At 41.2% G+C, this 72089-nt stretch overlaps 2 protein-coding genes across 6 annotated transcripts; one reads left to right on the top strand and one right to left on the bottom strand.

The window, feature by feature from the left end:
- Positions 1–22372: 22372 nt before the first annotated feature.
- Positions 22373–50670, bottom strand: lpcat1 (lysophosphatidylcholine acyltransferase 1). Of its 3 annotated transcripts, none has more exons than XM_047383001.1 (14): positions 50446–50670; positions 34931–35070; positions 34648–34862; positions 33810–33922; positions 33619–33679; positions 28446–28504; positions 27800–27834; positions 26975–27029; positions 26780–26862; positions 26518–26643; positions 25353–25506; positions 24585–24683; positions 24359–24500; positions 22373–23463 (listed from the first exon to the last, which is right to left on the bottom strand). In XM_047383001.1, exons 1-14 carry the CDS (start codon positions 50530–50532, stop codon positions 23330–23332), a joined length of 1503 nt encoding a protein of 500 aa, XP_047238957.1. In that variant the 5' UTR covers positions 50533–50670; the 3' UTR covers positions 22373–23329. The 3 variants fall into 3 exon arrangements, with proteins under 3 accessions (XP_047238957.1, XP_047238958.1, XP_047238959.1); XM_047383002.1 differs by having other exon boundaries at positions 50432–50570; XM_047383003.1 differs by lacking the exon at positions 50446–50670 and adding an exon at positions 43631–43695.
- An 8656-nt stretch (positions 50671–59326) lies between these two features.
- On the top strand, positions 59327–66744 carry ndufs6 (NADH:ubiquinone oxidoreductase subunit S6). Of its 3 annotated transcripts, none has more exons than XM_047384770.1 (5): positions 59327–59733; positions 60839–61048; positions 61365–61418; positions 64544–64666; positions 66621–66744. In XM_047384770.1, the coding sequence occupies exons 1-5, from the start codon at positions 59470–59472 to the stop codon at positions 66687–66689; spliced, it is 720 nt and encodes a 239-aa protein (XP_047240726.1). In that variant the 5' UTR covers positions 59327–59469; the 3' UTR covers positions 66690–66744. The 3 variants fall into 3 exon arrangements, with proteins under 3 accessions (XP_047240726.1, XP_047240727.1, XP_047240728.1); XM_047384771.1 differs by lacking the exon at positions 66621–66744 and adding an exon at positions 65934–66593; XM_047384772.1 differs by lacking the exon at positions 59327–59733 and adding an exon at positions 60588–60650.
- Positions 66745–72089: the final 5345 nt, after the last annotated feature.

Genomic DNA, 72089 nt, shown 5'->3' on the forward strand with positions numbered 1-72089 from the left:
TCCATCACATCACTCCTCCTCTCCAGCAGCTCCGCTTCAAGTATCACATTGACTTTAAAATATTATTTTTCACACCACCACCTCACTCCCTCATAGCTCACCGTTCAGATTCAGAACAAGCCACACTTTCAGATCCTCATAATCCATCAGCCTCACTGTTCCTTCAGCTCGCATGTCCACCATGGGGTAAAGAGCCTTTGGACACTCTGCCCCTCCCCCAACTCTGGAACTCCCTACCACCTGACATCCACAACAATGAGTTGCTGGGCATGTTTAAATCTGGCCTTAAGACATATCGTTTTAAACCAGCCTTCTCTTTGTGACAAATGTCTTGACACAATGTTAACTTTCAAGAAGACGTTTATTCCTTTGAAATCTCCATGACCTCAACAATTTATGTAATTGTTTTTGTCTGGTGACTTTGAGAGTCTTGAAATTTGCTTGCAAATAAAAGTTTTATTAATACCCGGTTCAAGAATGACAGCGTGCAGCTTTGTGGCAACCACTTGAGATGATCCTGGAAACAGATATTAATATGAAGTAATAGCACCTGCCTCGGAAGGAGGGCAAGAACCAAAACAAAACAACCCAACCATGGTGGGCGGAGGGGGCCTCGGAAGGAAGGCAAGAGTTCAGAAGGACGGCCCGGAGGCCGTCCCCAACAGATCCAGAGTTCAGGCGGCCGGCCCGGTGGCCGTACCCGGCAGAACCGGCGATCAGCAGGCCGTCGACGTAGGGGCAGGCAATCAGCAGGCCGGCAATGTAGGGGCAGAAGGGCCAGAAACCAATGACAAATGTGACATGACAATCAGGGGAAAACACAGAACAGGTGTGGGCTTGGGGTGCAGGGAGACAGAAAACAAAGGACTAGACCAGGTAATATAACAAAAACACAAGCAGGTATGACAGTGAGAGCCTGGTTACATCCTGGACTGGTCCCCACAGAGAGGGCACCACAAAGACGAAGGGACAAACAACCATGCACACTCACACCATGCCAAAGGGCAATCTTTAGAGTAATCAATTAACCCAACAGTCATGTTTGTGGACCACCCACAGACCCCACGCATGCATGGGGGAGAACATGCAAACTCCATTTTTACTCCACCACCATGATGGCAGTGGAGATGATCACAGTATATTACAATCATATTAGTGCAACATAATATGGCTGAATAAATGTAACTGCTGTGACCTTGCTGTCGATTTTGCCTTCTCAGTCCATTTTTTCTCTAATATATCAGAAGACTAGTTTTCAACAGTTGAGTAAAGTTGAGTCAAAATTGTTCTCGAAAGTCAGACGTACAGAGGTGATCAAGTAAACCAGTTGTCCATATCGAATGCGCTTCTTTCAGGAAAGATGTTTATTTTGGCTCCATCCACTACAATATTTCTTTTAAATCAATTTTTTAATGGATGGCTTTGCATTGAAGATGACAGATGGCTTTTAGTGAAGGAGGGGCTGCCTGACAGACTACTAAGGATCCAGCCATGCTGGCCAAGTGAGGACGTTCAGAATGTGGTGTGCTTGGAGATGGAGGCTGGGCAGGGATCTTGATTCGTTGGTAAAAATCAGATATAAAAAAGCAATGTAAAATGACAGTAGTTATGCTATCGCCTCCTACCAGTCAGCATAACAGCTAGTTATTGGGGAGAATGAACACAGAATGGTGGACAGCAATTGCCTACAGAGGGGTTGCACTGGTTTCTAAGGTAACTCTTCCTGCTGCTCAGAGGACACGATAAGTGTCTTATCTGTCAGATTTAGATCTAGACTCTGGCTGGGCCATCCCAAAACTTCTATTATTTTGATATATGCTTGGAGTTACTGATTTTGTAACATAAAATCCTTCTTCATCTTTAGTTTTCTAGCAGACACCTAAAGGTTCTGGGTCAAACCCGACTCGTGTTTAAAGCTGGATAAAATTCCCCCAGGGAAGGATGCTGCCATCTCCACATTTTCCTGTGGATGTGGTGGTGTTTAGGTTAGGTGGTGTTTAGCATCACATGGAATGTCACCTCGCTGGGGGGGAAGGAGCCTGAGCTTGTGCGGGAGGTCGAGAGATATCGACTAGAAATAGTCAGGCTCGCCTCCACGCACAGTGTTGGCTATGGAACCCATCTCCTCAACAGGGGCTGGACTCTCTTCTACTCTGGAGTGGCCCACGGGGAGAAGCTGCAGGCTGGGGTGGGTTTGCTTGTCACTCCCCAGCTCAGCCGTCTAATGTTGGGGTTTACCCCAGTGAATGAGAGGGTCGCATCCCTGCGCCTTCGGGTTGGGGAGAGGTCTCTGACTATCATTTCAGCCTACAGGCCGAGCAGTAGTGCGGAGTACCCGGCCTTCTTGGCGTCCCTGTCGGGGGTGCTGGATAGTGCCCCTCCCGGGGACTCCATTATTCTGCTGGGGGACTTCAACGCCCACGTGGGGAACGACAGTGACACCTGGAGAGGCGTGATCGGGAGGAATGGCCTCCCCGATCTGAATCCAAGTGGTGTTTTGTTATTGGACTTCTGTGCTAGTCACGGTTTGTCCATAACGAACACCATGTTCAAACATAAGGGTGTCCATCAGTGGACTTGGCACCAGGACACCCTAGGCAGGAGGTCGATGATCGACTTTGTTGTCGTATCATCAGATCTTCGGCCGCATGTTTTGGACACTTGGGTGAAGAGAGGGGCTGAGCTGTCCACTGATCACCACCTGGTGGTGAGTTGGATCCGCTGGAGGAGGAGAAAGCAAGACTTGGCAGGCCCAAGCGCATAGTGAGGGTCTGCTGGGAACGTCTGGTGGACCCCTTGGCCAGGGATGTATTCAACTATCACCTCTGGGAGAGCTTTGACCAGATTCTGAGGGATGTTGGAGACATAGAGTCTGAGTGGACCATGTCCTCAGCATCTATTGTCGATGCTGCCGCCCATAGGCGGCTGACGGGTACCGTGGGGCCAAGCGTGCCGCGCCCGGGCGGTGGCAGAGGCAAAAACCCGGACCTGGGAGGAGTTCGGTGAGGCCATGGAGAAGGACTACCGGTTGGCCCCGAAGCGATTCTGGCAAACCGTCCGGCGCCTCAGGAGGGGGAAGCAGTGATTCGCCAACACTGTTTACAGTGGGGGCAGGGAGCTGTTGACCTCGATTGGGGACATTATCGGGCGGTGGAAGGAGTACTTCGAGGATCTCCTCACGCATTCCCTGGTGGAAACAGAGGCTGGGGACTCGGGGTTGGACTCTTTCATCACCCAGGCTGAAGTCACCGAGGTGGTTAAAAAGCTCCGCGGTGGCAGGGCTTCGGGGTTAGATGAGATCTGCCCTGAGTACCTCAAATCTCTGGATGTTGTGGGGTTGTCATGGTTGACACGCTTCTTCAACATTGCATGGCGGTCTGGGACAGTGCCTCTAGACTGGCAGACTGGGGTGGTGTTCCCCCTTCATAAGAAGGGTGACCGGAGGGTGTGTTCCAACTACAAGGGAATCACACTCCTCAGCCTCCCTGGTAAGGCCTACGCCAGGGTATTGGAGATGAGAGTCCGGCCGATAGTCGAACCCCGGCTTCAGGAGGAGCAGTATGGTTTTCGTCCCGGCCGCGGAACACTGGACCAGCTCTATACCCTCTACAGGGTACTCGAGGATTCATGGGAATTCATGCCCAACCGGTCCACATGTGTTTTGTGGACCTGGAGAAAGCATTCGACTGTGTCCCTCTTGATGCCCTGTGGGGGGTGCTCCAGGAGTATGGAATTGGGGGCACTTTGCTAGGGGCCATCCGGTCTCTGTACAAGCAGAGCAGGAGTTTGGTTTGCATTGCTGGCACTAAGTCAGACCTGTTCCCGGTGCATGTTGGACTCCGTCAGGGCTGCCCTTTGTCACCTGATTTCTAGGCGCTGCCAAGGACCAGAGGGGGTCTAGTTTGGGGACCAGAGGATTTCGTCTCTTCTTATTGCAGATGACGTGGTCCTGCTGGCCCGCTCTAGCCAAGACCTACAGCACGCACTGGGGTGGTTCGCAGCCGAGTGTGAAGCGGCAGGGATAAAAATCAGCTCCTCCAAGACAGACGGATCAGTGCAGCTGCCACAGTAATGCGGGCGCTGTGCCGGTCCGTTGTGGTGAAGAGAGAGCTGAGCTGAAAAGCGAAGCTCTCGATTTACCGGTCGGTCTACGTTCCTACCCTCACCTATGGCCATGAACTTTGGGTCATGACCGAAAGAACGAGATCTCGGATACAAGCGGCTGAAATGAGCATCCGCCGTAGGGTGGCCGGGCACTCTCTTAGAGATAGGGTGAGAAGCTCGGCCATCCGGGAGGGGCTCGGAGTAGAGCCGCTGCTCCTCCACATCGAGAGGAGCCAGTTGAGGTGGCTCGGGCATCTATACCGGATGCCTCCTGGACGCCTTCCTCCGGAGGTGTTCCAGGCATGTCCCACCGGGAGGAGGCCCAGGGGACGACCCAGGACACGCTGGAGGGACTATGTCTCTCAGCTGGCCTAGGAATGCCTTGGGCTCCCCCCGGAGGAGCTGGAGGAGGTGTCTGGGGAGAGGGACGTCTGGGCGTCTCTGCTGAGTCTGCTGCCCCCGCGACCCGGTCCCGGATAAGCGGAATACGACAAGTACGAGTACTCCTAGTAAAAACTTGCCAAATCCTTTGGCCAATGCCGAACAGCTTTTGGATGAGACAGTGTGACAAAACCTTCTCCTCTAAGATGTCAGGTCTCACCCCCACACAGATTAGTTTATAAGAGACTACCTCTAGATCTGGCATCTCAACCCCACTAAACACTTGTGGGATTAGCATAAGTGTCCTGTTTATCCCAGAGTGAGCAACACAACCACACTGGCTGACTTGCAACAAATGCTACTTGAAAAATTGGATGCCATTCCACAGCAGTGTGTGATCAAGCTGGTAACCAGAAAAAGCAGGAAGTGCCAGGCTGCTTTGATGAATTATTAAATTACCAGTATGTCTTGCTCCTTCACACTTTAATGATCCATTAAACATCAAAAAAGTGTCAGTTGTGGAACAAGCAGTTTAACATTTTGAAGAGATTATTTTGCAAGTTTTTCATTCCACCAAGCCTCATCTTCAACTCTGTTGGCTAACCGGAATATTCCTTACAAATTTGGCCTTATTTAAAAGGAAATAAAAGACTTGACAATGGTATAAAATGTATTGCAAAGAGGCATTGCTACAAGAAATAAAAAAATCAACCAAATAAATTTCCTTACTTTTTGAGCTAAGTTTATATAAAGCTTTGAATATTTTGTACCCTTTGTAGCCTCTCTGCAGTCTATAGCATTAGTTAGAAGTCGCAAATAACCAAGTGTCTAGGACAGCCAGACCTAATTTACAGTTTTTCAGAATCTCTATTATTGATGTGTTGACAGGTTGACAAGCTGGAATTGAGTCAAAAGTTGCTTCAAGAAAGTTGTTCAAGTTGCTTATTCGTTTAAGGGTGTACACACTTATCAATCAGGTTATTGCAGCTTTTTATTTTTTCCTTTTACAGATTTGTTTTTTTTTCATCAAAATATAAATTTTTAATATTAAATATCAGTATTAATTGATCAGTTAATATTGATCAATCCATTAACTTCCGCTTATCCGAGATCATGTCACAACATCCTCCAGCTTATTTTGGAGGAATTCAAGGCGTTCCCAGACCAGACCGGTGTCCCCCCCAGTGGGACGAGCCCAGACAACCATCCAGATCGGATGCTCAAATCATCTTCTCTGCATCGACTCCTTTCGATAAAAAGCAGTAACTCTATTTTGAGCTCACACACAAAGATGGCAAGTAATATAATTCACAGAAAGGTTTGTCAAATTTATGAAATGTTATGCATTTATTTATTTGTTTAGCATCATTTTATCAGTCACCGGTTCAGTGACATTTCCCTCTGGTTTTATTTAAGATGTGCAGTATGCAAGTAGTGGACCATATCTGGTATATTCTCAGTAGCCGGTCAGCACAGTATGAGTCGAAGAGATTGAATTTTTTTTATGTGATAATTATCCTTCAGACTTTCCACTGCTTGGTTGATTTTTCACTTAATTCCCTAATAAAAACAGCCTTGCCAAGTATTATTGCGAGGTGTTATTACCTGTGTATTAAAAAGAGATACACAGGTACACACCACAGAGTGTATCACTTACTTTTTTGTTTATTGCCATTACATGCATTTAGGTAGAAATTAAAATTTTCTTCTAAAAAAACTGAGATTCATCCACATCTCCAGTGCAAATGAAGTAACAGCAGGCAATCACACTGCCAATGAGCTCATCAGAATTCTGCTTAAGAGATGTTACGGTCGACCACGCTGATGTCTCAAACATCATGACATGAAGAGATGTTATTTCCATCTGCAACCATAGCTCACTCGATCCACATACAGTGCCCAAATTCTTATCTGAGGAGCGTAATGTTCAATTCCTTACCATGAAATACTCTGCAGAAGGTCACAGTATGCTGCATGCATGCACAGAGCTGATGGTATGCACAGTAGCTATGGAGGCAGCCAGGTCAGTTGAAGAATGCTTCTCCCAAGCATGTTTTTACAGCTTCAAACTTGTGCAATCTGTTCTTTCTGCACTGATTTAATGGACGTTATTCACATTTGAAACCCCATCAGTCTGAGATTTGCTGATGTTCTGGCTTCTGAAGATTAAAAAGTTCTGCTGGAAAGAGCAAACAACCAGATCCGCCACAGTTAATCTTCTCTCATTTGTTAGTTTTCACGCCTCTTTGATTTTAACATCAAACTGAAAAATGAAAATGGAAAAAAATAGAACAAAGATTTTCATCACTTTGTTTTATATGAATTTTTCTGAAACCTTCACCTCTTAAACAAAATTAGCACTTTCCTTAAAATGAACAGCAAAATTCTTCTTTTTGCTTTTAATATTTGCACAACAGCAAAAGCATAATACCAGTATGATACCAAAAAAAGTCAGCCAGGTGATGTTTTCTTTTAAAGTGTACAGTAATAAATCTCATTTTCTTAAATCTGAATGTTTCTGAAAACACTTTCTTGCAACAGGCTTTCAACAATTAAAACCCCTTTCTTAGTGGACATATTAACTGAATCAAATAAATAATTGAAAAATTGTGGCTGTACAGCCCTCATTAGTTACAACTGCAGCTGATTCACAGAATGACAGTAAGGTAGCTGCAGATTGAGGAGAATAACTCATAAACAATTATCAGTGTACAATCTGGTAAACTATCTTTAAAATAGCACACTCATGTTCACTCTTACTTTTTACTCTTGATGTACTGACTGCTGATAATTACTCCACAGAACCCCACTTGGAAAAATATTAAGAAAAAAAAAGATTCCTGCCATCTTAAAACAACTCTAATCTCTTTTGTAGTGGTTCTTTTATATGCTTATTTATGAACATCCACTATTTTCCTTTGAACATCTTTTTACATAGAAGTATCTGGTTAATTTTACTGAACACTGCTTTGACAACATATTTTATAATAACATAATACATTCTATTGTTGGTTACAGGTAACACAATTTATGTTGCAACACAATTTTCCCCATTCTGAACTTCATTCTGTTCCTCTGAACAGTGAAAATTGATTGTTTTATGCAGCAGGTACAATAGTGACTGATAAAAAATCATTCTAAAGACCCTTACTTCCAAAATTCTCAAACTATCCCTTTAAATATGATGCTGATGTTCATACAACCAAGACTAATTAAACAGCATCCAAATGTGTATAAATAAGAATAACTCTACATACGTGTAGAAATGTATTCTTAGTGGGTCAGTAAAGACCAACGAACACATGATTGTTAAACAGTGTAAATTAATTATTTAGTGATGGTTGGCTTACGATGTTATAAACAAGAAGAGGGTCTGTTTAGAAGAATAAAATAAAAAGCATTTCTCTAGTCAAATAATTGTTCCTGCCAGGTGTGAAAACATAAGTTCAACAACAAACCTGTGAACAGGCAATCTGTGCATAAATTAACAGTACAGGTACACACCATCTGCTTGCTGCTTTCATTTTCAGATGCCTCATAAAAACCAGCAACAGAAACCATAGCAACAAATATATAGAAAGGACAAAGTTCAAAGCGCTGAAATGTTTTAAATTCGGTGGCAATCGAGAAACGAGTTGAAACCTTATAATTTTACGCCTATGATATTACTGCACCCGTACGCCTGTTCTGATTGAAGCAACAACTCACAGCTTCCCTGCTGGCTGTCACGAGTCATTCATGCAATAAGCAGGAAATAAGTGACTGAAAGGAAGAAAGTGTGACCAGCTGAGGGAAGGCGCAAGAAAAGAACAAGGGGGCAGGGGGGATAGAGTGAAAGTGAAAATTAAAACACTTCATCACAAAATAACCCCAGGAACACATTCTGCATTACAGTATTGGTGGTATAAAACAACGTTACACGATGCAAGATTGATTTTAATACTACTTTTAATAACTTGCAAAAAAAAGTCTGTATTTTCAACTACTCTGTTGTTCTACTCTAGTTAAGTATTTATGAAAAGAAGGTGATAAAATGGTAGCTAAGTTCAAGGCTGCGGGTGTACACAGAGAGGACTCTGAATAATCATTGCTTTTTAAAGAAAACTGTTAAAATCTGCTACTGGTGTAAAATGTCATATTTCGTTAGCCTCATAGCATAATTGGCAATTAGACTTGGGCAAATGAACGCAAATTCATGCAAGAAAAAAGAAATAAATTAACCTAACAATCATGTTTTTGGAATGTGGGAGGAAGTCGGAGTATGCGGAGAGAATCTATGCATACATATGGAGAACATGCAAACTCCTTGCAGAAAGACTCCCAGCCGGGAGTCGAACCCAGGACCTTCTTGCTGCAAGGAAACTATACAGATGCATCGTCTTCCAAAAGTATTAATACCGCTTGAACTTTTTTACATTTTATTATGCAGCCGTTTCATAGAACTTTACGGGATTTTATATGATAGACCTTAATAAAGCAGTGTATTATGGTGAAGGTGAAGTAGAATGATACATGGTTTTCCAAATTTCTTATAAGTAGAAATATGAAAAGTGTGGCAAACAATTGCTTTCAGCCCCATTTGGTGTGAAACCCCTAAATAGAATCCAGTGAAACCATGCCTACAGAAGTCACATAATTAGCAACAAGAGTCCACCAGGTTGTGATTTAATTTCATAGCAAATCCAGCTGTGCTCTGAAGGTCTTGGAGGTTTGTTAGAATCTTAGTAAACATATGGCATCATGAAGACCAGGGAACACAACAGACAGGTCACAGAGCCATTTGTGGAGAAGTTTAAAGCAAGGTTATAAAACAGAGCACAGTTCAATGCATCATCCAAAAATGGAAAGAACCCTACCAAGACATGGCAAGAAAAGCATTAATCAGAAAAGCAGCCAAGAGGCTCACGGTATCTCTGGAGAAGCTGTAGAGATCCATAGCTCAGGTGGGAGCATTCACTGATAGTACAACTTCCTTTATGGAAGAGTCACAAGAAGAAATCCATTTGTGGAAAAAAACGCCATAAGAAATCAAATGAGCAATTTGACAAAAGTCATAAAGGGCCCAACAGCAAACATGCAGATGAAGGTGCTCTGTATGGATGACTGCACAACATTTTACTTTTTGGCTGACAAGTAAAACCCTACGTCTCCATCCAAATTGATGGAGTCTGAGTTATTTTGCAAAGATAATAGGCAAAATATTTTGCCTTTCTATGTGCAAAGCTGGTAGTTATACACCCCAAAGACTCACAACTGTAACTGCAGCAATTATGGACTCCTTTCTGTTGGTCAAAAAGAACTACAAGCAATATCTAGTTGTTTGTGGTTGCAATGTGAAAAAGTTCAAGGGGTAGTTTTGTAATATATTTGCAGTGCAGTGTGTATTTGCCAGCTTCAATGAACAACATCAGGCAATAAAAAACTTCTCTGTTTGCAGGGTCTCAGTGTTTGACACCGTTTCCTCTCCTGCACAGTATTTAAAGATTAGCTCTTTTTTTCTCTAATCTTAAAGTCAACTGGCAGGAGCGTCCAAATACGTCATTAAGCTAATCAAAAGTTAGCAATGTGCATACGTTATTTCTCTCACTCCTTTTTCTTGCTTTCTCTGAATCCCATCAGGAGATTTAGCGCAGTCAAACACTCTGCATATTTGCCGTCACCATCGGTTTGTTGAGCATTAAAAATGTTAATTGGAATCTTTTAAAAGGAAAGAAAATATTGCATTACCATCCCACCTCCTGCAGTCACAGCCTGTCAAAATGCAATATTCCAAATTAGATTGTATTTGGATAATCTTTTGAACTTTAATAGGTTTCCAGCCAGCAGGCATATTACTATTGGCACATCATTATTAAACAAAAGTGACACCGAACCATCACTTTCCAGATAAACGTTCGACACCGTGCAAATAATATTAGTTCTGCTTCCAGAGTCACCGGCTTATCTCCGGGATGCTATATTGGGTTCATATCCCTGTCGGCTGGTGAAGGCCTTCTGACGGAAGTGTCTAAATTTATGAGTAGCCTATATGTGTGTGGCGAATGCATGAATAGGTGGCTAGGTGTGTGTGTGTGTGTGTGTGTGTATGCGTCGCACATTGACACTTTTATATGTAAATACTAGCTTTGTATGTGTGTGTGGGTGGCTAGATGACTGCGTGCAAAACTGGATACATTCATATGTAAATAGGCGGTGTATGTGTGCCTGTATGTGCAGACGCGACCCATATCATGCTGTAATGAGATCCGCCACTGTTGGTTACCCTCAGACAGTGGTAATTATGGCTGTGGTGAAAAGGACCGATGCTGAAGGAAGGATGGATGCCTTGGCGTGAGCACATTCAGCCACACACGGGTCTCAGTCTCCCTGACAGAAGGCTGTGGGCTAAATGACAACCCGTGCGCTTTTTTTTTTTTTTTTTTCCCAGCAGAACAGCAATTCTACTCCTTTAACTGGAAATTATGAATTAGACCCGCATGCGCTTTCTGAGGAGCCTAAGGACGTCTACCTGTTCATGCATTCAGTAACATATTTAGAGGGCATTCTAAGGGATGTTTTCCAGCATGATGTAAAGAGATACCAATAAAAACAAGGAAAACGATAAGAGAAATGCGTTTTGTTTCTTCATTCAGCCGTAGAAAGATCCTCACTCAATTTGGCTGGTGACGCTTTCAGGAATGGTGAATTGAACATTACAGATTGTACCAGCGAGTCAAGTGGTCCGCAGGATGTGTTAAATGGACCAAGACGTTGGACTTTATTGAAATGAGTGGGATTTCAAGCAAACTCTAAAATGAATAAAACGAAACTGTTTGTAATACATCTACAGAATTATGTGACATACTCTCAATTCTACAGTAAACTAATATTTTAGCTGTGTGTTTCCTTGAAAGCAGAGTACGAGCACACACATTGTTTGTATAATACGTCTCTCTTTCACTTACTTATTAAAGACTACAATGATCACACGCCTTGATAATTAAAACTAGACAAGCACCAAGAAATCAGGTTGTGATCAAAGTCTGCTGATTTTCAACTTGATCAGCATTGGTTCACCCTGCCAAGCACTACCGAGTCACACCAACAGCAACATACTTCAGTGTGGATGGTGTTACAGAGTAAAGAAGACACGAGGTTAGCAAATTTTAGTATCATTCTGTTGTTGGTTTTCTCTTAGAAAAGACTTAAGAGGAAGCTTTTAAAAGTAAAACTAATTTCTGCCATAATGAGGTGTGTTAAGATGCTGTACACCTGGAGTTCAGCAAAACTGATCCTTAATCCTTTTGAGCTTTCAACGCCTGTCTTTCACTGGAGATTCTGGATTAGAAAATGTTGGCTGCCTTTGAGATAGATATTACAGTTAGAATCTACATGCGGTAGGGAAAACACACAGCATCACTGCAGTTTATGTAGGCAAAGTTTGCTATTAAAACATGTTAATTGAGAAAATGTGTAATCACTGCTTAGGTGTGAACCCTAATGAATTGCACTTCTATATTAAATACACCCCTTTTTCCAATGCATTGATTTGTACAAGCCAGGTTTATATAAAAAAATACAGACTCAACACTGTCATATTGGATCCATGACAGATGAGAACGAGAAGAGAAGCACGCTCTGAAACAACCTCCTTCAGTGAGCGTGTATCCTGTCCCATGTTGATTCTAACATCTTTCATCTCCGTAATTGTCCTTGTGTTCTGTTTTTCCCCCGCAGAGAGGCTTGGTCTGCGATTCTGCTGACAGCCTGCTCTACCTCATGGGCTCTTCATCTCTTTTTCTCACCGACAATCTCATCAAACCGAGTTCTAATTCATTTCCTTGGTACTTGCCTTGAACCTTTCAACCACAATTTTGCTCCTTTTACACCTCTCCATCTCTGAGAAAAGCATTTCCTCCTTGCTTGTCTCAATGGCTAATGGACTCCAGGTGCATCTTTTGTACTGAGGGTCCCTTAATCAAATGTATTTTTCACTGCCTCATATAGGCAACACGGGGGAGAAGCATAAAGGATAAGACAATATTCTATGAGTGGAAGCCATCGACCATTAATATGGTGCACTCAGAGTGCACGTGCACATACCTATTTTCAACAGCTTTTTATGTGGATACCTCTTCAAATGGCTTGGTTGAATGGCTTTTATAGCTGCCTGTCGACAAGGCCATTTTTTGCAGACTCCAAACCATCTTAATCATGTTTTTGAATGCTCCTGGCATAGCATCCATCTAATCATTGTAGCTGTAGTGGTATCTATCCGTCTTGGGAATGACATATACAAGTCCTGCACAGTGGTCAGAGGGATTTTAAGCCATTCTTCTTGCAGGATAGTGGCCAGGTCACTACGTGATACTGGTGGAGGAAAACATTTCCTGAGTCGCTCCTCCAAAACACCCCAAAGTGGCTCAATAATATTTAGATCTGGTGACTGTGCAGGCCATGGGAGATGTTCAACTTCACTTTCATGTTCATCAAACCAATCTTTCACCAGTCTTGCTGTGTGTATTCGTGCATTGTCATCCTGATACACGGCACCGCCTTCAGGATACAATGTTTGAACCATTGGATGCACATGGTCCTCAAGAATGGTTCGGTAGTCCTTGGCAATGACGCGCCCATCTAGCACAAGTATTGGGCCAAGGGAATGCCATGATATGGCAGCCCAAACCATCACTGATCCACCCCCATGCTTCACTCTGGGCATGCAACAGTCTGGGTGGTACGCTTCTTTGGGGCTTCTCCACACCGTAACTCTCCCGGATGTGGGGAAAACAGTGAAGATGGACTCATCAGAGAACAATATATATTTCACATTGTCCACAGCCCAAGATTTGAGCTCCTTGCACCATTGAAACTGACGTTTGGCATTGGCATGAGTGACCAAAGGTTTGGCTATAGCAGCCCGGCCGTGTATATTGACCCTGTGGAGTTCCCGACGGACAGTTCTGGTGGAAACAGGAGAGTTGAGGTGCACATTTAATTCTGCCGTGATTTGGGCAGCCGTGGTTTTGTTTTTTGGATACAATCCAGGTTAGCACCTGAACATCCCTTTCAGACAGCTTCCTCTTGCGTCCACAGTTAGTCCTGTTGGATGTGGTTCGTCCTTCTTGGTGGTATGCTGACATTACCCTGGATACCGTGGCTCTTGATACATCACAGAGACTTGCTGTCTTGGTCACAGATGCGCCAGCAAGACGGGCACCAACAATTTGTCCTCTTTTGAACTCTGGTATGTCACCCATAATGTTGTGTGCATTTCAATATTTTGAGCAAAACTGTGCTCTTACCCTGTTAATTGAACCTTCACACTCTGCTCTTACTGGTGCAATGTGCAATCAATGAAGACTGGCTACCAGGCTGGTCCAATTTAGCCATGAAACCTCCCACACTAAAATGACAGGTGTTTCAGTTTCATTGTCCAACCCCTGTATATACACACAGTACAGACCAAAGGTTTGGACACATCTTCTCATTCAAAGAGTTGTCTTTATTTTCATGACTATGAATATTGTAGCTTCACACTGAAGGCATCAAAACTATGAATTAACACATGTGGAATTATATACTGAACAAATAAGTGTGAAACAACTGAAAATATGTCTTATATTCTAGGTTCTTCAAACTAGCCACCTTTTGCTTTGATTACTGCTCCGCACACTCTTGGCATTCTGCTGATGAGCTTCAAGAGGTAGTCACCTAAAATGGTTTTCAGGAGGAGTTCCCAGAGATGCTTAGCACTTATCGGCCCTTTTGCCTTCACTCTGCGGTCCAGCTCACCCCAAACCATCTCGATTGGGTTCAGGTCCGGTGACTGTGGAGGCCAGTTCATCTGGCGCAGCACTCCATCACTCTCCTTCTTGGTCAAATTGCCCTTACACAGCCTGGAGGTGTGTTTGGGGTCATTGTCCTGTTGAAAAAGAAATGATGGTCCAACTAAACGCAAACCGGATGGAATAGCATGCCTCTGCAAGATGCTGTGGTAGCCATGCTGGTACAGTATGCCTTCAATTTTGAATAAATCCCCAACAGTGTCACCAGCAAAGCACCCCACACCATCACACCTCCTCCTCCATGCTTCATGGTTGGAACCAGGCATGTAGAGTCCATCCTTTCACCTCTTCTGCGCCGCACAAAGACACGGTGGTTGGAACCAAAGATCTCAAACTTGGACTCATCAAACCAAAGCACAGATTTCCACTGGTCTAATGTCCATTCCTTGTGTTCTTTAGCCCAAACAAGTCTCTTCTGCTTGTTGCCTGTCGTCAGCAGTGGTTTCCTAGCAGCTATTTTACCATGAAGGCCTGATTCACACAGTCTCCTCTTAACAGTTGTTCTAGAGATGTGTCTGCTGCTGGAACTCTGTGTGGCATTGACCTGTTCTCTAATCTGAGCTGCTGTTAACCTGCGATTTCTCAGGCTGGTGACTCGGATTAACTTATCGTCTGCAGCAGAGGTGACTCTTGGTCTTCCTTTCCTGGGGCGGTCCTCAAGTGAGCTAGTTTCTTTGTAGCATTTGATGGTTTTTGAGACTGTACTTGGGGACACTTTCAAAGTTTTCCCAATTGTTCGCACTGACTGACCTTCATTTCTTAAAGTAATGATGGCGACTCATTTGTCTTTACTTAGCTGCTTTTTTCTTGCCATAATACAAATTCTAACAGTCTATTCAGTAGGACTATCAGCTGTGTACTGTATCCACCTCCTGCACAACACAACTGATGGTCCCAACCCCATTTATAAGGCTTGAAATCCCACTTATTAAACCTGACAGGGCACACCTGTGAAGTGAAAACCATTTCAGGTGACTACCTCTTGAAGCTCATCAACAGAATGCCAAGAGTGCGGAGAAGCAATCAAAGCAAAAGTGGCTACTTTGTAGAACCTAGAATATAAGACATATTTTCAGTTGTTTCACAGTTTTTTGTTCAATATATAATTCCACATGTGTTAATTCATAGTTTTAATGTCTTCTGTGTGAAGCTACAATATTCATAGTCATGAAAATAAAGACAACGCCTTGAATGAGAAGGTGTGTCAAAACTTTTGGTCTGTACTGTATATCAGTGGCAATTGCTCTAAGACTGCAAGGGAAGCGCAGCTTCCAATACATTGTCAAAAAATAAGTGATCAAATATATACTGTTGTGTGTACATGTCATTGACTAAATATGCAATACAACGCGCTCAACTTTTGTTCAGAATCAGCTTCTTATCACAGAGAGAGAGAGAGAGAGAGAGAGAGAGAGAGAGAGAGAAAACCTCTGCTTGCTTTACACCTAACACCATCGAAGTGGTGTTAGGTGTAAAGAAATCAAACTATGCAGGTGAGTATATCTAATAAATTATCTTAATAAAACAACAAAATTTCACAAACAGCTCTTATCTACCTATTCTAGCACCCTTTGTGAAAACCTGACTTACAATAAATGAAATCTCTGAGGCTTCGTGCTAAATTATAAAACTCGTCAGGCTGGAAATGTATTTAACACTGATTCAAGAACCCAGCAGTGATCAGCAAAATGCCGTTTTCTTTTTCATGAATAACAAAGCATAAAGTTCGTTTTTAGAAAGTTTTCTTTTAGAACTTCTTGCTTTATAATCCATTAAACATTCAATGCTGCTGGAAATTAGCAGTATTACTTACTAAAGTTAACAGTAGTGACAGTCAGGCAGCTCAGCTGTGCTGAGAATTTTGTTCCTGGGCTCATGTAAGACATTCAGGAGGTAATAAAAATAAATAAAAACCTGCTTAGAAAGCAATGGTCCCAGTAACAATGTAAGGCTGGATATCTTCAAAGAAGGCCAAGGAATATGAAACAGTCTTTAAATGAGCAGAGCTGTTATAAAGAAGTGCAGGAAAACCCACTTGAAGGCATGTTGCTGCCTTCAGTGTGTAATAAGGTAAGTTGAGCTCCTTCAAAGTTAGCTGGTGTGTGTATTTTTATCTAGGCCAATAACAATTTTCACTATTAATATTGCTCTCATGGCTGATAACCAATATTTACTGATACTAAATATATTTCTCTTTGCTTTTAACAACATGAAAAATAACAACCACACAGATGACATTGCTTCTCTGCTCTAATTACCAACAATCCTGCGCTACATCACAATCACACGGTCAAACAAATATCAACAAATGCCAACAAGATGGAAATAAATATTTGTTGTTAATATCAGTCTAGTTTTAGTAATGGGAATGATACACACATTAACAAATGACTAACATCAGCCGATACCGATGTTAAAGCCGGTATATTGTTCATCCCTATTTTTATGACCATCTTTACTTTGTTGTTGTTGTGTGTGAAACACGCTTGTTAGGCAGCACTTTTTGTCGTCTGCATTTCTAACCGTCTATGTCAACAGGGGAATAACACCCAAAATCAGATAAATAAAAGGGGTTGGAGTTTTATTGATGCAAATCTAAATTGAATCCCTTAATTTTCATCTTTTACCAGCTGCTCTACTGGTGAACTCACATCTTGCAAGGGCACATCCGTGTATCGATAGGAATTGGTTCATCTTAACATTCCTTTTGACCACATATTTAAGTTTGGAGAATCCCATTGGCTAAACAGGATATAAAGACATGGAGTGGCCAGTTCTATGTTAGAGTAAAGGTTTTCTGAAAGAAAACATAATAGACCTTGAGAAATATTTACTTGTCTGATCATTTTTGAAAATAAGCTGCCCTGAAGTGGCAGCATATGAACAGTTTAGGTTTTAAATAAGTTAGTAAGTAATTAGGTAACAGCTCAAAAAAGGACATGTATTTTTTTGTGTGTGAATAAAAGGTCTTCGTTAACATGTCTTACCTTGTGGTCCCCATTTAAAATAATTTGACATTAAAATTTTAAGCATGAATTATAAATAATTAATATTTGGCCTTTCCTTTACTTTTTAAAGTCAATACATAATTTTTCAAAAAAGTTTTTGAAAAAATAACTAGAAGTGAGTACCATATATGGATGATGATATGTCATCTGGAATCTGATTTACCGCAGCTGTACAGAGGAAGTAGCCTTTTTCTTAATACCAATGACATTTTTAACTGGAATTTGTCAAATAGATGTATGGCTGAGTACCGGCAGCAGGAAACAGATGGAGTGAGCTCTTTTGCCAAAAAAATCATCTATACAGGAAATATGGGTGAACTCCATGAAAGAAAACATGAAGAATATAGATGCCTCTTCACCCATCAACAGTCTCTGTTAGAAACACTTTTTGCTAAAGAATTATGAAACAACTGGAATCTTAAAATTTAAGAGAAGGAACCAGACAGTAGTCTGTTGTGGTTATGCCAGATAGCTCCAGCAAGGCAGAGCAAGAAGTAACAGCAGCTGTTCGTCAGAATAATGTTTATCAGTAAAAAAAAAAAAAATGGTTTTTTACCTTCTGATCTCCTCTGTCTGTGCCAGACATCTACTGATATGTGCAGATCAAGTTTAAGTATCGCTCTCTCTAATCAATCCTCCTGTATGTTTAGCTGTGGCTCGTTCTTCATGTAGCATTAGGTTGAAGTGACTTTTTAGGATCAGTCCACATGTTGTTGTGGGAAAGCTAAGTGGAGACAGACTAATAGTGTCGCATGACAAACATTATGCTCGCAATGAAGTTTTTACAGCTACACTGCAGTAGTGTACTTAAACTCTCACACATAAAACATGGACTGAACAAGCAACACTTCCACAACCGCTGCCTGGCTCACTATTATAATGTGGGCTCCAGTAATACATTTCGTTAAGAGGAATATGCTGACACATGTCTGTGCACATCAGAGGAATACTGCTGGCCAGAACCGTTACAGAAGTTACGTCTTTGAACCTAAATGGCGGCAAAGCTGTAATTTTGAAATTACAGTTTTCATCATAAATGGTCATTCCCTACTTTGGTGAATTACAGGCTGATTGGAACATAGGCATGACACTTTTAAATCCTTTAGAAGGGTGCTGGTTTGCCAGGTCTCCTAACTAATGCAATAAATAACATTACTCCTGACTTCTTATTTGTGGTAATATTTCTCTTTACTTGCTCCTTGCTATATTCCTTTTATTTTTTGAACTCAAATTAGAGCTGGAGATTCTGTTATCAATACTGTTGTTTTGGGTGTCTGTCTTGGTATGCAACAATATTTATATATTTTTACATTTATACATTTTCATGCTTCTTTTCATATTTTGCAATGTCACAGATGCAAATTCATAGAACTATCATAAGGCATCTGGCTATTGTGTGTTTTTGACTGTCCAGTAACAGTTTAAGGGGTAACGCAAAGGATTCATGCCACATCCCATCTGTGCTGGGGTTCAAAATGACCGCAATTCCAAACATAGTCTAAATTAACTGCTTTTTAGACGGAATTTAGGACTCTTGTTATTTTCTGATGACAAAAGCATAAAATGGTGCAAATGAGAGCAGCTATCTTGGAATTAAGCCATTATAAAATACGGTTAATGTCAATACAACAGGAGGGCCTAAAACGGCTGTAAGTTATTTTACAAAGGAGAGGCGATGACATAATTGATATGCTAATCAGTGAACTCACATGTATATTTGTGAATCTCATTTAAGACAAAATATGATAAATGAATGAGGACTAGTTCTTATTGGAGCTGGAAACTCACTTCAGAATGTTTAGTTGGTGAACTATGAACATGAATTAATTTATTTTGACCTGGCTGATGAAAAGGAGCAACGCTGGTTACAGATCCAAAAACAACTGAAAGATAAAAGTTTCAAAAATGATGATATATGCATTTTAAGGAGAGACGTTGAAAGTCTTCAATAAGAATTATCAAAAACATCACAATGCTGATTAAAAATGTCCATAAACGTTTTTGTTGAACTGTGGAATTACCTGCCAAGAGGTATAAAAACTGAAAAGGCCAGAAAGTCTGAACAAGGATATATTTTGTATGATAAAAGGGAAAGTAAGTAAAACCAACAGATGTTCACAGTTTGGAGTTCATACATCTATTTCAAGCCTAAAGCCTAAAGAAAAAAATCCCTCTGATTGGATAAAGGAAACCAAGATATTCAGCCTTTGTACCAGAATTATTTTTAAAGCTTTTTGAAGCTTATGTCAAACCAATCAGTTCTATAAAAGGGCAGCTGGTATTTAGGTATTAAGCAGTTATTAAGAAAGAAGCCCGGATAAAGGACCCTGCGGAGCTTGAACATCCCTATGGAAAAATAAGAATGGCTGTTCTTCATCGGACTGAACAGATGGATGTCTGACATAAAGGAGGAGAAGGAGGAGGAAAAGGCAGAGTTACAGTCAGGGTTGGAATTTTGAGAGGCAATCTGGAGGTGTTGCGTTTCTGAACTGGGAGTCCTTTTCCATAGTTAGAATAGTGCATATATATCTCTATATGCAAAAAGCTTGAGCCTGGCACCGCATTTACTGCTGTGAAAACAATGGATTGTTCATTTAAGCGTGCCTAATGAGATCTTTGCACCCGGGTCCCTGTTATTCTGCCACCAACATGTTGAACCTTTACAAACTCACCATGGCTGTATGCATGCTCAAAATAGTACCGGAAATATCTTGCTTCCTTTGATAGCAGGTTCTTGATGCACCCCAGGTGACCTCCTACAAACCTTGGACCAAACATCTGCGCTCTGGCTTCTTTTTAACATTTGGTGCACTCTTCGTTTGGTGTGAAGGGGGCCTTCGGGAAAACCAGACGTGAATGAAGACGTGATTGAAGAAAAAGGAAAAAAAAGGAATAAATAAACGGTGGATGGCACAATATGTAAACATAAATCAAATTAAATCAGTGACAAAAGGGTTTGCGGGTGATAAGTTACACAACAATACTGACATTCAGCAGCAACAAAGAACGCAGGACTAAAACTGAAGCAGACATTTTTAGTCTGACATGTCATCAATCACTACACCCCACACACACTAATATATTTTTTCTTTAGCAGTGAATAGTTAAACAGAATCAGGTCACAGCTTAAATCTGCTGAGAAGCAGAAATATTTAAATAACGCCAACTGAACAGGAATGCGACAGTGAAATCAAAGCCAAGACGTAGCTGCAGTTGCTGGTTGAATAGAGTTGAAAAGACAAGATTTGACAGCAGAAGAGATCATCCAGCTTCTGAGCTAGACTTTAACACAAGGGTAACTCTACAAAGGATGTAGCAAATCTGTTTGATTCATGAATCAAATGTAATTTAGAGCTACACCAGTTTATAAACTACAGGTATACAAGATTCACAGTTTCTATGAAAAAGTATGATCACCAGTTAACTTTTTTTTAATCACAATACCACCATAAATTTTGGTATGTTGTATCTGGCTTTATGTGGCAAAAAGTAGTAGCGCATATTCATGAGGTGGAAGAAAAACGATCCATTATTTAACATTTTATTAAAAGAAAAATCTAAAAATGTGGAGTAAATTTGTATTCAACCCATAAATTAATCCTGTACAACCCACTAGTTAGTAAATCCAACATCCACTGTCGCTTAATGGAAAAGATTATTTAAAGGCAAACTTTGCCTGTGCAACTAAAACAAGATAATCCCAAGACTTCCTGCAAGTTTGAATAAAAGATTCCTGAATCCAGACCCAAGTTAATCTTTATAGCCAATGATTTTCAATTAGTTCTCATTAGAGTTCTAGTAGAATTTCAATCAAGTGTCCTCTTTACTGAACTCCCCCCTCTCTAAAAGAACCCATAGAAAAACTGATAACGGAGTCAAATCTTTCACCCTGCAAAGTGCAGATGCCACCAGTTATCTCCAGTATAATTGCTTTGCTGTTTTTTAAAGTTCAGGGAGTGGGATTAGATACACGTTAGACTGAACCGTGAGGAGAAAGATTTTTCTTTGACAAGATGACAAGTGGAGATGGTTCTCTAAATACTGTGACCAGATTCCAGTCCTTCTCATAATGGTCTGGACCCACCTTTTTAAAGCAGGAGAATCTAAGGATGACTGCAGAGAAGTGCTGCTCAATGTGCAAGTTATATGTTCTCCACAAAGCTTCTTCTTCACCCCCTGAAGGCAGGTCTTAATTGTTAGACGTGAAATCTCCAGTCTGCCTCTCTTTCTTTGACTGTTTTCTTCTTCCTCCTCCAACCCCTCTCCCCTCCCCTCCCCTCCCTCGAGCTATTAGGAATTGGATTTGGAGCAGAACGATCCATTTAGTCTCTCTCCTCCACTACGATGCCTCTCTCCCTGCTTCCACACCTCCCCTGCACGTTTGGCTCATCAAAGCCCAGGCTTAATCTATCTATTTTTACCTGAAGGAATGAAAGGAAGGGATGAGGTAATGCTTTTCCTGTCCATCAGGTGGGCACCAGTGCATGGGGTGCTCTCTGCTGCATGTAAGCACAGGAGTTTAGCGCCACCATCTGGACTGTGAGTACAAGAGCAGAAAGATGAAAAAACACTGCCTGTAACCGCACAATGTGATTGGCTGAATTAACCCTAGGAAAATTTCAAAATATCTCAGTGAAACCAAGATATGCAGATTACAGCATTCCTTCACATTTTCACCCCATTATCCGATACTTTTCCTGACTGTAATTTCCCTTTGATGTTCATTTTAAAATTGTAAATACAAAACTTGACCATAAGGAAGGAAGGAAGGTACATAGTATGGAAAGAAGGTAGGAAGGGAGGTATATAGAAAGGAAGGAAGGTATGTAGGTAGGTAGGGAGGAAGGTATATAAGATGGAAGGTTTTTAGAAGGAGAGGAAGGATAAGTAGATAAATGGATGAACAGATGGATGGTTGGAAAAAATTGTGAATAAAGTCTGAAAACACAAATCTTAGTTTAAGTACTGCTTCTCAGTTTCTGAGAAGTCAAATGTTGTGAATGAGTGAAAGCAAAGCTCCACCTGCTGGACATAAACAGAAAGTGACAATGCTACAAGTGAAAGAGTTTTAATTGTGTAACAACAGCACAGAGATCTGATATCTGTGCTAATGATTCCTGTTCAGAAACAACAGTGAATCATGACAGTGATACTGCAGTCAAAGGGTGGAAAATGACTTTTCAACTTTTCCAGAAAAAAAAAAAAAACAGAATGCAGAGAAACACCAAAAAAACAAAAACAGGAAATGTTTCAAAGGTATTAAATAAAAAAAATAAGAATATTAGCCTAGCATGGTCCTGCCCTTCTTTTAACTGAAATAACTACTTTGAGATAAAGGTAAAACAGCAACAACATTATGCTGTTGCAGCTGAAAATGTATTTTTTCACCACAGAGTTGAGCTCTGCATTCAGGCAGTCAGACTAATATGTCCTTGGTCTTAGCTTTTCTTTACATCATTTGCTATTTTACATGCATTACCACTAAGAAGCAGTTTCAACAGTGAATATTTAAAAAAAAAACTACAGTATTTTTAAAAATCCTCACCTGTTTTCTCATTCTTAAGCAAGTAATAAAATAATCAGAAACCAGTTTTGCTCCTTGCATATAACAGTTGATTTTACAGTAAAGCCACAATTGTAGTATTCTTTTTTGTTTTCTTTTACCTGAATTATTGCTTCTTTGTTTTCAATCAGTAGCAAAGACCGATGAGGTGGTGTCTGCTGTACCTGAGAGCTTTCTACTGAGAAAAAAGCTACTTTAAAAATTGACTGGCTTCCTGTTTATTTGAAGAAATAAATAGGTCATTTATGATATAAAACAAAACGCTTCTTTACATATGTTCTCAAAAAATGTAAGAAAAAGAAAACTGAATGAAGACATGGAACACAGACAACTCCATCAAAGATGTGCTTTTTCTTTACCAGCACTTTAAGGCACAGAGGTGGCAGTGAATCTACAACATCTAGATATAACCATCAAACCAGGCACAAGAAAACAGACTCTGTCATTTAGTTGTCTTTGTTGTGGCTCTGTCCGTTGCAGCTCTGGAGTCGACCGGTGCAGTCGCTACGTGGATGATCCTTAAAATTGAGGCAATCCACAGAGAAGTGTGGGCGCTGCTTTATGAGACACTGAAGCTCATCTAGACATAGGAAGAGACAAAAAAAATGGTTCAAAAGATTTTCTGCTCTTTTTAATTATTTAGAAATTAAGGTACAATAGTGATCCTTTCAGATTATAACAGAGTATAATCAAAGTGTTCGTCTCTGTTTCGCTGATTCAAACATGCGGATCTGAAATCTTCTGGATTGTTTGTGATCAAAGAAGAACACAATTTATAGGACGACTGCAGATGGCATTTATCTCCTCTAGATGAAGGAGTCATATCTCACATGGTTTAATTTATGCAATGTACCTGCAAATGCTACATATGCTTATTTAGTGGCCTGCAAAAGTATTCACTTCTCTAACCATTTGATATTGCAGCCTAAACCTTCTTTTTCATTGGGGTTTTGTGATAGACCAGCAAAAAACAACTCTTAGCTATTAAAAAGAAAAATGACAGATGATTTCCCCATAAATAAAGTAGCCCAATCTGAGTCATCTGAACATCAATGTCTAATTTATGCCACAACTTTATGCTGGATTGATGTCTAACTGGATCATTCTGACACATGGATTAGGGCTGCATGTTTAGGGCTGTGATCCTTCTGGAAGGTGAACCTCAATCCCAGTCTCAAGTCTCCTGCAGCCTCTAACAGGTTTTGTGACAGGATTCCCTGCCGAAGAGCATGATGCTGCCACCACCATGTTTTACAATGGGAATGAAGTGCTTACGGTAACATGCGGTCTCATCTGACCATAGCACCTCCTCGCTGTGTTCAATAAATGCTTATGGATCTCTGCAGCTCCTCCAGAGTTATAATGAGGCTTTTATTACATATAAAAACAGTGAAGACATTGAAGTAAGTGGTTGTCAAATAGAACACTTTTGCAAGGCACTGCAAATAGCATTACGCAGAGAAACAGGATCTTACCATAAGTGATCTTCCGCATGTCGGATGCTTGAAGTTGAAGAAACAGAGGAGAAAGCTCCACTTCTTTTACTCCCAACATTATTTCCAAGATGACAGCCAGATCATCCTCCGCGATTTCTCCGCTGTCCTCATTCTCATACATCTACACACCAACGGGTCGTTTTAGCACAGTGGTTCAAAAAAAAAACTGCAACATCACACTAAGGCTGTTGTTGGAAGTTCTCACCTTGAAAGCCAGTTTTAATGTGTCCATGGATTTATGAGGCCACTGTACAGTAGACAGAGCGATGATATAGTGTCTGACATCTATCTTTCCATCACCAGCCTGACATAAAAGGCATATTTAGTAAACAAACGTAGATCAGGAAGCAAGTTAATGTCATTTGCACCAGTCTGACTGCACCGAGCAGTTAGGAACCCTAAAATCTGATCAGGTCAAGAAACTCATCAGGTTTTTCCATGTATGTTCCAGGGCTGCACGGTAGGTTCAAATACCAGCCTGGGCTCTTTGTGCATGGAGTTTGCACGGTCTCCCCTTCCATGCAAGGGTTCTCTCCGGGTACTCTACCGTCCTTTGACAGTTCAAAAACATGACTGGTAGGTTAATTTGTTACTCTAAATCTCCCTTAGGTATGAGTGTTTGCATGATTATCTGTCCTATGTGTCTCTGTGTTGCCCTGTGATGGACAGGTGACCTGTCCAGGGTGGACCCCGCCTCTAACCCAATGACGGCTCTAGATGGGCAGCAGCTGCCCCACCCCCGTTTGTGTGAAATCCTTTAAAAAAGTATCAAATAAAAACAGCTTATTAACTTCTTAGTATGAGGAGGATAATTTCAAATCTTTTGTCCTTCAGCTTATTTGTGATTTTTATGAATTGCAATAAGCCTTAAATATTCTCACCACTCACATTTTACAAAAATGACAGAAAATAGCATATGAATATTTGAAGTGGTTTAAGGTTGGAGGTGCCGTCTCTATCTTTCCTTTTTTACCTGATCAAAGAGGCTGTGGACTTGTCGAAGCGTGTCTGTGACTGGGAGGTTGAGAAACTGGGCAAAGTCCTCCAGTCCCAATCTATCCCCTTGTAGCTTTGTGGCTCTTCTGGCCTCCTCTTCAAGCATGTTGTCTGTGGTCCCTGTTTTTAACCTGTCATGATAAGAGCAAGAGTGAAAAACTCTGTGTGTTGTGTACAGAAAGCTGGTAAAATCTTGTTTTGTTGGACTGCAAAAAAACAAAAATCTAAAATCAAAGCTGCCATAGGAAATATTTAAAGGTCAATGATTAAAAACTTTTTGGACCTGTTCTTTACTAATATTACTTTTCTACATTTATGCTGTTATTGTCTAAAAAAACATAAATAATCCTAATATATTTTCCTGATTATTACCTAAACTGTCACCCAGTTTTAATCCTTCTGCTAAATGTTTGTGGTAGAACGTATCTGTGGACGTTGGTGGCACCACTCCTCTGCAGCCATGCAATGGAGGCAGCAACCCTACATATCACCATGGTCACACCATCCCCAGTATGAAACAGGGGAATGGCAGCATCATGCTGTGGGCATACTTTCCTTTATTATACTGTTTTGGGTATGCTGCATTATAGGAACTCATTTTACAAAGCAAAAGACACTGAGAACCATTATTCCGACATTTCAATTTGAGATCTATTTTTTTATTATTAAAGGAAAAACAGCAAGATCGGGTTTTAACTACATAGGTGGTTGTATTGCTTTTAAAAATCAAAGTTATGAATACTTCTCTTGTGATATATAATAAAACACGTTTAGGACTTTGTTTTTAACCACGAATACATTCCAGTATCATAGTCATACAGCTCAGATCATCTTAGAAAAAAAAAAAAAACAATCTTCACTGAGAGCAAAGTGTACCGGAGTCAAATTCCTTGTTTATGTGCACAAACCTGGCAATAAAGCTTATTCTGACTCTGATCTGAATATGTTAATATAAGCAACAAACAGCTGCAGATTTAACTGGCAAAAATGACACTCTCTTTGAGATAATGTTTTGGGGTGGGTCTATGAGAGTGTGTTTGTGTGCTTCCACCAGCAGGGGTCAGTGATTATACACCTCGATCTTGTCTGAACCTACATCCTCTCACCACCCTTGTGCAATAAGTCCACCTCTCTTCACTCACCCCAGGCGACATACAAGCTGGTTGAAGTGCAGCAGGCTGCTGCAGTCGTGTATTCGCAGCGGGCCACGTGACAGGATGATCTCCCGATCATCGAAGGACAGGTCTGTGAGGGGCACATCCAATGCCCTTTCAGGACAGAGGAGGCATTTTAACAGAAATGACAAAAGAACTGTAAGTTTTAAACAATTAATTCAAACATAAGCAGATAATCTGCTCATAGGTACTTGTGCAAACACACTCACACACAAACGCAAACACTCACTTGGCCATGAGCTTCCTGACGTTACTGGCAAACAGAGCAGGGTTTTCCCTCTCCTTCATTGATGGATAGTAGACGGGTAAAAACTGCAGAGAGTGAGAGGATTTCAACTTACAAACATGCCTACTGATCCACAGTAACGTTACAGAATACTGATAATATGGAGAAAACCTTCAGACTTTTCAAAGAGCTGCTCACCTCAATCTCTACGGAGTTATGAGGCTGACACAGAGTGAGCCATAAAATCTTTAACCTAAAGAACAAGAAAACATGACAAAACAACTGAAGTTCTGCTATATTTGTGTTCATTTTGATAGGAAGCATGTTACTGTTGTTTCAAATTACAAACACTGCCTTGCAAAAGTATTTCTACCCCTTAACCTTTTTATGTTTTGTCACATTACAAGCACAAACTTAAGTGTATTGTTATTAGGAATGCATATGACTGATACAAAGTAAGGCATTAATGATGAAGTGGGATAAAACTACGTGTTTTACATTTTATTACAAATAAAAATATGAAAACTGTGGCATGTGTTTGTATAAGTCCCTTTTATTTTGATACCCCTAAATGAAATCTATTGCAACCAGTAGCGTTTAGAAGTCACCTAATCAGCAAATAGTCCAGCTGTGTGTCATTCAATGTCAATATAAATGCATCGGTTCAAGTCAAAGTCCAGACCTAAATCCAATTGAGAATCTTTCAGAACACTTTAAAATGAAAGTACCCAGATACTCTACAATCCAATCTCAATAGATTAAGCTCTTCAGCTAATTGTTTTTATATTATTAAACTGATAGACCTACCCCCATTTAAATGGGCTGAACAGAAACACAAGCCACACTTTTCAGATTTCCACCTCAACATTGTGTGGGTCTATTACATAAAATCCCAATTAAATGAACTCAAGGTTGTGTTTCTAAGGTGAAAAAGTTCAAGCGGTGTGAATACATTTGCAATGTATCCAATGACTGGAAGTGTGTGTGCATGATGCATGGTACCATGCACAGCAAGAAACTCACGCTCCAGGGCCGTGCCATGTCCACGAAAAAGTGTCCTGCAGACATTGAGAAGAAATCTGTTACGACACAAAAACGCCTCATGCTGCTGATTAAGCCTGAAATAACTGAATATTTTGGATCACTTTTTACTTGGTCTACAAGAAATATGATGGCTAAATGTAAAAAAAGTATTCATTTTATTCCCATGATTTGCCCTATGTTTAGTATTTTACTTGGAGCAGTAAATGGCAGCTGAAACTAACTATGCAAAATACAGGGAAGTGGTCTGTCCTGCCTCACTGAAGTGTGTTCTGATGGCAGCTGTCACTAAACTCAGGATAGTGACTAAATAAAAAAGTTGAAACAAAGGCTTTCTAGGTAAACAGACATGAAAAACTAGGTAATAAGAACTGCATCATTAAAGAGAGCGTGAGGAGAGGTGCTGGAGGGAAATATGACACCAGTCTGTGAGCATGCGTGTGTGTGCGACGAGAACCAAACGGGTGAAATATCACCCCGCTGGAATATGAAGTCAGTCGACACAAGAGGGAAACACACTCAGACAGGAAAAATGGCCACCATTACATCAGTACTGGCTCAGTGTGCACGCCCGTTAACCCAAGGTGTGGCGTCCCGGGATACAGGTCTGAAAACAGCCATGTCTTACCAGTTTGTTTAGGTATCGTAGCACCACTGGCTGCACTGGGAATCCTGGGATGAAAGCACCTTTTATACACAAATGAGGAAGAAAATTAGAGTAAGACCACAAAACAATCCTCACTATGTATCAACTGGTGCCAATCACACAGCGTCAGATTAACCAGCTATACTGGCAGACAGCTTCCCTAATGGGACTCAAATGTATCATCATGATGAGCTTAAGTGTGCCTTTTGAAGGCTTTAGAATATGATTTTGCATTATTTGCTGTTATTTCAGCTTTTAACTTTGTTCTCTCTTTTCTCTTCCTAGAAGCTACACCTGGCCTGACTCTGTGTCTACCTGTGACACCTTTCTGGAGAGGGGCATCGTCCAAACCTCTGCTGGCAACAACTTAATGCTGACCCTCTACCGATGATCCACATGGCCGTCTTTCAGTGTTTAACCCTTTCTCTCTCCTAGACATGGCTACTGACTGAGCTTTTACTGTAACAAACTCTATGTGCTCTCTTTCAGACTCTAACCTTGAAAACTGGCTCAGAGTTTATATGTTCTTTCTTCCTAGATGAAACGACTAAAGGAGCTACATCCATTAACATTTACTTTTCCTTCCCATAGAAAGTACTCCTGGATCAGTGCTTCTTTGTTCTCTTTGTGTCTCTGCTCTGTTCTCTCTAACCCCCAGTCGGTCGTGGCAGATGGCTGCTCACACTGAGCCTGGTTCTGCTGGAGGTTTCTTCCTGTTAAAAGGGAGTTTTTCCTCTCCACTGTCGCTACATGCATGCTCAGTATGAGGGATTGCTGCAAAGTCAATGCCAGTGACTGTCCACTGTCTCTACATGCTCATCCAGGAGGAGTGAATGCTGCAAATCTCTGACTTGATGCAATCTGCTGGGTTTCCTTAGATAGAAAAACTTTTTATCCAATTTGAATAAATAACTGAATCTGACTGCAATGTTCAATGGTTAGGATTAATTGGAATGTATGTACCTGACTGCTGTGAAGTGCCTTGAGACGACATGTTGTGAATTGGCGTTATATAAATAAACTGAACTGAAAATAAGCTGTTAAAAAGACTAAGTGTATAATTTAACTGCAGGTCTTTAATGCAAGATATATAAGATAGAACCAAACATGGAGAAGCAGCTTTTAGTTCTTATGCTCCACCAATCTGGAAAACTGGAAAAACGCTGAAACCCTAAATTTCTCTAAATCAAGATTAAAAACGTATTTGGTTAGAGTGGCCTTTGACTGTGCTATCTAAACATTATTAGTTACGTTTTCAGTCCAACTTATCAATCATTTTATCATTAATTTCTCATTTTTTATTAATGTTATTATCATCTTATCATTTGAATTAATTCATGTTATTCTCTTTAATTATTTGTGTTTGTTAATTATTTAATTACCTGTGGATTTTTCTTGCTACTGATATGTGCTGTATGAATAAACTTGCCTTGCCTTGCCTGAGGTGTCTGTATTTTTCAACCAACTCTAATTCCCATGGAACAAGACGGCTATGATTGTCTACTGTCTCCATGTGTCATATTGGTCTACTGAGATCAACGCACAAGCCCTAACGATCGGTTCAATTTGAACATGACAATGGCATCTTTTTCAGCTTTTCATCAAAGGTACATGTAACAAAATATGACATCAGCTAATAGCCATGAATTGCATTAAGTTGAGAGACAAAACAAAAAAGACAAACATTTTTACACAACTTTAAACAAAAAAATCAGAGATTCAATAAACCACTCACATCAAAAAACAACTCCCAACAATACTATGCTGCTGCAAAATGTTGAACTATTAAAATATGTAGCGGTTTCATCTGATAATCAGTAGGTGGCCAATTATTGCATGGTGATCCTCTCTCCCTGAAGACAAAGTCTATACTTCTACCTCTATTTTGATCTCTTCCAGTTCCTGAAGAAATCACCTAAAAGTAGGGATGTCTCTGCGCTGGTTAACCGTCTCTGACTTTATTTCATCTGCTTCATCCCCCAGAGAGTCATATGGTTGAAATTAACATGGCAAAAAATTGCTTATTTTTGTGTCTATGGCTTGTAAAACTGTACAATGGTCGTGTCTATTTTGTTGATCAAACAAATGTGTTTTTCTAACCAATCTTATTTTATCCTTTACAATGGCGTTTACAATGAGAGAATGACTATAATTGGTGCAGTTCCAAGCTACATAATTGTGTATTAGCAGGGTTCTGATCATTTCGCCCCTTCGGCATTTTCTACCTTTGCAGTATTTGTTGTGTATCTACCTCTGGAACTTTTGTACCAAATACACTTTAACTGATACCCGCGAGGGGTATGAAGCCTATGCAGCATGCTGCTTGTGGGCATACATTTTTAAGGATTTTCTAGCATCCACATAAGAGAACAGTCTTACATGACTCCAATAAAACTCCAAAATACTGAATCTGTATTCACGTCATTTGAAATTAAATGCATTGGTTTGAACATTAACTTCACTAAATTGAAACTGAATTCGTTTGCTTTGAAAATGTATTTAATTGTACTGAAAATTCAGTTTGACTACTTTCAGTTTCAGTTCTATAATTTAATTTCAGTTTTTTGTGTCACACATCTGGGTCCTTGGAAAGCCACAGAATAATCAAACACAGGTTCATGGATGTCATTCAATATATAAAAGGCTGTGCAAATTGGAAGGCTCCTCCAAATGCGTCCTTCTTTTCCCTAGATCTGAAGGATGGGTCCAGTAAATCCTTTGTGGCCCACCCAATACTATGATTCATAGTGGGTCCAAATAGATTGTTCAAACGGAAGTAGCAAAGGTCAGAGGAGAGAGAAAAGCTTTAAAAAAAAGTTGGATACATTTGCTTTCTGTGAAACTAAATACATTTTTACAATGTTTTCAGATAAGAATGTAGCAACTTAAACCTAAAATATCAGCTTAATTGAAAAAGTGCTCTGATGTGTTTGGACATGTCCACTCCCACAGCCGGTTCGCCTCGCCAGCTGTCAGCTAACCGGGCGGTTGAGGTGCACTTAACCCGGAGAAAACAGCTGACTCCCAGCACATTATTTTCAAACTCCTGCTGGGTTTCCCCAATGGATGGAAGTTATACAGGTATAATTCATGTTAACGCTCGCTTTATTTATTATTACTACTCTACTGCTACTCTGCTCTACTTACTGCTCTATAAATACATGGATTTAAACTTTGTTCAGAAAGTTAATATTTTAGTGTTTAAGTTGTTAAATGTTTTATGAATAAATTAAACAAATGTTTTGATTTCTTTTTTTTCGCAGTGTTATATTTCCGGCGCCTGGGAACTGAAAAAAATATATAGCGTCCTCACGAAATACTAATTTGTGCCCACAAAATATATATATATCTCACATTACAACTACAGCCCTCAACGACTGTAACATTAGGTTAGAGCACCCCAGCACCAGTATTTCGTGCTCACGTTAAGTACTTCATGGGAAAGAATTTGTGTTTTGTGTGCACATTATATATATTTCCAGGCCACAAATTAATATTTCATGCACACGAATTAGGATTTTGTGGCAACAAATTAGTATTTCGTGTGCACACTAAAATATTCTTGCCCCCGTGTCAGTTCCTGGGCATTTTAATATTTTTATTTCTCTTAAACATTTTAAATGGCTGAATAATGAGCAAGAATAAAATTAAAAGATGACAAAACAAGAACATTTTAAACAAAATGTGATTATAATGTAAATGTAAAACATAAATATGTTTGATTAATCTCTGGCTTTCCTCAAGGACCCAGATGTGTGACACTAAAAACTGAATTTTGGATCTAAAATTGAATTTTAGAGCTGAAAGTGAAAGCAGTGAAACAGAATTTTCAATACGACATACATTTTCAAAGCAAATAAATTCAGTTTCTAACCATTTAATTTAGTTGCAATTTAGTGAAATTAATTTTTAAACCAGTCATAGTCAGTCAGTCATTTTCTACCACTTCTTCCACAGTGGGTCGCGGGGAAACTGGTGCCTATCTCCAGCAGTCTATGGGCGGGAGGCAGGGTACACCCTGGACAGGTCGCCAGTCCATCGCAGAGCATAATTTTCAAACCAATGCATTTAATTTGAAATTACGTGAATACAGATTCAGTCCGAGCAATTCAAATTTAGCTTCTGATGGCACAAGTTTCTGCCCACACAGGAGGATGTTTAGAGTTATACTGGTTTGATCAAAGGTCATCTGCCATATTCTGTAGGAGTCAACGTGCTCAAACATAGGTCAGAACTAAAATACATGATAATACGCTGGAATACAAATCTGTATTACAGATCTGTATGACGGTGCATGAGGTGTGCCATAGATCTGTGTCAATGTAATCTGAATTATAATGGGAAGGGATAGAAAGAGGAAGGGCAGGGAGGGAGGACAAATGAATGAGACAAAAAACAGTTTTAAATTAGGAAGGAAAGCGTTAGAGCATAGTAGAGGGCACAGTTACCTAAAAACACTCACAAACCCACACATAGCTGATAGGCTGTACTGAGGGACATAACTGGAGGAGACATGTCCAGAGAGTACTGGCAGCACACAGCTGAAAGATCAAGTTGGCTCTAAACCACAGATACACAAACACAACAAGAGCAGTAGCAACCCACAGGGCTTACTGGGAAAGACTGAATAACAGACTGGAAAAAAGGGGATTAGAATGAGCTGGCATCAGACAATAGCTGACTACATAACACACCCCAACACACACAAAAACACGTCTGAAAAAAACAGCAAAGGGTCCAACTTTTATATACGCAGCAGCAAGTCACCAAACGCTGGAAGCTGGTGGCAACAGAATCAGATCCGTTCACAAATGGTAAAATGAAAGTCCAAACAAACTCAATAAAATGCCAACACAGATATCTGTTGAAATGCAGACATGCCTATGACTGGAGATCACCAGGAACACCAACTAAAATCCTGTTCTGCTTTGGTTTGCACCTGCTACTCTGGACAGAAACAAAACCAGCTTCTAACAGGACACCAGAAAGGATTATTTTCTATTTTACTCCACCTTAGCACGGTGTAACATGTTTATCCCCATTGAAATGAGTTCTGTATTGAAGTGGGTTTTCATTTGCTTTTAGATTTCAAAAAAATCTTTCTATAATACAGTTTTCTGATCATGTTACAGCCGGCAGGGGACTGAATACATACCAGCCTTGAATAAGATGAGACCTGACCTGTTGGTGCACGTCCCCTCAGGGAATATCATGATCTAGAACAAGGAATTTAAAATTAATGTAGCACACATATAAACATAAAGGAAAATTGTGTAGTTTTTTGATTGAGTTTAAAATCAGAGTTGTGTGTGTGTGTGTGTGTGTTGATGTATGTGAATACAACACCTGGGGCCACTTCCCTGCAGACTGGGCTCTTCGTTTGATCTCTTCAACAGTTTTTCTTCTGGATTGCTGATCTGACCGGAACACGAACACGGGTCTGATGTAGCTGATCAGAGCTGGGGAAGGCCATGATGAAGAGATGCATTTTAGAAGCCAATACGAGAGAAAAATTATATATCTGAATTATTAAACAGTAAAATGTGTGATCAGATCAGATCAAACCTAAGAGATCAGTGTCACGGTAACATAGAGAAAAAAATATTTTTCCCTTATTGCGCCATCTTGATCAGTCACTCTGCCTCTTTGTCATGATACTAATTTTTGATTGAGCCATGTTGTCTTCCGTGAGCGACACATCTGTATCCTGCTTTAGCAAGAAATGGTCTTGAGATCACACAATAATTTCCACAACTAAAGCACATTTGTTTTTACAGCACTACAGTGTAAAGGTCCAAAGAATGCCTCAGTTTAAGCTCTTTTTTCCTTCAACTTCAGATTATTTTATGTTACTATAGCAATAAAAATACGGGAAAGACCAAAAGTCTATTATACTTTCCTCCATCCTGTTGCATTTGTTTAAGGGAACTACTCTGCTGCTGCCTCAGCAGATAATCACAGAGAAATCCGCTGGCAACCGGAATCAGCCGATTTTCAACTTTTACGGACCTTACTGGTGACTGTTGCTGACCTATTATGATCACCACTTTGAACAGACCTAAGCTTTAGAGCCTCACTACAGCCTATAAAATGAGCATATTTGAATCTAGAATATCGTAATGTACACTGTACTTTTTCTTCTTCCCTTTTTCCTTTAGTAAGCATGAAAACGTCAATGACTTACTGCCCCAGACTGGAATGCTCCTGCTCTCCAGTTTGGTAACAATAGAGCACATGGTCATGGTGACTGGGATTGCGTCGAAATAGGAGGAATGCGGGGCTACAGTGAGGATAGGAACTTCTGAGGGCGGAGCCTGCTCCCCTTTCACCTTGATCCAATGGAAACCACCACAGAACCACATGGCTCGCATGATGACCCGTAGACAAAGATCTATCAATCTGACAAAGCACACATTTCAGACCAATAAACTTTATTGAGGTTTCTTAATGAACATCTTACTACACACCTCCTCCACCATGACTGTGGATCAGGGACAAGGTCAGAACGTCCAAGTGCAGCCGTGAAGGCAAAGGGCCATGCCAGCAACATGAAGAAAGAGACAAGCAGCAGCCGCACTGGAAAAACTGTAACTGACATGAGTCCAATCTGGAGACGCAGAGAGAAAACACACAGGAATATAAATAGTCACACAGTTACCAAATTAAAAATGTTAAACCTATTGAACTTTTTCACATTCTTGCTATAATACAAACTCAAAGCTTTTGCCTGTTTTATTTGGACGTTTTGATTGACTAACAAAAAGCAGCACATAATTATGAGAAGAAAATCACACAAAGTTCAGGCAGAAAAGAGTCAGTACTGCGTAGAACCATCTTCTGCGACAATTATCGCAGCAAATCTTTCAGGGTATATCTCAACAAGCTTTGTACACCGCAGCCTGAAAATCTTGGTCATTTACTAATTTAGCTAAAGCTCAGGAGAGAATCTGTGACACATTAATTTTCATAGATTTGCAACTGGATTTTGCTCTGGACTTTAACTGGGCCATTCAACAGATAAACAGGCTTTGATCTAAATCATGTTATTGTAGCTCTGGTTGTATGTCGAGGGACGACCTCCTGCCAAAAGGGGGAATACTTTTGCACAGCATTGTAAATAGCTCAAACTAAATTGTTCAAATGTATACGAGACATTCCTATACGGCAGAGAGCCAGCACATCCTGGAGGGTACAAAGGAGGGAAACTCACATTCCATATGAACCTCCAGGAAGGAACAAAACTCATCTGTCAACAGTCCTCTTCTAATAACACTCCAGGTTAGAAATATTTTGAGCATGCAGACTTTTGAGTGCAACACAAATTCAGCTTGACACAAGTAGTTCATACCAGAAACATTAAATCGTGTTAGTGAAGATAACATGCAAGTCATTCAGAAATTCTGTTCGGCCTGACTCTTCCCAGTTCCCTTTTTCTGATCATGTTTTCGTTTATGGGGAGTTAATGGTGGTATACACACTCAAAGACTTCAACGGGTGAAACTACTTTTTTTCCCCCTATGTGAAGCAGCTGAGGGAGTTCATTTGACTTTGTCAGGAGCATTAAGAGCCTAGTTATGAGTTCTATAAGGGCAGGGTATTTTGTTTCATCACATTGTGCATAGTGATTTGCTATATTTGTTTCACATTAATGTTTTTTGAAACTGGTGGCTGATCCTTTTAAACTCCAACCGTTGCTACAGTGCTTCATTTTGAAAAGTTCAATAACATATTGCATATGCTCTTGTTTGTCCTGTCACCTGTTTGTCATGTTCTACCACAAGGAATCCAATTGACAGTAGCAAAGAAAAAAGCAAAGACAGCACAGATACTAACACAAGGTGGCAGTAATATGCCATAAGGACCAGTTCATAACTTTTATGGACAGGATTTCTAGACGCGGCCAACGATCGGAGGGGTCTGGTTTGGGGACCAGTGGATTTCGTCTCTTCTTTTTGCGGATGACGTGGTCCTGCTGGCCCCCTCTAGCCAAGACCTACAGCATGCACTGGGGCAATTCGCAGCCAAGTGTGAAGAGGCTGGGATGAAGATTAGCTCCTCCAAGTCCGAGGCCATGGTACTCGACCGGAAAAGGGTGGCTTGTCCTCTTCAGGTTGGAGGGGAGTTCCTGCCTCAAGTGGAGGAGTTCAAGTATCTCAGGGTCTTGTTCACGAGTGAGGGAAGAATGAAGCGGGAGATTGACAGACGGATCGGTGCGGCTGCCACAGTAATGGGGGCGCTGTGCCGGTCTGTTGTGGTGAAGAGAGAGCTGAGCTGAAAAGCGAAGCTCTCGATTTACCGGTTGGTCTACATTCCTACCCTCACCTATGGCCATGAACTTTGGGTCATGACCGAAAGAACAAGATCCCGGATACAAGCGGCTGAAATTAGCTTATCCCGTAGAGTGGCCGGGCACTCCCTTAGAGATAGGGTGAGGAGCTCGTCCATCCGGGAGGGGCTCGGAGTAGAGCCGCTGCTCCTCCACATCGAGAGGAGCCAGTTGAGGTGGCTAGGGCATCTATACCGGATGCCTCCTGGACGCCTTCCTCGGGTGGTGTTCCAGGCACGTCCCACCAGGAGGAGGCCCAGGGGACGGCCCAGGACACGCTGGAGGGACTATGTCTCTCGGTTGGCCTGGGAACGCCTTGGGCTCCCCCCGGAGGAGCTGGAGGAGATGTCTGGGGAGAGGGACGTCTGGGTGTCTCTGCTGAGTCTGCTGCCCCCGCGACCCGGTCCCGGATAAGCGGAAGACGACGAGTACGAGTACGAGATTTCCACAAGCAGCAAAGCAGGTGATTTTATTACCAGCTATTAAAATTACAGCTAGTTGGACACCTGAACAGACAGATGATGGCTCTTCTTATGTTACTTGTTCCTCACTCTTCAAATACCTTTACTTTTATATTGTACAAAGAAGCTAGTATTTGGAACTCCATGGCATTCTCAAAAACAGGAACTGCTGTGACAAAAAATCTAAAAGAAACTGAGGGCAAGTTACCCAAAGAGTCTCAATTCAAACACACACCAATTTGCAACACCAGCCATCAAAGGGAGTGTTATTTCAGAGGTTGAGGTCAAACGGCCTAGCTTGTGTCTTCATCTAGACCATAAGGACTGGGGTTGGTCGATATGAAAAAAATGTGCCATGGTAATATTTTTGTTAAATATAATGATAATATATCATTGGAAAATCAAAAATATATGCAAGATGCTTAAAATATTATGGTCTACCAAATATTGCATCCGAGGAGCCCTATGCAATGGCAGCATCGAACACATGGACACATCGTAGGGCCCTTATAAGGACACTTTTTACTCAAACGAAACATTTTTGAAGAGATGTTAAGATTTTTTGTCTAAGAGACAAGCTAAATTGTTGTATTGTTCTGTCTTTTCTTCGGTACATTTATATTTAAAGTTTTTATCATGATGTTATAATGAAAGCACCATGAGAAAGCAGTACCCTCTTTCTAACTGTCAACTTAACATGGTATAGCAGTCTGAGTACCCCATTACTTTGGGTCCTCTGTTGTTTGGGGTTCATGCTCCTGGTAGGGTCTTCTGCGTCAAATGGCCACCAGGAAGGGGTGAGAGTAAGAGCAACAATCTCCATGATGGTAGACAACAGTGATTGGTAACCCTCACTTGGATCAGGTGAACTGGTTTGGAAAAGGGATCTTGCCTGTCGATTTTTGGCTCCTGGAGCTCAGCCAGGTTCAGCCTATAGAGCATGAGTAAGCACCCTCCACATGCAGGGGAGAAACATTAAGATAGGGCGCAATACCACCCAGCTGGCAGGCAAGGACATGTACCTGGTCATGCTGATTCTCAACATGATATTTGAATCTCTGGGGCATGGAATGTCATCTCACTAATGGGAGAAGAAGCAAGAGCTGACTTGCCAGCTCTCATCAATATCTGCTAGAAATATTTGGACCTACCACCACACACAGCATGGGCTCTGGAATGCAGCAGCCAAATTTCTTAATGTTTTGTTGAAAAGTGATGGTAGGATGGAGTGGGGATTGAGTGGACAAATTTTGGCCACATCTGCAGTAATATGGACGGTGCTACTCTCTGCATTTTGAAGACAGAACTGAATCAAAAAGTAGAGCTTTTATTTTACCCATGTTCCGACACTCACTAATGGTCATGAGATATGAATGGAGAAAGTCAAGATATGAATAAAAATTATGAGATCCTAGATACAAGCAGCTGAAATGAGCTTCCTCTGCTCAACCCACATCATATGCTGGCATCACTAGGAAGTGACAATGACGCAAACATAATTAGCCAGTGACTCATGTGACCTACACTGCCCTGTTAGTGACCTTAACTGCCCAAATAGAGTGATTGATCTGACCTGGGGCAGATTTAGAACTTACTGGAGGGATATACTTCAGGCCTGGCAAGGCCTTGGGATCCGCCACACTAGGCTGGATAGCGTTAATGGGGAGAGGGGTGTCTGGGTGTCCCTCCTGGACCTGCTATTCCCAAGACTCGATATTAAGTAAGGTGGAGAGCAGCCAGATGAGCACTTTGTTGTATCGCTACGTTTTAAGCTAAAATAATTAAAATAAGCTATTGGCTAAATATCATTTCCTGTAGCCAAAAAACCTCTTTAAAAAAACGTTTGCATTTACATACCACCAGCAGTGTCCGCACTATGAAATACAGCAAAATATGCATAACATCTGTCTAAAAGAACATGTTGACAATCACATTGATTTAAAGCCTTTCCCCCATTTTAAACAAATGCAATGTATACCACACAGTTTGCAAACCACTTATTTTGAGCTTGTTGCCTGCATCTTCCATGAAGACTTTGCATATTATAATGAAACGACCAATGATCAGATATAACTCACTAAAAAACATTGTTCATGCCATCCCCCAATGAAGACTGATCAGGTTAGGGGAGCTTTAGTCTTGCTGTGGTTTGCCACAGAGATATTACTGACCAGAGAGGATTCAGCTCTATAACCTTTATGGTTGCAAAGCACTCAAGGATGCCATAAGAGTCAATTTTTCCAGGACACCAACCTGCACCCCTGTCCTCAGGGGGCATGTTGGTGAGGAAATTGGATCAGCTGTGATTCAGGTAGAAAAGACACTCCCTTTGTTGAAGAAATTATAAAGCTTCCTCCTTAGTTCCATTGAAGCTAAATATATCACAATATCATGGCATTGAAGATTAAGGTGTTTCCTCAACGCAGGCCCGACAGTAACTTTATCCAGAGTTCAGAGTGTGTGACATGTACAGCAGATTGCCCTTTCTCAATTCAATCTTCTAATCTTCCACTCTGATTGCTCTCTTCCCTTCTTTACACCTTAAAGCAATATCAGGTTCCAAGAGTGTTTCTCTCCTCAAACATCAACCCATCAATCCCTCACTCTCTGTCTCCATCTGCTCCGCTGCACGTTCATCTCTCATTCCATTCTCCTCCTACTTTGCGGTGACGGGCTTATTCTCACTGCCCCTGGGACTTGTATCTAAGATCCTCTTCCTTCCTCTGCCATATTTCCATTCTTCGTGATGCATGTCTGGATCTGGAGGACCCAGGTGCTGGCTTCAGGGCTGTATTAATAAATAAACAGCACAGGGTTGATTTATGAAGCTCAAGCACTCTTCTTAACTCTCCACCCCTTGCTCCCTGTGGTTTTGCGTCATAGTCGGAGCTTAACTAATCCATCTGGGATGATCCGCTGACATTTTCTCTGGAGGTAGTAAAAGAATAAACTGGGACAGGGCAGAACACAATGACTTCCAAGTGTTTTCTGGGGAACAGATGAATATGAAAAGTCTGGAAATTGGAATTTACAGTAACAGTGCACTTCAGCCGTTGTAGCCCGCTAATAAAAATCTGAACTCAAGCTTTAGTTAGTTCAGTCGTTCCAACTGGTTTTCTGATTAATGTTGCAAATACCAACAGCGAGGTGTCCAGTTGGAGAACATCTACCCTCCTTTGTAACTCCACAATATCTCTTGTGTAAGGGGAATGAGGACAGCATCAAGTGCTCTAGAATTTCCCAGTAGACAGCTGTGGACTCTGATTCTGGACCAACACCAATACCAGCAGATGACATGGCACCCAAAAATCACAGATCACAGAGGAAACCTTACATTGGACCTCAAGGAACTTGGATTCTGTGCCTCTTCGCCCTTCCTCCAGATTCTGGGACCTTGATGTCTAAATGAAATGCAAGATTTACTTCATTTGAAAAGAAGGCTAGACCACTGATCAACAGTTTAGTTCTTTTTCTACTTACTTTCAAAAAATGCACTTTTGGCATCATCCCTTGTTCATGAGTGGTTTAACAGAAGGAATGCGAAAGTCTGCAGCTCAAGTCTGCAAGTGGTGGCTTCTAAAACTGCTGCAATCCACAGCTTGTGATAGTGCTCCAAACGTATGATGGGCTTTGCTTCACAATTGTCCCTAGGTTCTGGTTACCCATGTTGCTGATGCACCTTTTAGTACCACACTATTTACTTCCACTCAACTTTCCATTAAAATGCATGCATTTAACATATTGTGAACATCTAGAATTTTCAATCCAATTCAATTCAGTTTTATTTATATCGCGCCAATTCACAACACAAGTCGTCTCAAGGCACTTTTAACAATCTTAATGTAAAATGTCTGGGTTTAATTATACAGGGGTTGGACAATGAAACTGAAACACCTGTCATTTTAGTGTGGGAGGTTTCAAGGCTAAATTGGACCAGTCTGGTAGCCAGTCTTCATTGATTGCACATTGCACCAGTAAGAGCAGAGTGTGAAGGTTCAATTAGCAGGGTAAGAGCACAGTTTTGTTCAAAATATTGAAATGCACACAACATTATGGATGACATACCAGAGTTCAAAAGAGGACAAATTGCTGGTGCACGTCTTGCTGGTGCATCTGTGACCAAGACAGCAAGTCTTTGTGATGTATCAAGAGCCACGGTATCCAGGGTAATGTCAGCATACCACAAAGAAGGACGAACCACATCCAACAGGATTAACTGTGGATGCAAGAGGAAGCTGTCTGAAAGGGATGTTCGGGTGCTAACCCGGATTGTATCCAAAAACCATAAAACCACGGCTGCCCAAATCACGGCAGAATTAAATGTGCACCTCAACTCTCCTGTTTCAATCAGAACTGTCCGTCGGGAGCTCCACAGGGTCGATATACACAGCCGGGCTGCTATAGCCAAACCTTTGGTCACTCATGCCAATGCCAAACGTCAGTTTCAATGGTGCATGGAGCGCAAATCTTGGGCTATGGACAATGTGAAACATGTATTGTTCTCTGATGAGTCCACCTTTACTGTTTTCCCCACATCCGGGAGAAGCCCCAAAGAAGCGTACCACCCAGACTGTTGCATGCCCAGAGTGAAGCATGGGGGTGGATCATTGATGGTTTGGGCTGCCATATCATGGCATTCCCTTGGCCCAATACTTGTGCTAGATGGGCGTGTCACTGCCAAGGACTACCGAACCATTCTTGAGGACCATGTGCATCCGATGGTTCAAACATTTGGGGTGTTTTGGAGGAGCGAGTTAGGAAACGTATTTTTCCACCAGTATCACGTAGTGACCTGGCCACTATCCTGCAAGAAGAATGGCTTAAAATCCCTCTGACCACTGTGCAGGACTTGTATGTCATTCCCAAGACGAATTGACGTTGTATTGGCCGCAAAAGGAGGCCCTGCACCATACTAATAAATTATTGTGGTCTAAAACCAGGTGTTTCAGTTTCAGTTTCAAGACACCAACCTCGTAGTGAAACATGGTGGTGGCACCATCATGTGCTTGGGTTACTTTTTCCAATGAAACAGGGGTTTTTGTGAAGGTGGGTGAAATTTTAACAGTTCCAAATGCCAGTGAGTTTTGACCAAAAATGTTCAAGTACCTGCTAGAAAGCCAAAGACGAGGAGGGATTTTATTTTTCAGTATTACCGTGAGAACGAGACATCCCAATCAACAAAAGACTTTGTAAGAAAATGAAGTTTTAAAGAGGGTTGTGGAAAAGAATTGTTCTCAAAATAGGATCGATATGGAGAATGTTTAAAAAATGTGGGCAAATATTACCTAGTGGGACGCTGAGACCCCTACATAACAGACTCACTGCTCAAATTAAGTCAAAAGGTGGTTCCATAAAGTATAACAGTAGTACTACAGATTTGTTTTTGTTTTTTTGTTTTTTTCAGTTGAATTGAACAGGACAAATGCCATTATACCAGAGTTTTAACAATGGTGTGTACATTTTAAGAGATGTTTAAAAGTATTTAGTATATTGACACAAAGCGCCATTATTGCTTTATCTGGTTTCCATAGCCTGAAATGAAGTGAAAATGACTAGGTGTAGTTCAACAGTTGTCCACTTGAGGGCTAGAAAACACTTAACTCCTTCTGTTTCTACAAATCTAGACAGGGAGGGAGAAAAAAAGCACAGCAACATTGTGAAATGAGTTGACCACACTAGATCAAGATGCAGCAGTTTCGAGGACCTCCAGCTGCAGGCCCTGGACCTGACCGCTCTGTTGAAGATCCAAGGCACTGTGTTGGTGAGTAGGAGTCTTGGCAGCCAAAACTGTGTGGTGCTCACTTCACAGCAGTGTAGTCCAGCTGCAGCAGCTTGCACAGTGCCTGGCTTTTTCACAATACAACCACAAACTTTAATGCATTTAGTTTGGACTTAATGTAACAAACCACGCAAAGTAGCACATGATGGTGACGGGGGCTGAAAATGATATATGGTTCTGAAATAGGTGTTTAAAAAGCACTTCTCTCCAAAGTGTCAGAACTTCTCAGAACCACCTTTGGCTGTGATTACAGCCACAGGTTTGTAGGGGTTTATCGCCATTAGCTTTGGACATCTAGAGGCTGATTTCTTTGGCTCAAGCTGACTCAGAATAAATCAAGAGCATCTATGAGCAGAAATATTCCCGGTTTGCCACAAGAATTTTTGTTTTTGTAGGACAAAGGTTTTCAAGGGTTGTGAATACTTTTGGGGGGCACTGTTGATAACAGAGAAAGACACGGTTGAGCCCTAAATTATTCATACAGCTGGCAACAGATTTTAAATCATTTTTAATATTTCAGATCATTTTTATTCAATCAATAGATGGTTTAAAGGGTGATAAAACCATGTAAAAGAAATATGAATTTAGAAAAATAACTGACCTGTTTTAATTTACAGGACTCCCTGCCATCACCCTAATCTCCGTCCACTGGTTCTCCATCGGGTTTAAGTCAGTTCCCTCCAAAACGTTACATCCAGTCAGAAAAAACATGTTGGTAAAATTAAAAGCACTTTAATTAAAAGGTCAAATTAAAAGGGGGCTTAATCATATGTCAAGCTGTGAGCTTAAACGGTACGGAAAAAGAATTTCTTCCTGTTTTTACCCCCACCATCTTGTTTGTTTTCGAGCAGGCGGAGCATATGCGTGTTACATGCAACTCCACACGTGTGGGCAAGTGGAAAAAAAGCACTTGAAAGCCGGTGGCGAGAGGTGAGAAGCAGACACGGGATCAAGCTTCCGTTCGCTGACCTGCTGCTCTCATCTGGCACACGCTAACAACCGTTAACAATCATCTCCTCTAGACCTGAATGGAAAAAACGGCCCACTGCTGGCAATACTGGGGGAGACGGGTGGTTATAGCATCCTGCAAGCCAACAGGAAGTGGCCAAGGCCTGAAGCATACGTTTTCTGCTCGTCTTAGCAGAACAGCTGACTTTTAAAGGATCAGTTTTGCCAGCATAAAGGCTGACTTGCTAAACATTTACACATTTTGACCTGAAGGAAAACGAACCTCTCTAACCTTGAGGAAATCTTAAAAAAAAAAAAAAAAAGCTAAACCTGTACACATTGTCCAGACTACGTATCTGGCTTGTTTTCCTGTTTCAAAACCTTATTTCTTCCTTTCAAGTAAACTGAACTGTGAAATGTTTTTTTTTATATTTGCACGCAAGTTCAAACAATTCCTCTTTGAATAAAGGAGCAAGGCAACATTAAAAACGTGTGCTCAAGGCATTGGCATACTGTCAACATGCTGTCTATTAATCACGAAACATGTGGATCCACTGACACACTGCTCCACTGATGATGAGGAGCTTCATCTATAATATGCTGCTCCTGATGAAGGTCAGTTGATTCAGGAACGCAGCCACAGCTGAGCGGGACCAGAACATCTGTAAGTAACACAGACCTCACCTTGACTAAATCCTCTCCCATCTTCTCATGCTCCACCACTAACCTGTCTTTACTTTTGGCCTCAGCTGACAACCAAGTGTAAACACACCTGCACATATGCACGTAACTAGCAAGTGCTGTACCTGGAAACAGGTTGAACCTGTATGTACAAGTCACATATTGCCACAGATTCTGAACTGGATTCAGGTCTGGACTTTGACTGGGTCACTCTAACACATGAATATGCTTTGATATAAACCAGTCCAGTGTAGCTCTGGTATGTTTAGGGTGGTTGTCCTTCTGGAAAGTGAGCTTAAGCTGCAACCTCAAGTCTTCTAGAGCCTCTAACGGGTTTTCCTCCAGAATTATTCTATATTTAGCTTCATCTCCTCCCTCATAGGCTCCGAAACTTCATCCCTGACGTGTCTGCGGTGTACCTCAGTCCTCATGATGCTCTTTATTTGTCTATGTTCTCCAACAAACCTCTGAGCTCTTCACAGAACAGCTGGGGGGTCTCTACTTATTAATAAGCCACCTTCAAAATACAATTGGATTTATGGAGTTTAGAGCAAAGGGAGGCTAAATACAAAAACTCTGAATACATCTTTTTGCAGAAAACCCTATAGTGTCACTTACTCCTACAACAAGGAATGTAGGAGTGGCACATCCGAATTAGGAGTCAAAGTGCCCAAGAAGGCTGCAGGTTGTGATAAAAGGGGGCTGGAGGTCTAACCATTAACCTGCTCGTCTTGCAAGTGTCTGTTTTATTCTTCTAATGCAGCATTTACCATTTAAACAACTATAAAATGATTTTATTAGATTGATGTGATTCTGAATATGAATGCTCAGCCATAACCTGAAGGGATTTTGTGAAAAAGGTCAACATTTCTCTTTATGTACTACACAGGAAGCCAGAGAGAGGACAATGATGATAGTTAAAACCCAGATGTTAAAAGGCAATCAGGAACAAAATTTAGAGGAAAAGGTGCAAAGAGGATTGGGTGGCGGATGAAGGTGGAGACCTCAGCGGCCCGATCCCCGGATGCTTAGGCTGGCTCTAGGGACGTGGAATGTCACCTCGCTGGGGGGGAAGGAGCCTGAGCTTGTGCGGGAGGTCGAGAGATATCGACTAGAAATAGTCGGGCTCGCCTCCACGCACAGCATGGGCTCTGGAACCCATCTCCATGAGAGGGGTTGGACTTTCTTCTACTATGGAGAGGCCCACGGGGAGAGGCGGCGGGCTGGTGTGGGTTTGCTTGTTGCCCCGCAGCTCAGGCGTCTCGTGTTGGGGTTTACCCCAGTGGATGAGAGGGTCGTATCCCTGCGCCTTCGGGTTGGGGAGAGGTCTCTGACTATCATTTCAGCCTACGGGCCGAGTGGTAGTGCAGAGTACCCGGCCTTCTTGGCGTCCCTGTCGGGGGTGCTGGATAGTGCCCCTCCCGGGGACTCCATTATTCTGTTGGGGGACTTCAACACCCACGTGGGGAACGACAGTGACACCTGGAGAGGCGTGATCAGGAGGAATTGCCTCCCCGATCTGAATCCAAGTGGTGTTTTGTTATTGGACTTCTGTGCTAGTTACGGATTGTCCATAACGAACACCATGTTCAAACATAAGTGTGTCCATCAGTGCACTTGGCACCAGGACACCCTAGGCAGGAGGTCGATGATCGACTTTGTTGACGTATCATCAGACCTTCGGCCGCATGTTTTGGACACTCGGGTGAAGAGAGGGGCTGAGCTGTCCACTGATCACCACCTGGTAGTGAGTTGGATCCGCTGGAGGAGGAGAAAGCCGGACAGACTTGGCAGGCCCAAGCGCATGGTGAGGGTCTGCTGGGAACGCCTGGCGGAGCCCTTGGCCAGGGATGTATTCAACTCCCACCTCCGGGAGAGCTTCGACCAGATGTTCTCCGCGTCTATTGTCGATGCTGCTGCCCGTAGCTGCAGCCGTAAGGTCTGCGGTGCCAGTCGCGGCGGCAATCCCAGAACCTGGTGGTGGACACCGGCAGTAAGGGATGCTGTCAAGCTGAAGAAGGAGTCCTATCGGCTGTGGTTGACTTGTGGGACTCCTGAGGCGGCTGACGGGTACCGTGAGGCCAAGCGTGCTGCGGCCCGGGCTGTGGCAGAGGCCTGGAGAAGGCATTCGACTGTGTCCCTCGTGATGCCTTGTGCGGGGTGCTCCAGGAGTATGGAATCGGGGGCCCTTTATTAGGGGCCATCCGGTCCCTGTACGAGTGGAGCAGGAGTTTGGTCCGCAATGCCGGCACTAAGTCGGACCTGTTCCCGGTGCATATTGGACTCCGGCAGGGCTGCCCTTTGTCACCGGTCCTGTTCATAACTTTTATGGACAGGATTTCTAGACGCAGCCAAGGGCCGGGGGGGGGTCTGGTTTGGGGACCAGTGGATTTCGTCTCTTCTTTTTGCGGATGACGTGGTCCTGCTGGCCCCCTCTAGCCAAGACCTACAGCATGCGCTGTGGCGGTTCGCAGCCGAGTGTGAAGCGGCTGGGATGAGGATCAGCTCCTCCAAGTCCGAGGCCATGGTACTCGACCGGAAAAGGGTGGCTTGTCCTCTTCAGGTTGGAGGGGAGTTCCTGCCTCAAGTGGAGGAGTTTAAGTATCTCGGGGTCTTGTTCACGAGTGAGGGAAGAATGGAGCGAGAGATCGACAGACGGATCGGTGCGGCTGCCACAGTAATGGGGGCACTGTGCCGGTCCGTTGTGGTGAAGAGAGAGCTGAGCCGAAAAGCAAAGCTCTCAATTTACCGGTCGGTCTACGTTCCTACCCTCACCTATGGCCATGAACTTTGGGTCATGACCGAAAGAACGAGATCCAAGCGGCTGAAATGAGCTTCCTCCGTAGGGTGGCCAGGCACTCCCTTAGAGATAGGGTGAGGAGCTCGGCCATCCGGGAGGAGGCCCAGGGGACAGCCCAGGACACGCTGGAGGGACTATGTCTCTCGGCTGGCCTGGGAACGCCTTGGGCTCCCCCTGGAGGAGCTGGAGGAGGTGTCTGGAGAGAGGGACGTCTGGGCGTCTCTGCCGAGTCTGCTGCCCCCGCGACCCGGTCCCGGATAAGCGGAAGACGACGAGTACGAGTACGAGTACGAGGTTTGAGTTTCTGCCCTAAAGAACAGTTTAATTATGTTGAGATTTATCTTTGGCACAGATACTCTTCTGTGAAATTCAGACTGAACTATTTAACCTTTGAGAAAAACAAAAAAGGAAAGGTCAAGACTTGGTGTCCATTTATGCACATCTTCTGCTACTTTCTAGGAGAATTACTCAAGAGGTGTTGCTATACAAAACCACCTCAGGTTAAGTCAGCCTATCAAAGCTATGAGTGTCCGTCTGTGGACATGTTTCCAATCACAGCAGGTGCTCAGTTAAAAATCAAATGCAAATGCATGATGTATGCAAACGTAGTAACTTAAAATTCAACTATGGCTGTGTGACTTCATCCAAGAACAGAGTAGTGGCTGCGAACTCAGCACACATGTGGCAGCATGGCAGTTAGGTTATGGATGACCAATAACTGATACCGGATCAGATAAAAGCATAAAAAGCTACTACTAAGGCAGCACAGGTCTCAGGTGGTGAATGGATTTAGGTAACAGGGTTTCTATGTATTTTCCATTTCAAAATTCTACATTTTCCAGAATCAAATTGTATGATTTTTCCAACTTTTTTCATAACATTTTGGGCACCTGAGGAGAAAAGATTTACCTTGAAAAAGAAAATGCAATGCTAACATTGGCTACTGAAGTATTAAAAGGTTGTTGCACTGCTTTTTTTCTTGGCATCCAAACTAACTTATATCAGTTTAATTTTTAAACTATGATGCTTAGATTTGTCAAAACAAGACTGATTATTTCAGGCACAGTTTCTGATTGACGGTTACACCGATCAGGCTTTTGCCAACTCATACCTTTTTTTGTTTTTCTTTGAGGTTTATCTGTCGATTCTATTCTGGAACATCTCAGATTTTTCTATTCTAAGGACTGGGGCACATAATTCAATTCAGTTCAATTCAAAAATACCTTATTAATCCCAAAGGGAAATGAATTATTGTTGTAGCTCATATTATGCAGGTTTCTTCAAAGAGCCGTTATAGATGGTGATGGCTGTGGGCAGGAAGGATCTCCTGTAGCGCTCCGTCTTACAGCAGATCTGAAGCCTCTGACTGAAGACACTCTATTGTTGTAGGACAGTCTCATGAAGAGGATGTTCAGGGTTCTCCATAATGTTCTTCATTTTATGAAGAATCTTTCTTTGCACAAAGATCTCCAGAGGTACCAGATGACTTCCCAGAACAGAGCCCGCCTTTTTTATCAGCTTGTTGAGCTTTTTTAAGTCCCTGGCTCTGATGCTGCTTCCCCAGCAGATGATGGTAGAAGAGATCACACTTTCCACAACAGACTTATAGAAGATATGCAGCATCTTGCTGCAAACACCAAAGGACCTAAGCTTCCTCAAGAAGTACAGTCTGCTCTGTCCCTTCATAAATTCCATCCATAAAGGAAACAGAATCACTCACAGATATAAGCATCCCCCCAAAAAACTAAATCAGTAGCTGGCCTACCGATCACCAATTAGCCTCTGGCTGATTAAATGGTACATTGTTTTTTTTTACCTGTTTATGAAAACTAAAGAACAGAGCTGTTTCAATGCTTTGTTTGGTATCAGAACTCTCTTTGACCATGATCAGTGGCAGAACCACAGGTCCAGTTTAAAACACTGCCTTACTCAATGCTCCTATCAAGGCTGGACAATATTGGAAAATCTTGCGCTGGCTATAAAATCGGTAAATATTGCGATGACAATATTAGTTGTGATGTATGGCTTTTTTCTTCTTTCCTCTCCTTCTCATCTGTGCTTTCAGCACTCTGTGACCTTTAGCCTTTTTAGCTTTTTGGGCGATGCCATTTGTATCTGGTGTGAGCATCTGCTGCTGTGAGACTCTGTCCAACTGGTTGAATATTACATTAGCATGACAAACGCAGCTTCATAACACTTGGAATATATCTGTGATCAGTTTTTGCACTCCAAACTGTCCTTTGCGATATAGATATTGAAACACGGTGACAATGTGACATTTTGTGCAGCCCTACTCCATACAGTTGGAGAAAACGAATTCTAGTATTTTCTCCGGAAACCTTTTTAAAGTAACTGAATTCGACTTTAAATTTAAGTCATTTTGAAATCTAAGCTTTAAGAAACCTTAGGACAACCTGAGGCCGGTAAGCAACGGATGCTTAATCCAGACCTGGAAAATGTTAAAACAAACTCTTGATCTTTCTAAACTGTTTTATATTTTTGACATGAAGGAATAAGGAAAAATCTACAAACCGATTCTGACACTGTTTAAATCCCTTTGGCAGACATTCCAGTGTGCAGTCTTGAAAGTCTAAAGTATTTTAAAAACTAAGTGTGTGTGTCTCTCTCTCTCTGTGTCTCTCTCTCTCTCTCTGTGTGTGTGTGTGTGTGTGTGTGTGTGTGTGTGTGTGTGTGTGTGTGTTGGTGTTGGTAGACTATTTCTATTGAGTCCTGCAGTCTGTGCTGACACTGAGAAACCAGAGAAGAGGACATTTCCTAGAAAGACGCAGCATTCCTCTCAGATATGTCTCCATGTTGTTCTGCACATTTTATTTCAGCAGCGTGTGACCTGACCTGCAAAACTCCTCTCAAAGTGTCTGTCAGTTCACATCAACACACAGAACATGCAACACTGACCTGATTCTAACTAAATAAGAACTACGTTAAACGTAGAAGAGTGAAATGTTGACTTACTTGAAAAGTCTCACCTTTATTTTGTCTGTCATGGTAAACTTCAGCTCGTGGATGAAAGGGTTCCTACTAACTGCCGCGGGCTGACTGTTGGATGTCTTCATTGTTGTCGGTCTGAAAAAGTGACACCTGAAAGGAAACCTCGGTCCTAAATGTCCTTGAACACCGGAGAGACCTTCCGCTGCCTGCTGTAGCGACAACTGATGCTGTCTGAGCGGAGAGCAGGGAGGCTTCTGTCCGCCTCTATCAAGCTACACTGCATCACACTAGCTTCCGGTTTAAATTATTCCAAAATAAAAGCGTCGAGTTTGGTTCGTACGATCTTGAAAATGAAATTCACTGTCAGTGGCGGGTCAAGGATTGGTCCTGCATGTAACTGCTCTACATGTAACATCAACCTTCTGTATTACTCATATGTTTGGTCTAAGGGGTGGAGTTGCAAGCTTTTTTATACCAAGGAAACATGCGTACCAGGCTAAAATCTACAGAGAGGTTGGTATTTGTCTATAATATTAAGGCAATATATCTAAAAGGCATCATTGGCACAAACATGCATGCCAGTGAGTTCAAGCTCCAAGTCTTCATTTACTGGAAAGCTCATAATGAAAGGAGATATTTTTCTGTATCACAGTGAAAAACAAATGCAAAGGAACAAAATTAATTGTGCTATTTGCAGCATTTTTCCTTTGCTTTTGTTTTCTTGGTTGTAGGTTTTTAGTTCTATTTTGTGTGTGTGTGTGTGTGTGTGTGTGTGTGTGTGTGTGTGTGTGTGTGTGTGTGTGTGTGTGTGTGAGTGATTGCAGGATATTTCTTTTGCAGTGTTTTTTGGAGCTTGCATCATTTATGTGTTTGCAGCATGCTTATGTGTTTGGAGTGAGTTTAGCCATTTACTGCGCATTTGCACCTTTTGGCCTCCATACCAAATATATGCAGAAATACAGAAATATATAGATAGAAATAGGTCAGGTTATAGAAGACTTGTTTTTGTTTTTGTTTTTGTTTTGTCATATGGTGAAAAAGTTGAACTAATTACAAATTGTGAATGAGGAAATCAAATCAGTATAGAATAATTAGCCCAGTTGTTTTCACACTTGTGAAAAAGCATTGGAACTTCCTCTTTTGATTTTTTTACAAATCCAATAAAGATTTTGTAATACTCTAATTGTGCTTTAAAGAATCTCTATTTAATTCAGAAGAATCCAGGTGTGACCAGTCTAAATGCTAAGGGTGATCAACTTCAGTCTAGACCTTTTAAAACCTCTAAAACAGTCACAAAATTAGACACCAAATTCAGTGTACAGCAATATTTCCTTACAGTGCTTAGGCTGTGCTCAACGCATGAAGATGTCCTCTGCTAACTACAGATGCAAAAAAGTAAAGAAATACTTGTTTGGGCTGCTGCAAGGAGATTATGTTTTTTTTTCCACAAGTGGTCAAAGCGTGCCCCCCAACCCCCAGTTTGTGCCACCCTGGGCACTTAGCCACATCACCCACATTAAAGACACATTAAAAGAAAGTGGGTCACGGGGGAGCTAGTGCCTATCTCCTGCAGTCTACGGGTGAGAGGCAGTGTAGACCCTGAAGAGGTCGCCAGTCCATTGTATGGCAACACAGAGACACACAACCATGCACACACCACGTCACACCTAAGGGCAATTTAGAGAGACCAAATTGCCTAACAGTCATGTTTTTGGACTGTGAGAGGAAGCTGGAGTAACTGGTAAGAACCCACACATGCATGGGGAGAACATGCAAACTCCATGCAGAAAGTTTTTTACTGCTCCTGAACTACACATGTAGTTAAGCTTTTATTTTGAAGGTAACAAGAAGACCAGAAAAGTCAATACAAGAAACAGAAATAGACAGATAACAGTCAGTCCATTACAGATTGCCTTATCAAAATTGCATGACCGAAATGTTCTTACAGCTCTGCTATTAATCTGCTCATTAGGAACAAAAGTTTTAAAATCCTGATTTTGTAGATTAATAATTAATTATCCTTCAGTAGCATTAAGTAAGAAAGTGCTTTGCACAAATTTTATGCTTGCAGTAGCACTGCTGAGGAGAACACACACATTTAGTTATTTTCACGTTATAAAAATAGCTCACCATGAGCGAGATATTGTAAAACTCCCTAATTTCTTCCTTCAATCTAATCCCAAAGCACAAAAAAGTGTTTATGTTTGTGTTCTTTATTCATGATTGTTTTGTTTTCAGTTTGTTTTTATTTTTTAACTTTTGTGTGGTTATTGTCCATCTGATCAGGGTGATTTTTTTTGTTTCTATTACTCACTTTAATTCTTGTTTTTTTGGGGGGGAGTTTTTGCATTTTCCATCTCTTTCAAGTTGCCTCCATGATTTTCTTTGGAAATGTAGCCATTTATCTTAAACCGTGAAGCCTTACCTTTCTATGTGGTAGCTTGCTGTCAGGATTGATAGTGTTACTTTTTGATAGAATACTGTTTTTACTTTGGGTGCAAAGCTCTTTGATGTGATTTTGGTATTTGTTGTCTGCCACGCCGAGCGTGGGAATTATGCATCATGTTTCTAAACTCCAAACAAGAGATAAAATTTGCACAGGAACGCCAGGAAAGAAAGTTTCTAAGAAATTTCTCTGTAAGCAAATTAGTTTTCATCTTTGTAAACTTAGAGTTTGGTAATGATTCTTGATTACAGTGACTAATTTGATTGGAACAAATAAAATAACAGTAATATTTATGGCAAATATACAGTATCTCATCATTGCTTTCATGCTTAAAATATGTAATAAATTCCTCCCTGAGAAGAAAGGATTCAGATTGACAGAATTCTCCATACATCAGTGTAACCAAAAGTATCAAATCTGCTACATACTCAACTGTAGTGATCATTCAAAGCATGTTTGAGTGCCAACACAGTTAAATCATTTTCATTCACATTTACAATGTTGCAACCGCCTACTTTCTGAGGGATATGCAGACACACTACAGGCACCCCCAAGTAATGTACGACATATAGAACAAAACAACTACAGGTTGTTTTTTTTTTACCGTTGAAGGAAAAGGACATTTTATTTGCACTCTGATTGCCCCATGCAAGCCTCACACAGAAGTATGTCTGTATGAAATCTGACTTACTGCTCAACAGGAAGTAAAACTGGCATCACCCTCTTTTCTTTGTGTTCAGTGGCTTGTGAAAGTGTACATAACCCTGCTTAAATACCAGGGTTTGGTTATGTAAAATAAAAGGCCACAGTAAATTAGTCTCAAACTGTTTACACTTTTAATGTGACATATATAGGGAGTTCAGCTGAACAACACAATATCTGCAAGGTGAAGAATTCTTTTTTATTGGAAAAATCCTTGTTGAGTAGGTGTGCATGCCCTCCAACCAATACTTTGCTGAAGCACATTTGGTCTTCATTTCAGTCTTCTTAAATTCACACCAGCCACCAATTATAGTGACTGATTATCCTGAAGTAATATTCATCTGTCCCAGTAAGCAGCTTTATTTGTTCAATTTAGTTTAATTCGGTTTATGTGTATTGCACCAATTCACAACAAATTTACAAAAACATATCTTCCCATTCATATGCCTAATTATATATTTCATAACTCACTCCTAGTTATGGAACAATGCAGTCAAGTACAGTTTATTCAAATTGGTCAAAAAAATCTTCTATCTAAGCAAATCCATCGAGTCACTGACTGCAGCAATCCCTTCTCCTAAAAAAGCATGTAGTGACAGTGGAGAGAACTTTTTGACAGGAACAAACTTCAGCAGAACCTGGCTCAGTTTGAACGGCCTCATGGCGTAACTGTGGGGTTTGAGAAGACGGAGCATGCAGATAGAAACACAAAAAAACTGGTCCAGCAGTACTTTCTATGTTAAAAAAAAACAGTAAGGTAAGTAAGGTAAGGTAAGTTTATTTATATAGCGCTTTTCAGTAACGAGACACTCAAAGCGCTGTACATACAATTACAATACAATCACGAAGAAAATAAACACAGATACAGGCACAGAAAAACAAATCAAATGATACTACAATCCTTCTAAGAAATCTAAAAATCTATGAATCCTTCTGAGAAATCTAATAGTCTCATCATTCCACTGAACTCTAACTAGGGAAGCTGAGTACAAAACAGCTTTAATCCACATTTTCAGGTGTTAATGATATATTGCTTTTACTGTTACTGAAGTTGAACTAAGTAATAACAGTCCATTGTAGTCTAATTAAGAAAGCTGGGTCATTGGTGTAAGAGCAGCTAAAGTCCAAATTACTAATAATATTTGGTTTTTGCTGGTAATCCTTCTGATAAAACTAAAAATCAATGAATAAGTAAGGAAATCACACATTTAGGTAAAGTAAGATAGGAGGAAATAAATCATATTTCAGTCTCTATTCTTAGCAGAATAGAGACTGAAATATGATTTAATAGTACAAAAAACCTCAGCAGTGATAAGCAACACACACATAAGTAAAGATTTAGCAAGGGTACGGTGGAATCTTGAAAAAGTGGTCAGTATGTCCTCCAGCAGCCTAAGCCTGCAGTACCATTACTACAGAGATAGCTCAGAATAACCTAAGAATCTCTAACTATAAGCTTGATCAAAAAGCTTTAAGCCTAGTCTTAAAAATAGACAGGGTGTCTCCCTCACGGACTAAAGTTCGGAGTTGGTTTCACAGGGGGAGGAGCCTGATAATTGAAAGATCTGCCTCCCATTCTACTTTTAGAAGATCTTGGAACCATGAGTAAAAAAACAGTAAAAAGTTCTCTGATGAAACAATTAAATCTCTGATATAAATTGGAGCTTGTTTAATAAGAGCTATAGCATTGATTATTAGGTGCTATAGCCTGTAGAGCTATATTTATATACCATTGAACAGTAAGGACAGACATTCATAGTGAGAGAAAATATAGGACAAGCAAGACATTATGACAACTTGACGTTTCTCCAAAGCTGATGAAAATGCAAGACATAAACTCGGTGACAAGGATGCAAAGAGGCTGATTAGCAACAGTGATTGAACTGCAGGAATTTTGAAGTACAGTTATTGTATTACACATGGGACAATAAGCTCTTGTATTCTCCATATGTGGGCTAAGGAGTCATTTAGAAGACAAAAGGCTTTTCTTCTGGGGGAAACATCCAGGTCTGGGTAGAATCTCCCAAAACCCTGTAGGAGAATGGGTTATGGTCTGATGAAACCATACTTGAATTTTAGGCAATTTCTTTTTCCAAAAGGTCTGCATTGCAAGGTAACAACACTGCACATCACCAAGAGAACACACCATATCCAAAGTGAAACAGTATTATTATCTGGAAGTACTTTCCTTTAGCTAGGAACAGGGTTTTAGTCAAGGTGGATGTATTCCAAATAACAGTCAGTAAATCATCCAGTGTCTGCTATAAAGCTGAAGATGATCAAGGATTTAATTGTTTGGAATCACAGCGAGTCCAACTGTTTCACCAAAACAATATTAAAGTTTCGGAATGTCTGAGCAAAAATTCAGAACTAAATCTGACAACGTCTGTAGATTCACATGAAGAAGACTGCGGACAAGACATGTCCTCACAAAAGCCAGATTTGGAGATCTTTTGCACATTTGAGTGGCTCAAGTCTTGACATGGAATACTGATAGACGCTTGGGAGACATAAAACTTAGTTTCAATAGATATATTTAGATGTACATAAAGGAAATATACAGACACGGAGAAAAATATAGATATACATGGAACACATATTGCTATTAGACTCATACTAAAGATGACTGAATTACTAGATTTGGTGTAGATGTGTGCACACTTATGCAGTTAAGTCTGATCTTTTTTCCTTTCATTTCTAATAGATGTGTTTTGCAGTTGAACTATGCGGGACATTTGTCATATTTAATGTGGAAAAGGTTATAAAATGATGATCATAGTCACATTCATCCATCCATTGTTTATCAGCAAGTATTCCTCATCAGGGTCATTAAGGGGGATTGGGGTCTGAAGATCTCCAGCAATCGTTGGGTGAGAAGCAGGTACAGCCCGGACAGGTCACAACAGGGCAATGCAGCAACACATAGGATGAACAACCGTGCACACACTCACTCTTCAAGGCCATTTCTTTTAAATCAATTGATCTGCCATTTTTGGACCTTGGGAGGACATTAGACAGGGAGTTCATAGACAGAACCCATGCATGCACAGACAGTACATGCAAAATGCGGAAAGGACCTGGTTGGGATTCAAACCCAGAATCGTCTTGCTGCAAAGCAACAGTACTAAGAACTGGTCTACCCGGCTACAACAAGGGTGTGTACACTTGAGTTCTACTGTATCTCATTGTTAATTTGTGTTTTGTCTTGTTTTTCAAATTATTCAAAGTGAAAAACAGCACTGAAGCATTAGACAGGGAGTGTAAAAAGTCGGCATCACAGGAAACCTGCATAAACAGGTTTGCGCTCGTCTTCTTAAACAAAATCAAGCTTTTGAAGAGAAATGTTTTTTAAGTCACCAGAAAGTCCGCCTCGCTAACAATATAATGACATGCATCCTAGATGTTTCCAGGTGTTTAGCTTTAATTAAAGCATTTATCTGATGTTTTCTTTATTCCACATCTGATCCTCCCACTAATTTCTGCTCTTTAATTTTCTAGATGACAGCAACCGTCCATGTAAACAGACTTTGTTGAGCCTCAAAGCTACAGATGGTTGATATATACAATGAATTCCACAGCGAACTACGTCATCAACTCTACGTCAAATGTTTTGATAGAATACCAGTAAAAAAGCCTCAAATTGCAAGACTGTAACTTCTACAAGGAATTTTTATGTATTTTCACTCACTCAAAGGGTTGTAATTCCCTCCTTGTTTAATATCTAAAAAGCAGCCAGTGGTATGTCTAATAAGTGATGCAAGAGTATTCATGCAGGTGTTTTACTGTTTGGCGTTCCTCCATCGGCAAATAATAACCTTTTGGCAAACCATCCAAGCAGAGCCAATCGTGCTCTTGCTGTTTGTCACCAAACATCTTGCAGCCAGCTGGGTTACCTCCACCTGGCTGTTTCCAAGCTGAGATACGTCCAGGCCTTTTAGAGGTCCCAAACTGGCAGAAAGTGTGGCTACAGTTTTTTTTTAGAACAAACCTCTGATTTATCACACTGTCTCAGAAAAACGCTTACATCCTGAGTTTCTATGTGAGAGCTATTGGCTCCTCCTTGTGGAAGAACATTGACATACATTCTAATGTAAAACAAACGAAACTAAGTCTATACGCGTTTAATTAAGTGATATGGAGAAAAGCATTTACCTCCTTACCAATTTCTTCTGTTTTTTGCTTTTTTGTCTCACTTAAATGAGTCCGATTTAGAAAAATATAAAAAAAATATCTGACAAAGATAATCTAGGTAAATAGAAAATGAAGTACTTAATGAATTGCTTAATTATGAAAAGCAAAAATATCCCTAACAAAAGGTCCTATGTGAAAATGTAATTGTCCACTGAACCTAATACCTGGCGTTGGCAACCTTGGCAGCAACAAGTGTTTTTGATAAGTAATGAGCCTTTTGAGGAAGATTTTTGACCTGCTGAATTGTTTCTTTTTTGGTTTGTTTTTTGTTTTTCAGCCACATTTAGGGTTTTTTGAAGTATGAACAGCTTGTTTAAGGCCATGCAACGTCATCTCAATTTGTTTTAAATCCAGGCTTTGACAAGGCCGCTCCAAAACCTTCATGTATTTGTTAGCTATTTAGAGATGGGATTGCTGGTGCTCTTCTGAACAGTCCGACCAGAAATTGTCTTTCAAGATACCATGCGAGAGAGCATAATTAAAGGTTCCATCCATTAAGGTCTGTTGTCCAGGTACTAAAGAAGAAAAGCACCCAAGACCATTTCACTATCACCATGTTTGATTGTAGAGATCACTCCATCCAAAAATACCCACTTTTGTCTCGCCACTACTGAACAATCTTAGGGATTATTAAGATGTTTTTTTTTTCTTTAAATGCGAGACATTTGAAAAAAAAAAAAACAACTTCATGTGAGGCAGGCAAGTGAGGCCTTCAGTGCTTTAGATGTTGTTCTAGGTTCTTTCGTCAGCTCCTGGTTGAATCATCAGTGTGCTCTTGGGAGTCATTTTAGTGTGCCAGCTCCAGCAAAGAAGGTTCACCACTGTGTTGTGTTTTCTCCATATTGGCTCTCACTGTGGTTAGCAGCAGTACAAAGGTGTTTGAAATGACCTTGCAACCCTTTCCTGTCTGATAGATGCAAAGATCTGCTCTTGAATTTCTTTAGGCATTAAGTGTCGCTTTTGAGATATTTTCGCCTCCTTCATGTTGTCACACTGGTTCTGTCTAGGTGATTTCTTAATTTTTCTGGTCAGCCAGTATTTAGGCCTGGGTGTGGCTAGTGAAAATGAGCCTCCCAATAACTGGGCTAATCACAGTTAACCAACAATTTAGCAAGAGGAGCAATTTTATTTTCATATTTAGCCCAATTGGAAAGCTTTTTCCCCTAATTAAAAATATTATTTTAAAACTGCTTCATTAATTCACTTCAGTTATATTTAAAGTGAAACTTTCAGTATTAACACTGAAGTGTGAGAAAAAAGAAAAAAAAAATGTCTGAAAGGCAAATAGTTTCTTAAAGCATTGTATTCAACATTTCTTGAATTTGAAACTTAAATTGAGAAAAAAAAAAGTTTCTTATAAATAAAACTTTTAAGATTCGTTTTGCATGTTTAATTTTTCTTTCCTAAAAGTTAGTCTGAGTAAAACTGAGTATCTTCAACTCTGTTGCATGTTAAAAGAAGTGACATAAATCCCATTAACAAGACTAAACAGGCAAACAATTTATTATGACAGCACAGTTTTGGTAAATATTTTTAACACTTCTCAGCACTCTCAAAAGTTTAGCCCTGCCTCTGCTTGTGTCTTGGGTTTGTCTTGCAGAACACAAACAAGCGTCCCCTCCGTCGAACAAAGAAGCAGTCTTTGCAGCGCTTTTTTAGGGCTGTCTTGGTTTTCATCCCAACAGCGGGCTGGATGCGGGGAAGATGCAAGTACTGACCCAGCATGGATGGTGCACTCTGGACCGGGAGGACAGACGATGGAAGAGGTGCTGCTAACAGGAGAATCGAACGAGGGACGGCAGCGACTGTCCACAAACACCTGTACGCACTTGCTGCTGATTTGGGAAGAGTGGGATTCAAACGGCTTATCTGGGCCACTTGTCGACTCAGGGAGGTAGCCAGGTGCTTCAGCAAAAGAGGACCCATGGTGACAAAGGCTGCAGAGAGATCCATGATGGAATTTAGAGGTGAAATAGTTAGGTTTAAGGTAAGATAAGGTTCATCTTAAAAAATGTGGACATTTCATCCCTTGAACCTTCAACATTTTTATCACATTACAACAACAAACGTCAATGTAGTTTATGTGACAGACCAACATAATGTAGTGCATAATTGTAAATTGGAAGGAAAAGGAATACAAGATTTAAAAGAATTTTTTACAAGTAGAAGTCTGCAAAGTGTGGCATTCATTCACTGCATTCAGCCCAATCTACTCTGATACCCGTAAATAAAACCACTGCAACCTGACTGCCTTCAGAAGTCTCGTAATCAGCTAATTTCACTTCATTATAGTACAGTAACGCAGATGTTCTGTGAAAGCCTCACTGAATAACACCATGAACACACCACCCTCAAGGTAAAACAAGGTGGTGGTGGAAGCATAATGCTACCAAGACGCTGAGGTTGTTTTCCTTCCACCCTCATAATTATGTACTACTTAGTGTTTCTCTATCTCATTAAAATATATTGAAGCCTGGGGTTGAAACAAGACAAAATGGGGGGAAAACAATAAGGGTTGCTTTGCAAGAGAGAATTAAAGATAAAACAGCTTATAAAACAAATGACATTACCTTAAATACCACCTCGTAATAATAAAAATAATAATATACATATTTTATTTTGTGAGGTAGTCGTTTATCACACTGCTTATGAAGAACGACTATGCAATTTATACCAGGACTGAGAAAGTCAGTTTGACCTGCTAGCGCTAAAGTCTAAGTCTAAAGTCGGCTTACGCATTACGGCAATAATTTATAAAGTCAAAAACTAAAACACACCTCTTGTGAAATCTGAGTAGAATCAAAGCAAGGATTATACCACCGACAGTTGCCTTTGAAACGTCGAAAGAAGACCGCAATGCTAATACCGCATTTGGGTCTTAATGAAGTGCTTCCGGGTTATGAGGTAAAGCGAGTTAACATCCTCAGTCTGGTCAATCAGGTTGTTTATTTGTATGACTAAGAAAAGCCTTCCCCTTTTATTTGCCCAAAATAGTACTTCTATAGTTTCACTTTCTTATTTCACTATCGTCTTGGTTTAAATAAACGAACTAAAGTAAAAATTCCCACCAAGCTAATATTTGTACCTGGCAGGCAATACCGCGGGTGAAATGTTGCCGTATCCTTCCTCACCTCAGCAGCTTGACTGTTGTAAACATGGCGGCGGCCGCAGTGTGCAGAGTTCTGTCCTTCACTAGGAACGCTAAGGTGCTTGTTCAACCTCTGAGGTTGACTGCTGTACCCGTCCACCGATACAGCTTAGAGGTTTCAAGCACCGGCGAAGCTGTCACTCATACCGGCCAGGTAGGCTTCAATGGGTGATCTGCTTTGGTTCTTAAAGATAGGCCTGCTATTAGTTCACCTTAGCCTAGTTAAAATGTTGCTATAGCTCCACTATCGGACAGCTCTTTTTTTTAGCTGCCAGGATGTGTGTTTCTTAAATTGATTCACATTAATGAATGGCACGGGGTTTTATTTGAAATTGGGACTATTAATGTAATTGCATTTTATCTCAATTTGCAAGCAACAGATATAGATAACTGCTAATGAAATCAATGTAAAGGTCATGTTTACGTTGCTTCTTTAACTCGGCGTATAACTTGAATATGGTTTCTTTTAGGTGTTTGATGAAAACGATCCGAGGAGAGCAAGATTTGTCGGAAGACAGAAAGAGGTAAGAAGTCAATGCAACCAACAAAAACGGTCAGCGTTGAGACTCAGCTCCGCTACAATTAGTCGTAAAATTGTTTTATTCGATCACAGAAGGGGAAAAGACCATAAACGTGCACTAGGACAAACAGGTTTATTGTTTTTTTCATAAAAGTCAGTTAACCGTGTTCTAATCCGAAATGTGAAAATACAAAATATTGTTTGTGTTTATTCACACTCCTGTGTGTGCATACACTACTCACAAAAGGTTGAATGATATTCAGCTTCGGGGTGAAATTCCAGGATGAACCTAATGTGCACTATAACCTTTACTGCACTTAATGTGACCTTCTCTAAACATTTGAATGCACATGTCAAACTGTTTAATGTTTCAGTATGTTTTGCACAACTTGTAGTTCTTTAACAAAGAGCTTAACTACAAAATTCACAACAGGTGTTTGAACCATAAATCAACCAATACATTTCCTGGTTCATCATGCTGTTCACATTCTGACATCATGAGATCGGATCGACATCGGATCAACAGTACCTCACCGTTGTGATCCTTCAGACAGGATGTTCTCAGAGGGAAGTGACCACTGAGCTTAGAGAGCCATCAGCAGGTTGCAACAGAGAGACCAGAAGAGGCACAGAAAGCCATAGAAGTTGAAGTCCTTTGGCCACATCTCACACTGATGACCCGTTCATTGTGAAGAGTGTCCTGTGGAACCGGATGACGAATGCCGTTCAACTCCAGGCACATTTAAAGGATGACACCAAAGTGTCACGTCAGACCATAAGAAACCATATACATCAGCATGGTCTGCATGCTAGACGACCTGCACGAGTACCTGACCACGCCACCAGACACAGGCATTATCATTTACGCTGGACAAGGGACCGTTGGACCTTAGCGCTGTTCTCTGATGAAAGTTCATTCACGCCGAGGAGAAATCATGGCCCGTAGAGACTCATAACTCTGGAGCCCAGAACCTCAATGGCCTGAGGGCCCCGCTTCAAGAAGGGAGGGATACCATGCCTTAGCAGACAATAAATCGACTAGTAAACAGCTTGAGACGTCGTTGTCAAGCTACAATTGATGCTCAAGGCAACATGACATTTTTTGTTGTGATATACTTACCACAGCTGTTGTCTCTTGTTTCAATGAATTGTTTGAGATGAGGAAATCGCCAAGCATGCTTCTACTTAAATGCCCTTTTTACATGATATATCACTGTCGCATGAACTTTTTGCGTTAGATTTTGAGGTGTTGAAACTTAGAATAATTTGGAGGTGTGCCTTATCAGACTGGGCACCATCTTGTTCATCTTCATCACAGAGAACAGGTACTCAAGCAGGTTTGAACCACCAACCATGCAGAGCATTTTGAGCTGCTTGGAGGTAAGGTGGGGGCAGTGGAAAACTGGGGGATCTGCAGACTCATACTTTGTCTTGAATGTGCTGTAACACTGCAGGTGTGTAAGGTTCATTAGGATGTTTCCAGGTGCTCTCCACATCAAAACCACATGTATCGCAGAGAAATTTCAATTTTTTCGTGCTTCAAAAATAGTCAGGTGGCCCGTGAACTCATTGTGCAGAGTGAACACTTGGGATCACAGTGACATCTGCTACAGGAGAAGCTCTCCCAGCTGAGTGTACCCGACTCCACCTGCAGGTGGATCACTGACTTCCTGTCTGACAGGAAGCAGCGCGTGAGGCTGGGGAAGCACGTCTCTGACTCCCTGACCATCAGCACCGGTTCCCTCCAAGGCTGTGTTCTCTCTCCTCTGCTCATCTCCCTGTACACCAACAGCTGCACCTCCAGTCACCAGTCTGTCAAGCTTCTGAAGTTTGCGGACGACACCACCCTGATCAGACTCATCTCTGATGGTGACGAGTCCGCGTACAGACGGGAGGTGGACCATCTGTTGGACTGGTGCAGCCAGAACAACCTTGAGCTCAACGCTCTAAAGACAGTGGAGATGGTTGTGGACTTCAGGCAGAACCCAGCCCCACCTGCCCCCATCACCCTCTGTGACTCCACAATTGACACTGTGGAATCTTTCTGCTTCCTGGGAACCATCATCTCCCAGGATCTCAAGTGGGAGCCAAACATCAGCTCCCTCATCAAGAAAGCCCAGCAGAGGATGTTCTTCCTGCGGCAGCTGAAGAAATTCAACCTGCCAAAGACTATGATGGTGCACTTCTACACAGCCATCATTGAGTCCATCCTCACCTCCTCCATCACCATCTGCTACAGCCAAGGATAAGGGCAGGCTGCAGCGTGTCATTCGGTCTGCTGAGAAGGTGATTGGCTGCAGTCTACTGTCGCTCCAGGAACTGTACACCTCCAGGACCCTGAAGCAGGCAGGGAAGATTCTGGCTGATCCCTCCCACCCCGGTCACAGACTCTTTGAGACTCTCCCCTCTGGCAGGAGGCTGCGGTCCATCCGGACCAAAACCTCACGCCACAAGAACAGTTTTTTCCCATCTGCCACCAGCCTGGTTAACAAAGCCTGGAAACCACCCTGACACTCTCCCTTTCCCCCACACCCCCCCTTTTTTTGCTGACAGGACACCTGTAACCTGCAACTTTATGTGTTACATTAACGCTCAGCATGGACTCCTGCTTTACTTGCACAATGATCACCTGCACTGTTGTACCGCTCTTGCATCTTATACTGCTCTATATTTACTCTCACTCACTTAAAACTGTGCACTTATATTTATATTATATTGTAGATATGTTTATACTGTTTAATTTGTATTGTATTGCACCGACTACGCCAAAACAAATTCCTTGTATGTCCAAAAACGTACTTGGCAATAAAGCTTTTCTGATTCTGATTCTGACATCTACAGTAAAACGTGGTAGAGGTTCTGCTGTGCTGTGGGATTTTATTTCAACCTTAAAACTTTAAAGACAATAGACTCTTAAGCACATAGAATAGGGCGTTTTGTGTGAATTCTCTCTTGTTGCTGAAAAATATTTATTAGAAAATTACATAGAGCTCTACTCTCAACTATGTTTTAAAATAACTTATTTGCATTGTTGCTGACATGTCTTGTCATTTTGTTTGGAACATAGGTTGGCTACTTTATTTAAAGATTTGTAACTGTTTCTTATATTTATTTGTTTGCTGTGTTAAGGTGAATAAGAATTTTGCCATCAAGCTTGTGGCAGAAGAGCCAGTGACACACATCGAGTCCAGAGTGGTTTCCTGTGATGGAGGTGGAGGAGCACTTGGACACCCCAAAGTCTACATCAATTTGGTAAAATCAAGCTTATGTCGGATATTAAGTGTTAAAATACTCAGACTAATGTAAAATAGGTAGAAAGAATATACATTTCCCAACCAAAGGGTGACTTCTAAGGAGCTGATAGCCATAGACTGGGATACAGTACACAGCACTGCATGCTGACATGGTATGATGGAACCCTGAAAACTGCTCTCCTCCAGAAAATTCTGAGGCAGTGAGTCCAATCATCAGTTTGTGACCTAAGATTAACCACACCTTGGAATCACACCAACATGTCAGCTTAAAGGTTTTGGAATGGCTTAGTCAAAGCCCCGAATTAATTCTAGGTTGAATGCTGTGGAAAGAGGCCATACATGCCTGAAAACCTTCTACTGGGACTAAATTAAAAGAATTCTGCAAAGTCTGTGAGTGATTGTCTGAGATTGTTAGTTAGTCAGACTTTAAAGGTTGATGCAAATCCTAGAAACACAAATTCAATGTATTTCGTTATGATTTTGTATGACAGACCAACACAAAGCTAATTGAAGGTAAGCTGGAATCAAACCTACAACTTTCTGATTGCCAGACAACCACTCATCCAACTGAGCCATTTGAGGGAAAAGGATATATGGTTATTGAAAGTTGTCCTCAAGTTAAAATGTGAAAAGTGTTGCATGCATTTGTGTCCAACCCGGCTTTTACAACATACTGACCGGACTTTTTGGGTTAATCGCCTACCAGCTCTCTGCATCTAGAGACTCAAAGTCTCGTCAATTGTTCTTTGCAAAATAGTTCAAGCTCTGTCAGTGAATGAAGAGCGTTTGTGAACATCAGTTTTCAAGGCCACAAGTTTTCCGTTGGATTTAGGTCTGGACATTGACTGGGCCTTTTAACTCTGGCAATGTGCCTAGGGTCATTTACCTGCTGGAAAGTGAACTTGCACCCCAGTTTCATGAATTGTAGCCAATCTTCCATCAAATCTAACCAGCTTATTCCTCTCTGTTGGAGAAAAAAAAGGATCCTTAACGGATGTTACTGCCACCACCGTGCTTTCTATCTCATATAGCATTTTACAGATTGGCAAGAAAGTTGAGTTTTGGTCCCATCTGACCAGTGCTCCTTCCCACCACACACTTGTGTGCTCTACATGGGTTGTGGCAAACTTTAACAGGAATTCTTATGTCTTTCTTCCTACAACAACTTCCTTCTTGTCATTTTTCCATTTAGGTTAGATTTGTGTATATGATCTAATAATTGTCCTGCTACCACATTCTCCCACCTGAGCCTTGTATCTCTGCAGCACCTCCAAAGTTACCATTGGTCGCTTGGCTGCTTCTCTGATTAATGCCCTTCCTATCTGGCATGTCAGTTTAGGTAAACTACTATGTCTTGCTTTCGGACTGCATGATATATTGAATTGTAAATCATCATTGCAATATCAGTGTGTGCAATATTGAAACTGCAATGGAATGGTTAGATGCTATATGTCAAGTGTCGGGTATTCGCTCCTGCATATGGATTATGTATTTAGCCAGCTGGATAATTTCTGATTACCTGAAATGCCCACAGCTGATGCTAATCTTTAATGGCTGAAATGCTAAGCTCGGTGGGGGTATTGTGTAATTGTAAAGAAGGAAAAGAGTCAGGAAAATGGGGATTAGTTGTAATTGATGTCATCATCATAATTTCCAAAAGCCATAATTGCAATCCAATATTTTCCATGTATCATCCAAGTTTGTGTTTGAAAAGTTATCAAATCTGGAGACAAAATTGCAAGGGGTCTGAAAAATATTTACAAGGCATTGAATTTAGTATTATATGTATATAGGCTAGAAAATCACCAGTTAAAAGGGGAGAACCACAATAATTTGTTTCAGAACATTTTTGAAAGATTACAAGAAAGTCGAGGTCATTACCAGCACTACTTCAGGCAGCCGGGTTGGATAAAATGTTTCCGCTAATGAAACGGTCTTTTGTTTCCACGCAGGATAAAGACACAAAGGTGGGCACGTGTGGCTACTGTGGACTGCAGTTCAAGCAGAAGCATCATCACTAAAGCATCAGCACTGTATTTGCTTCTCTGTATAAAATAAATTATGTTGTCTGTTTAACTGGAAGTGCATTTTGTTCTTAACAAAGTTTGATTTAATATAAACTGAAGCAACATGACATTTATTAATGTTTAAAAATAGAGTTTGTTTTCAGAATGTCAGTGAATTTTACTTCATTGCCAGCATCCTGCTACTGGATGCAGTTCTAACATGTGACCGACAGAGGTCAGTGCTGTCCTACAGATGTATTTGAGCTGAGGGGCCAAACAATCTTTTTGGCATCAGAAACTGAAATATTTTGGCCTGCTTTTTTTTTTTTTTTAAGAATTGGTGTGAAATAAAAGAAAAACATATTCATTTGCACAACTTTCACAACATTTATAGCCCTTTCATAGGCTTGAACTTGTTTATAAAAGATAAGGCTCATGTGTGCAGAGAGAACCTCAGTGTCATAATGCATCCCCTCTCAGCGATCTGCCTGGAAAACTCCAGGCCTTTCTGGTGAGACACAGCAGAGCAGAACAATACATGTTTGAAGAAGATCATATATATATTTCATCAGGTCTTATTCTCCATAGACCTCTGCATGCCAAATTGGCCCGTGCTCGGTTCAGGCTCCAGAAACTGTTAGCGTGTTCGGTCCCTGGTGATGCAGCCAGTGGAACTGCATTTTTCCACTCCACAGAGCTCAGGTTGAGCCAGGGGGGGTTGTCAGGCTGATATAATTGGCCCTGGTGGCTCCTGGAAGTACACCTTATGCTGTAGTTAACCTCATCTCCAGTCAGACCATAGTGGATGATTGAAGGGGCGGGGGGTGCATTGTTAAATCGAGGCATGTGAGCTGGGTCGGTGTCAGGGAGATGACTGCTTGGTCTGGCGGTCAGTGTGTCTGGTTGGATCGGAGGTGACGGGTGGTTGAGTGGGGGCATCGCCGCTGGCAAAATTTAGCGATGAAACTGAGCATATGAATAGTGCTGAATGACAGAGCTGTGTTTTTTTGTACTGGGTTTTACAGCGGTTTTAAATTATTCACTGCTCTTAAACACAGACTTTCTATTCACCCTGAAAAAGTCTGGTTTTGTTTAAGTATTTTTTAAAGGATTGAAACACTTGTATCTCCAGACCTTGCTCCCTGCTCCAGTGTTCGTTCTATTCATTATCTGTTCATTCATTTGTCAATCCATCCATTTGTTCATCATCCATCCTTCTGTCTGTACATTCATCTATCCTTTACATCCATACATCCACCCATCTATAGGTTTGTCCATTTTTCATCCATTAATTTTCATATACCATTATTTATATTTGTTTGCCCATTGTCCAACTATTTGCCCATTATCCATCCACCAGCATTGTTCATCCGTCCACCCAATTTTAAATTTGTCCGTTTGTCCATTATTCATTTATCAGTGTGTCCATCATCCACCCATATGTTTGTCCATCTGTCAATTATTCATTCATCTGTTTTTCTTCCACGTATCATTCATCATTTTGTTTGTCCATCACCCCATTTGTTCATCCATCCTTCGATGCGTTTGTCTATCCCTCCATCATCCATTTGTCTGTTTTTCATCTGTCCACCCGGTTGTTTTTCCACCAGTTCTGTATTTTAATCATTCTTTTACTAGAAATATCTGGCACAAATTTCTTCTACTTCAGGAACGGACTGAGAATTTGACAAATTAAAAATTAGGTCCAAAAGAGAATATGTAGGAACCCTGTGAACACATCACCCAGAATATTATAGTATTCCCCAACAGTGTATGTGTCAAGTAACTCCAGGTTCTAAGGGTACATTCAACCAGACTGCAGTTAGACTCATGGAGGGGTTCAGTTTTTGAGGAGTTTAATCAGGGCAGGGTGTAACCCTACATCCAGCCGTCCACTTTCCCTATGCATATTATCAGAAGGTAATTGCAAATACAGATCTATCTGTTGTTTGACCTGCACTGCTGGGTCAGAACCATCAGAAAAAGATATGCTCAAATGAGACTAATCACATTAGAAATGTCCTTAACGCTGAGCAATAGATAATGGAGTTAAATGCCAAGGAGTTCCTTAATACAGAGTCCCTGCACAACAATCACTCACTCTACACAAAACATCCTCCTCTTCTCTGTAATTGCCCTATTAAAATATTTCTACTTTAAGATGTGTCACATTACAGGGCCCCAGGCTCATTATGGAGCTCCATGCGTCCAATTATCTGAGGCTCCACGTCCAGAAGCCAACCTGACCCAAAAGGGGGCTCACGGGCAGATCTGGGAGCAGCCCCGTCCTCCTCAAGTCCACGCTCACTGAGAGAGAGGCAAATCAGAAGGCTGACCTTTGGTCATTGTCTCGAGGCAACTCCACTCGGCTCAGCTTTTGGTCAGGTGACAGCCTCTGACCTTTATCATGAAAATAATGACTTGTTCTCGTGCCAAGAGCTCAGGGGGTTTCCGTGGGGAACGAGACACCTCTGGCGACACGAAACAGTATTTGGTGGACAGAGTTTGCACTCAGCGCTTTGATAGCCCCAGAAAAAACCAAAGTGTGTGTGACATGGCACAAGAGACTTGGAACTGTGAGTGTATGTACGCCAGTGGGTGTGTTTGTGTGTTTGGATGTGCAACAGAGGCTCAGATGGTGTTGAAAGGAAATAGGTGTCAGACTGAAGGTGCAGAGGGGAGTAATTTGAAGTTGTCAGAATTTCGTTTTAAGACATTCCATCAGAGCTTTTTCAAAGCACGAGTTATTTAGAATCACTGTTGAGAAGAAAAAAAAAAAAAACACCCACAGCAGAAACCAGTGATGAAATTTGGGCAAAAGTCCTATTTACTTAGATATAAACGTCTTTCCAATTATGGCTTAGATCTAACATACCGTGAACTTGACAGAAACACCGTCTGTCCATCCATTCACTTTGACTTGAAGAGGTTATACTGCAAAAACAGTAAGGAAATTTGGGGTTGGATGATTATTTCTTTGTTGTAACAATGTTTCTTGGCAAGAAATCTTATAGTGTTGGAAAGTCTGTCTGTTTCCCCTTAAATGATGCCACATTTACAAAGAAAATGCATTTTTAGGTTGAGCAGTAGAGTTCAGTATGTGGGTTATGGCCATGAAAAACTTGCCGAATCCTCTCTGCCAATGTCAAACATGTTTTGATGGAGGCCGTATGATGGTGTGGGACTCCATCTTGTTCACCAGAAAAAAAAATAGGCTGTTCATCTTTGGAAGCAACAGAGTGAGGTCTATCAGAGACTACCTCCAGAATTTGGGAGTGAAGAGGATGAAAAAGTCATTCAGCAGTTCAGGTCTCAAACCTATTAAACACTTGTGGGATCATCTCAGACGTGCTGGTTAATCCAGAGTGACCAACACAATTTATCATTGGCTGACTTGCGACGAAGGCTGGTTGAGGAATGGGATGCCATCCTGCAGCAGTGTGTGACCAACCTGGCAACCAGCAGTAGAAGGAGGTGCCAGACTGTTGTAGTTATGTACATTCCATAATGTACATAGTATATGTATAGTATATTCCATGCAGCACTGGAATGTTTTATGTATGACATATTAAATTGCCAATATCTTTTTTGATCTTAAAACCCACACTCAATGAGAGAATAACATGTTTGGCACTGGCAGAGTTGGGAATTTGTCCATTTTCACTGCTCACGATTTCAGCTTCCTCCTGCAACATGCCGATGTACCCCTGGGCAAGGCTCTTAACCTCAAGTTGCCTATTAATCTGTGTATCGATGTATGAATGCGTGGTTGTTTGTAAGTGTGATTGGGTGAATGTGGCTCTAGTGTAAAGCACTTTGAGTGGTCTGTATGACTGGAAAGGCGCTATATAAGTTCGGTCCATTTACCAATTACATACTCAACTCTCCTGCCCAGCGTACAAATGCATTTCCATTACAAATGTAATGGAAATACGATTTGTTGCCAAGAAGCATTATTACAACAAAGAAGTAATCAATCAAACACAAATTTCCCTAATTGTTGTGTTATGGTTAGTGAACACTTCCTCCAGCAATTTCTGGGTCTGTGCCCGGGTCATTTTCAATTTGGACACGATAAGAAAAACTTGAAAGGAAGACGTTCAGAAGGCACCCAGATCAGCTACCTGAACCCCTTCAGCTGAGTTCCCCTGGATGACAGAGCTCCTTGCCACATCTATAAGACTGAGCCGCCCACCCTAAGGTGATGGTTAATGTCAGGATTGCCCAGTAAACAGCTCCATCCATCTTCTCTTCAGCTCTGACCAGCTCTGACCTCTGAAGTTTGTAGTTCTGCTGAAATAAGCAGGTACAATTTCACTGGTAGTGTGATGCTTCTTCAGTGATTAATTTTCCAGTCAAAATAATAAAATAATTTATCAGAAATTGGCTTTTATTGTGTCGTACGTTGACCTTTGATTCTGTTCTGCAGGAAGATGTACTTGCTGTACAGTGCCTTGCAAAAGTATTTTCCCATTGAACGTTTCCTCATCTTAAGTTACAACTTCCGAGTCATTTATTGTTATTTTATGTGGAAGACCAACACAAAGTAGTACAAAAAAGGAAAATGATAAATGTTGCCCTGCGATGGACTGGTGACCTGTAAATGGTGTACCTTGCTTCTCCCTCAATGACCGCTGGAGATAGGCACCAGTACCCTCGTGACCATGAAAATATCAGCGGTGATGAATGGATAAGAAAACAACATATTTCTTCAAATCTAGACTTATTATTACAGCACAAAAGCATAATTTTGTTGTGCTGCAAATTTTTGTTCTCATTCCCTGCCTTCTGAAAATCTAAAACTAGGGTTTATTCCCTCTATATTTACAAATAAAAAAATGCATAATTCAAATAGCAAAAGGTGAGAACAGGTTTATATCTCCTAACCCCCTTACGACTGTCAGACCAGCTCCTTCATGACACCGCCGCCACTTCGAATCTGCCTCGAGATTTCATTTCAAGATGGGAACAAAACTGTGTTGTTCCTAGCCCGTTAAATTTAGACAAAGTGAAAAAAGTAATTCAGATAAACTATAAAAGATAAATTAGCAGCCTACTGCAATAAAGGTCCTGTCAGGATGATAGAGGAAGAAAGAAAAGTTTTATCGAAATAAGAAGACAGATGCCATTATTTATCATCTCAAATCTTACTTATTTATGAAGCAGAAACAGAATGAAATTCTCAGCTGAACTCATCTTGAATTATTTAATCTGAAATGGTTAATTCCATACAAAGCCCAGGCAGATCCCTCCTCTGTTCTGATAAATACTTTATTACTGCTCCTAAAAAAGAAAAAAAAAACAGGGGCAGGAAAAGGAAAAAGATGGAAAAAACATGTCCTTTCTGTTTGTTTTTGTTCTATTTGAGAATAATTTTATTTATTTGTGCAGCTTTTTAGAATAAAGTTAGGACTT

This window comes from Girardinichthys multiradiatus, chromosome 13, assembly GCF_021462225.1.
Source record: "Girardinichthys multiradiatus isolate DD_20200921_A chromosome 13, DD_fGirMul_XY1, whole genome shotgun sequence".
Taxonomy (NCBI): Eukaryota; Metazoa; Chordata; class Actinopteri; order Cyprinodontiformes; family Goodeidae; genus Girardinichthys; species Girardinichthys multiradiatus.

What these genes read in the sequence shown, in the direction of transcription:
- lpcat1 (XM_047383001.1), bottom strand. Translation starts at nt 50,532, where the DNA reads ATGAAGACATCCAACAGTCAGCCCGCGGCAGTTAGTAGGAACCCTTTC. An exon ending in GAGCATTCCAGTCTGGGGCA is followed by an intron (nt 33,923 to 34,647) that starts GTAAGTCATTGA and finishes GGCCTTCCCCAG; the next exon opens with CTCTGATCAGCTACATCAGA. An exon ending in CATTAAAACTGGCTTTCAAG is followed by an intron (nt 24,501 to 24,584) that starts GTGAGAACTTCC and finishes GTTGGTGTGTAG; the next exon opens with ATGTATGAGAATGAGGACAG.
- ndufs6 (XM_047384770.1), top strand. Translation starts at nt 59,470, where the DNA reads ATGGATGGTGCACTCTGGACCGGGAGGACAGACGATGGAAGAGGTGCT. An exon ending in GTGAAATAGTTAGGTTTAAG is followed by an intron (nt 59,734 to 60,838) that starts GTAAGATAAGGT and finishes TGTACCTGGCAG; the next exon opens with GCAATACCGCGGGTGAAATG. An exon ending in CTGTCACTCATACCGGCCAG is followed by an intron (nt 61,049 to 61,364) that starts GTAGGCTTCAAT and finishes GGTTTCTTTTAG; the next exon opens with GTGTTTGATGAAAACGATCC.